General features: G+C 34.2%; 1 pseudogene; it reads right to left on the reverse strand.

The window, feature by feature from the left end:
• Nucleotides 1–34,652: 34,652 nt before the first annotated feature.
• LOC149258087 (putative beta-1,3-galactosyltransferase 8) lies at nucleotides 34,653–53,408 on the reverse strand (annotated as a pseudogene).
• Between the last annotated feature and the right edge of the window lie 18,681 nt (nucleotides 53,409–72,089).

Consider the following 72,089-nt stretch of genomic DNA (forward strand, 5'->3'; position numbering starts at 1 on the left):
TTATTTTAAAAATTAAAGTGGAAAAATTAAATTTATGAGGATTTATGGTATTTACGGAGAATATAGTTTATTTAAAAGTGAATCTAAATCTATTTGATCTATAGTTTTACCAAAAACCTAAAAAATATCTTAAAAAAATTAATACTTCTAGACACTTAATAAATCAAAATTAAAATAAATCTAAACTAATATTATTACAAAAATAAATCAAAATTTAGTGAAAAAAACTTATACATTTAACCACCAATAAAAATAAACAAACCCACATCATACAACTTTTAAAAAAATCTGACATCATACCAATTTTAAAAATTCACTTGAATAACGCTCAAAATCTCTTCCAATATTGATCTTCTTATTGGCTGCTCGGGAAGAGGATAACTAAAAAAATTGCATGTAGCAATATCAATTCCGTGTAAGTTGCGGAGTTGGTATGTACATGTTTGACTACATAATCAGATTATTTATTTTGATTCTTCGAAATGAGAGATAAAAATTGACCTGTTTGACTAGATAATCCGATTATCTATTTTGATTATTCGAAATAACAGATAAAACTAGCCGACTGATACAGAGAAACCACATAATTAAATAAAAATTCACATGACAAGACCTAAACGCTTCGTTCGGATCACAGTTTTTATTTGTTTTATCGAGTGAGCAGAGGGGGTAAGGCGTTTGACTTTAACAGCTCCATGCTGTCGTCTCAAAGCTGAAACCCGCTGTTGCCTTACTGCTCAAACGGAGAATCTTCTTGAAAATGGAGAAAGTGAAGATTATTCCGGTGGCTTTGCATGGCTGCCAACGCCATTTCAAAAATTTCTGTAATTGTATTTACACCCTCGTCTACAGACACAGGCAATCTCTACTTTATTAATCCGGATTTTCAGCTTGAAACAAAACAATACAGTCACGTAGAGTTTGATTTGTTAGGTCCAATTTCAACATGCTGTCGGCTCAGTACTCGTCGTCGAGTCTGCTTTCTCATCACAGATGTCTAATATCCACGAACACCCTCGATCCCACTGTTGCACCTCCGTAATGAAGTATTTTATGTGATGTCCGCCGTTTATCTGCGCGATCCAAGTATTTTATGCATTATCGGTGTTTTCAATCAAGTTGGAACAAAACATCAATAAAATATATATTTATATATATTAATATACTAAGTGTGTTGCAACTTGTATATTAACTGCCCTTCAATTTTATATTTCTACAAATATTGGATTTGCGTTCTATGGGGCAACTTCCAGAGCTGTATGTTTCGAGCATCGCATCATCTAACTACTACCACCAATGAATTTATTGATATTGATAGGTTAATTCCAAGGGAAAAAAGTAAGAATTTTCTGATCAAAATGATTATTTTTCTATTGAAAAAGAGGTTATGGAAACTTATTTGATAAAATAATTGATAGGTTAATTATATAAATTAAATAATTAATGAATGCTAATAGATTCAAGAGAGTTATTTTAAGCCAAAGAAAAAGATTAGTAACAACTTAAATCTTAGATTTGAAAGTGAATTATTTGCTTAAAAAAATAATTTATTAATATAATCAGAAATATACATTTATAGAAGGTAAGTTAATAAATTTAATAAATTTAATGACAAGTTTTAATTTATAAGTATAATAAGAAAAAAATTAGTAATAACTTAAATCCTAGATTTGAAAGTGAATTATTTGCTTAAAAACACAATTTATTAATATAATCACAAATATACATTTATAAAATGTAAGTTAATAAATTTAATGACAAGTTTTAGTTGAACTGTGATGTCAATTTATTTTTAATTAAAAATTAAAGATATATATTGTAGTATTTGCAATAAAAAACACTTTACAATTTTATATCTCCTTTTCAATATACATGGAGTAGTAGTATACTTTCAATTAGGAAGTTGATTATTAAAGTCTATTGAGGTGTACATATTCTCTCTATAATACCTTAGTAAGCAACAATACTCTTAACCATTAGGTCTTGCCAAATTATACCTAATATATAGGAAAGAAATAAATTAATCTTGATATAAAAAAATACCAAAATTATTCTCTGGTCAACTTCTAATAAGATATTCTTTATTTTAAGAATTTAACTATTAAAATATGTTCAATGTATATGAAGTAATAATATTTTTTCTCATAAGAATTTGACTATAAAAATATGTTAAACATACATGTAGTATTTGTGATGAAAAAAACTTTACAATCTCACAACTCGTTTTCAATACATATGTAGTAATAATATACTTCTTCTTAGGAATTTAACTATTAAAGTTGATTAATGTATACACATTATATCTAAAATACCTTCTTACTAAGAGAGATGCACTATTAATGAAATAAGAAAAATACACTATTAACCATTACACATACCATTACATCTACCCAAATTATATCTAATATATAATAAGGAAGAAAAAATGAAATGTTTGAACTTAAAAAACCAAAATTAACTTGAAAGTTAAGTGATCCATTGGTTCAGTGAAGCAGCTATCTACTCTAGTCAAACTATTGTAACCAGTTGTAAGATATACTCGATTTGGAAGTTGAGTGATGCCAATTCAGTGAAAAACCTATCCTCTACCATAGGAATAAAATTAAAATTAAATAAAACTTAGTCCGTTAAAGGATTTTTCTATAACATGATATGACAATTTAACAACATAACTAGCTACAAGACCACATTGGTTTCTCAAGACTCTCGAACGGCACGAATGAACATTTCTAGATTGAAACCTCCTTTTTCTACGTAGATTAGCTTGAATGAGGTGACCTTTCAGAAATATTTAGCAAAAGAGTGAAAGGACACCACGGTTCCTTTTGGGTTTGAAGGTATCTTAAAATTCTAGAACTAGAGAAAGAAAGAACTTATTTTGGCATTCAATTCCACATTTTTTCTCTGGCCACAAAGTGTCCTCTGGGATTTGAAGGTATCCTAAATCCTCAGACCAAAGAATGGACACCTATTTTATTTTTCTTTAACGAAAATGACTTAATTTAAGTAATATTATATGAAATTTATGATTGCTTACTTATGAAAATCACAGATATTTATTATTGTTTAGTTGTTCACCGTAGATTTTTGCATTGGTAATAAGTTTTGCACTTTATTTGTTCATGGCAACTAAAAAGTTTAGCGATGTTTTGAAAAAAAGAAGAAGATCTCGATTAAATAATAACTTTGCAATAAGAGAAAAATTAGGAAATCATCTAATTAATGTTAATGAAACGTTAATTTATTATTTAAAAAAAATAATGATTTACTTTATATAAATATCATTTATATATTAAAAAGAATTTTTATACATCAATAATAAATATTATATGTTTATGAGGTGTAGAGTAAATAATGACAAGGTGTTCATTTAAGGCCCTCCATAGTGTAGAGGTCACCATATCAAAATTCTATGGAAAAAATTCAATTCATGCTAAGAGTTGTTGTAGTCGAGGTTGGGTGCGAACCTCAAGTGATATTAATAACTTAGATACACCTCAGTCACATCTAGTGCCAATTATATGAAGAATCGTGTGTGTGTGTGTGTGTATATATATATATATATAGGTAAAATTATTATATTCCATGTGTACATAAATACATGTAAGGAGATGATTTGAAATTATATAACTTATCATAATTACAAAATCAATATAATGTTCACTTACATAATTATTATTGGGAAATAATAAAATGCTGCTACCCTAGGTATATTACAAACTTTTATTTTCAAGAAACAGAAGAAGATTTTGATTGAGAATACAAAGGACAAACATGGAATAATTGCATTCAGAGGTGCTCTCTGACCCAGTATGGAAGAAATGTTGAAATGTGATGTTATATAATGTAAACATTTTGGCTTGGTCAAATTACATAAAATTAAAAATAAATTAAATTAAAAAATAAAATTATTAATTATTAATAACTGTTAATAATTAAACATACCTAGATCTATGTTAACTTTGGATATTTCATGCATCTAAAGGGATCAAATCTCTAGATATTCAAAATTTTCCTCAAGTTTTGCACTCAAAAAAGAGCTTTCCATGTTTAGAGATTTGATCCCTCTTGGTGTTTGATAGATCCAAAGTTATGATGGATATAGGTTGGTTATAAATATGCATTTAATAGGAAATCAAACAACCATCATAGACCATGGTTTTATTAAAAGGCCAAAAAGTTAGTGGTATAGAGAGAATAAGAATATAAGGAAATCTTATTACCTCATTTCATGATATAAAACCCTTACTTATGATGTTGTGAAGACAAAGCTCTTTCAAGGAGAGTATAATGATAGGATGGAAAGTAGACCATATTTATAAGTACATTCATATGCAAGGGAATAAATCTATATATTTAAGGGGTAGGTCGCATAAATGTTCTACATGTGCAATGGTTAAGGATAGGTATCTATAGATGTCAACATAGTCATGGAGAGTTAGAGAGATTCATATAAACATGTGATCTAGATAGATGAATGTATTTGGTTAATAAGAGAGCATTCACTTGTTTTTCAAGAATTTATTACGTAGCTCCTCTCAATTATATCTTTGAAGATTGGACCCCATATTCAAATTTTGTGCACAAAGTGTACTCTATTTTTTTTAATGAGAAATATCATTATATTTTATAGAAAGCTATACATATTTCCTTCCTTAAAGACTCCTGAAATTTAATAACCAGACTCAAAATCATTATATTAATGCTCATCATATCACTCGTTAAGATTGAATAATGTGAAAATAATAATCATTCCTAACAACCATGAAAGGTATATCAAATTGACAATATACACTATTTATTATGCTTTCTTAAACATTTAGTAAATAATATATATGGTTGAATTAAAAAATCTATCATACTAAACGAAAACAATAACGTAAAGAATGTTTCATTAATATGAAAATTAAAAAAAAAAACAATATTATATTGTTGAATTGAGGCTTCTGTGATCCATAATAGTTGAAAGAATAACTTCGGTGGAAATCACATGTAGATAGACATTTGTCGACGCTTTTCGAACCAACAAGTGTGGTTCATCCTCAGGACAAGTTGAAGAAACAGATCCAGCTTAGCAGCTTAGCATGTTAAATAGTCTGAGCAGAGACTCCAAGGGCTAAATCGACCAATGGCTAATTTTTACCTTAGGACCCAGGTCAAATTATTATTCATTAATTTAATATTATTATTATTTTTAATATTAATACATAAAATATTTTTAATGGTTAGTTATAACAATTAATTAATTAATTTATTAATAATTATATATATATATATATATATATATATATATATATATATATATATATATATATATATTAAAGTTATAATATTAGGTTATTAAGATAAAAGTTAGGATTAAAAAATAAATAAAATACTTTTAGTGGTTAGTTTAAGAAGATAATTTACTTATTTATTTAAATTATTTAAGAATTATTGTTAATATATATATATATATATATATATATATATAATAGGTTGTTAAGGACGAGAATAATTTCAATGGTTAGCTTAAAAGGTAATTTATTAATTTATTTATTAATAATCTCATATATATATATATATATATATATATATATATATATATATATATAATTTAAAATCATAAAGTTAGGGTTAAAAATATAAATAAATAAAATAGTTTAAATAGTTAGTTAGAAAAGGTAATTTATTTAATTTAATTAAATTATTTATTATTATATATTAAAAATATAGTCTTAATATAGGTAATTTTTTTTTTTTATAATTAAATTATTTATTAAATATAATTAATATTATATTAGTAATATTATTATTATTTTTAATATTATTATTATTATTATTATTTATGGAAATAAGTTAAATTAGGTAAAAATACATAGATAAATAAAATACTTTTAATCGTTAGTTTTAAAAACTTTAATTTAATTTATTTACTTAAATTATTTATTAATAATTATATATATATATATATATATATATATATATATATATATATATATAAGTTATAATATTAGGTTATTAGGATAAAAGTTAGGATTAAAAAATAATAAATAAAATACTTTTATTGGTTAGTTTAAAAAGATAATTTACTTATTTATTTAAATTGTTTAATAATTATTGTTAATATTATATATATATATTTTAATTAAAATCATAAAGTTAGGGTTAATTTTTTTTTTTTTTAAAGACTAATTTCTATTAATATATATAATATATTACTAATATTATTAATATGAAGACTATATTATTAATATATATTATATTTAATAAATAATTAAATAAATAAGTTACTTATATTAATACTATATTATTAATATATAATAATAAATAATTTAATTAAATAAAATAAATTACCTTTTCTAATTAACCATTTCAATTATTTTATTTATTTATATATTTTTAACCCTAACTTTATGATTTTATTTCTTACGTTCAATATTTTGATAGCTGTTTTGATTTTATTTCTTACGTTCAATATTTTGATAGCTGTTTTGAAAATTATAGTATTTTATAATGACATAGATTAATTTTAATAAATGAAATATTGGAATCTTTTCTCTCTAAACGGATTTTTAATGTCTAATAGTTTAATAATTACTTTAAAAATATTCAAATTATTTTCTTTTCAACGCTATGTATCTAATTTAAACAATAATGATTATATATATATATATATATCTTATAAAAATAAAAATAAATATTTTCACATGTATAAAATTTTATTTTATAAATAGTAAAAAGGCTTAAAGTTAATTTTGACCTTTGTTTTCTCTTTTAAGGGCATGTTTATTTTGTAAAACTTTCTTTTATATTTTATATTAAAATGTATTTTGTTCTATTTTTATTTATGATTATGAGAATAAATTTTATGGAAAGAAATCACAATTTTATAAAATTCACCAAAATTATAGTAATTTTTTTTTTTAACTATATAAGTTGATATTAGTGGATATCATATATATATATGATATGATATAAATGTCATTTTGATGTAGACTAAATAATCATGAATAATTGGAAAACCTATCATAACTTATTTTTGAAATTACTAGTGTCAACAACCATTACTAGGTGGTATTCACAAATGCAAGTTGACTCATCACTATTATTCAATAAAAATCATGCCATTTGGAATTACCCACTAGTGGTCAATAAGGGGGAAAGATTTCACTGTTATCAAATGTCTCTGGGTCTTGGGTGGTTAACATGTTTCCTTACATTTGAGGAACACAAGTTCTTAGCCAAGCAGAAGCCACAAAATTCTATGCAGATTTATTTTGACTACAAATTTATTAATATATGAGAGAATTAAAAAAAATGGATGCAAATCTATTTATACTTAAAATATTTGAAATTAAGATGGATTTACACCTTTGCTTGTGTAACTAACATTAAATAAGCTATTTAAAAATGAGGAAGCTTAAACAATTCCACTTGGAAGCATATTTTGATATTTTTTCTAACCTACTCGTGTTTTTAGTGATAATAAAAATTAATATGTATTTACACCTATGCATGTCTAACTAAAGTTAAATAAACTATTGAAAATTGATGAAGCTTCCTCAATTCTACTTGGAAGCATACTTTTGAGTTTTTATTATCCACCCATGTTGTTAGTGATGATAACAAATGCGTTAAAACTAACACATAAGAGCGGCATAAAATAGAACTCTCTCTCTCTCTATCTCTCTCTACTCACACACACCCACACAGACACGCACACACACACACACACAAACACATATGAATTGTGTTTCATAGAATTTCCTTATTTTTATCTTCTTCACAAATAATAATTATTCTCATGTGTGTGTGAAAGCCGATCAACTATTGTAAGAAGAAGAAATCAAGGAAACTCTATTCTGGACCATTCTTCATTATCGTTTATCGACACATTAGGTAGATAGTGAATCTTAGTATATGAAGCATACACATACATGCAAGTTTGCATGAAGACACATGAAAATGTAGATCCATCCTAAATCAACAAATTTTAAGCATTGAAGGATTTGCATCATGATTTTGTTTTGATCCATCTTAGTGTTTAATAGATACGGAATTAAGATACATATAATACAGTAGTAAAAAATGAATATAAGTATTATTCTTGGGAATTTTAAAGTTAGAAACTTTTCTAACTGGCTCATAATTTTCGAGTGACATAGGTGAGATATATGTGTGTGTGTGTGATGAAAAAGTCGAAAATGGATAGTTTAGAGTAACCCATATTTGAAGTAATTGTAGAGCTAGGACTAATGTATTTACAAAGAAATTGACATCATAAATTTAGAAGATATGGTAAATATCACCTCACACTCTCATTTTTTCTACTCAGTGATAAATGAAGACAATGAGAGGTTATTAGATCTAATAGGAAAGGGGAAACTTCAAGTGATCTTACACATTTTCAAAATGAATTTTTTTTTTGGGTTGAATAGGTAAATGTTAGAAATATTTTTAGGATTCTTAGTACTAATGGAAGATTGTTTGATAAGGGCTATACAGAAAATCCAAAATCTTAGTCATGATATTGGGAGCCCTAAATTCTACATTCTTTGCATTCATTCCAGAAGAAACAACTCTAAATCATTTCATGCTTTCAAGCTAATATCTCCATGTAATTGAATTTATGCAATAATTTTCAAAACCACATCATTAAGAGTTAAAACATTTGTTTCATAGTCTATATCTCTTGAACAATTTGGGTTTTTCCTAGGATGGCAATTCCATGATGCAATTTGAGTAATGAATGTATCTCTCGAAATAAAATGACAAAGAAACATAATTATACCGCAAGTTATTGAGTATTATTCAGATTGGGACTTTATTATTCATTTGGTAAAATAGATTGTGAATTATCTTTTCTTTGTCTCTTTTACAATGTCGTTTTATTGTTCAAAATATCTATTTTCCATACCCACTATAGGCTTAAGGAAAATACCAAACTATCCTTTGGCACCCTTACTCCTCCTAGACATAATGAAAGGTTTGAGTAAAGCCATACCTAAAAAGAAAAGAAACATGAAGCTGAAAAGGCATTCAAATGCGAATAATTATGAATTTTATGAGTCATTCTTCATTGATGATATTCTACACCTTTTATGAATCATTCTTCATTAATGGTGTTCTACTCCTTGAAGGTGGGTTAGGAAAGAGATGCCAAATATCTAAAAGAAGTAATAAACTTTTACTGTAATAGTAGATGTATATTAGTGACTTTAAAATTTTCTTTTATATATTTTTCTTATTATAAGAAACATAAATCTTCGATTTTTTTTCTACCTTTTCTCTTTCTCTATTAGTTTATTAAATTGTAAAATAAATTCAAATAGTTAAGAATATATATATGTCTTGAAATATTATGCGAAAATAATTAAAAATATCACCAAACAAATAATTGATGAAACATATATGGTTGTTCAAGGGAAAATGATTGATCCTTATTAATAATTTTTAGAAAAAATCATCTCTATTCTATAACGGTTAAGAAGAGAGAGTTTCAAATTATTATGGCCATGAGGCCAGAAAGGGATGATATCTCCTTGTCAAATGGCAAGGAATAAAAAATCCAAAAGGTAATAGGAGGTTAGGGTTTACAGATGATAAATAAATCCAAAAGGTAATAGGAGGTTAGCGTTTACAAATGATATTTATGTTTGATAAACCTATTCTAGCAATATGGATATTCATTTCAAAATCTTTTCTAAAAGAAATAACCAAAATCCTTGAATATGGGATCGAAATCCATCAAAATCTACAAATAATACCTTCATTGTTCGGGACACAGTGGTGCAAACTTTTAAATCTATCCAAATCCATAAATAATACCTTCATTACACGGGACACAATGGTGTAATCTTTTCTCTTAATAAAGAACCATGAAAGGAAAGATGATATGGTAAGAATGAGGAAAAATCCGTAGGTGGGTAGTGGCAATGAAATTAAGCTTTCAAAAGTAATGATAATATTTTTTAGTAGACATTGATTTTTCATCTTATCACAAAATTCCTCTCTTGGAACCACTTCCATAAGCCACTAAAATTAGATTCTACGTGTATGATTGAGTATGTAGCTCGAAAATCATAGAATACAATATCTCCACACCGTCGATGCAAACTATAAAAGGAAGGTGTTCTGTGGGAAAGGTCAAACCCATCAAAGAAGGTGAAGACTTTGCCTCTCTATCTTCTTCTCTCATATAAATGCAAAGAACAAAGAAAAACATATTATTATGGAGTTTGTATACACACTATGAGATCGTATAGGGTGCTAATGTACTTTCTCTAGTCCACTATGAAAAAATGAATTAATATGATAGGAATGGAACACTTTCCTTTGCCTTATTATAGTGGATGAATAGTTTTTGAAGCTTTTTCTAGCCGGGAAAAAGTACATGTACATGTTATATTTCATTTTTTCAAAAATGACTCATTTCATTTTTTCAAAAATGACTCATTTCAATTTATAAATTTATTTATTAAAAAATATATAAAATTTTATGATTAGAATTTTAAAAATCGGTAAGATTTATTAAGATTTTTATATTTCAAGTAAATATTTATAAAAAAAATTGAGAAAAGTTATAATGGTCATTTAGGTTTAGAGATAAGAGTTTTACGTTTGAATTGAAAGTAGAGTTTTAAATTTTCAAAAATATTTTTTAAAATCAAGACATGAATAACTATATATGTGTATGTATGTGTAATTAATAACAATCACCATAAATTACCATATGATAATTTTAGATTTTTTGAATATAATAAATTTATTTATGAATTTAAAACACATTTTAAACAACAAAAAAACATGATTTCGTGATACATTGTCTAATTAGATTATAAAAAAAAAAAATTCCAAAATTTAGGTGACTTACATTACTGAAGTTTATAAGCCATAGCCTAACTCATCTACATTTTGGCTCTTTTCTAATCATATTTTTTGGTCAATTTTTGATGAAATTCAACAAGGATATGTTCGAATCTCAAGTTTGAGCTAGGAAATATGCATAATATGAGAAATTTGGGCCTTTTTAGAGTGTTAAATCCTTTTATGCATTTAAAATGCAATTTAGACAAAAAATATTGACAATTTTGGTCATAAATTGTATCACCAATTCTGGTTAAAAAAGGAAAAAATGTAAAAAAGTTAAATTTCTCCATTCCATAAGTCATAGTCTAGCTATTCTACATTTTGGCTCTTTTTAAGGAAATTTTCCAGTCAATTTTCCTTGAAATCAAGCATGGATTTATTGGAATCACAAGTGAGATCTAGGAGATTAGTATAATATGAGTACTTTAAGAATTCTTAAGGGCACTGAATCCATTTTATGCATTTAAAAAATTATTTTAAAACACAAAATACAATGATTTCACCATCAATTGTATCGTAAAATTATGGCAAAAATATCGAAACATAGAAGAGTTAGACTACTCCATTTCGTAAGTTGTCGTCTAACTCTCCAACTTTTTCCCCCTTTTTAGGTTATACTTTTGGGTCAAATTCTCTTGAAATATGGCCAATGTTTTTTGGAATCATCAGTTTGAGTTGGAAAATCTACATAACTTTGAGTAGATTTTGGTTCCTTCAAGGGGTGAATCGATTTACGCATTTAAAACAACATTGAATCATCAGTTTGAGTTGGAAAATCTACATAACTTTGAGTAGATTTTGGTTCCTTCAAGGGGTGAATCGATTTACGCATTTAAAACAACATTATAAGCAACAACAGAAATTGTTTTTTTCCATAAATTGTATCATCAAATTACAATGAAAAAAGGAAAAACTTGGAAGAGTTACATTGATCCATTTCATAAGCCATAGCCTAACTCTTTTAAGTTTTTGCACTTTTTTTATCATATTTTCCAATCAAGTTTTACCTAAAATGTAATAGGGATACATTGGAATCATAGGTGTGACCTATGAAAACTACATAATTCGAGTACCTCGGTGAATTTTCACAGAATTAAATTGATTTATGCATTTAAAATGCTTTTTAAACAACAAATAAACCATTATTTTTCGCATAAATTTTACTTCCATATTTTGCTGAAAAAAGATGAAATGTAGAAAAGTTAGAATGCTCCACTTCATAATCCGTATCCACTCTTCTACATTTTAAATAATTTTTGGGCATATTTTGTAGTCAAAATTTCACCAAATCAAGCATGGATTTGTTGGAATTGCAAGTTTGAATTGGAAAATCTATATAATCTGAGTATTTTGGGATTTCTTTAGTGTACTAAATCCATTTATCCATTTAAAAATACATTTTAAACAACAAGAAGTCAGGATTTCACCATAAATTGTATCATCGGATTCTCCTAAAAAAACTCAAATGTAAAAGTGTTAAGTTGCACCATTTTATAAGCCATACTCTAATTCTCCTACATTTTCTCTCCTTTTAGGGTATATTTTATTGCAAATTTTACCTAATATTTGATAGAGTTTTGTTATAATCAAATGTTTTCGTTGCAAAATATGCATACTTTGAGTAGCTCATGGTTTCTTCAGAATGTCGAATCTATTTATGCACTTAAAGAAACATTTTAAATAACAAAGACTCATGATGTTTCCATAAAGTTAATCACCAAATTCTTGTGAAAAATGCCAAAAATTAGAAGAGTTGTATTGCTTAGTTTCATAACCCATAGCTTAACTCTTTCATGCTTTGACTAATTTCCAGGAATATTTTCCAAACAATTTTTCCTAAATTTAGAAAGAGATTTATTGAATTCATTAGTTTCAACTGGTGAATTTTCTTAATCTAAGTACTTTGGGGGGTTTTCAAGGCGTTGAAACCATTTATGCATTTAAAAACACTTTTTAAATAACAAAGAAACGATTATTTCACCCTAAATTATACCACTCAATTATGATGAAAACATCTCGCACATAGAAGAGTTAGATACCTGTAATTCATAAGAAAGTCTTTCTCTCCCATGTTTTTGGCTCTTTTCTAGGAATATTCACTAGTCAAAATTTCCCAAAATTGGATAGAGATTTTTTGGAATCACAAGCCTGATATGAAAAATATACAGAAATTCAAATATTCAATGGGTTTTGAATATTCAAATATTCAAATATTCAAATATGTTGTAGTATAAATCTTCTACATTTTTCCTCTTTTCAAGAACTTTTATTGTTAGCTTGCTCAAAAATTGATAAGGATTTATTGGAATCACTATTAGAAAATTAGAAGAGAGAGGAGAGAGTGATTTTTCACAAGACGAGCTACATATTATTCATTTCAACAATTACATATATAGGAAATTACACACTGACTTTGTCGCCTCACTCCAACTCATTACATAACAATCGAAAACTTCTAGAATGACGCCTAGGGACTCACGATGACAACTACACATTACATGGAAGCATTACTTCCAACACCCTCCATCAATGCTTACATGGATAACATGAAAAACACATATTACAACAATAAATAAATCTTTTTCTAACTAGTGTTCATAAGCACCCGCATCCACTCTGAAATCTTTCAAACTCCACTCTTTCACCACCATGGATTTGAGTTGTTACTTGACCTCCATTTAAAATGTAACCGCCTTTGACCATCGTTGATAAACTTTGCAGGATCAATAATATTGACAACTCAACTCATCGGGGCTTCCGCGATAAGAGCCATAAAGTAATGAACCATGATATGGACCAACCACCATATGTCAGATATTTCACTTTTGGCTATCCATCAGTTGATAAGATGGAGGTCTGGATACAAAATGTGTAAAAAAGTTGATCAAACAACTTGACCTTACAAGAATCGATGTTTCGAACACCAGGGCTTCCAGTTTAAGAACCACCAACTCTTTTTATAACTAAAATTACTAACACACAATAATTGACATTTCGGACACCAGGTATTCCAATTTCAGAAACATCAATCCTTCTAAAAACATAAACTTGAATTAAACACTAAATCATTGACCTGCTATAACTCATGGAAGACATCCATTGCCACCATAAACCTAGAAACGATATCAAAAATTCAAAAAAGTTGGGACAATAATACAAACGTTAACCAAGCGAGAAATGACTGTTGTACCAATAATTTGCATATATGTTCCTCTTTTGCGCCTTCATTATGAATGCTCACTTAGAACTGGGATTGAAGAATTTTTGTAGCACGTGGGCACATGATACCCTCCACTTGTGTCGTGAAATCTCCGTGGACTTAATCTATCAGATATCCCCATATTTGCTTACCCATTGTGTATGTGGAGGTCTTCACATGGATCTACGAATTTGCAGGATCAAAGAAATGCATTCGTCTTGTTGTTCCTCCTGTCAATTTTGAATTGACTACCACAATGCCTCCTTAATAGACAACATTCTCAATAAATAAAAGTGATATTATCTACGTAATGTTCACGTGTTGAACAACCATAGAACGCGATGGAAATGTGTGGCTCAGGTGCTAGACATGGCTCCAATAATCTCACCTTCCTTTGTTCTATTTCTGACGATCAAACATATCTCTTGGATTCCATTAGAAAAAAGGGGATGAGATACCCGATGTCTTGTATATCTTAGAAATCCAGATCTAGATCTAGTAGATCATTTGGATGAGACTCTCTTCAAATCTGATCTAGCTGATCACAGTGAATAGTTTTCCTTTCGATGCCTTTTTCTTTGATTTGCTAGAGATCACTGCTCATTCCAATGCTCATCTACGAGATCAATTACCTTATCAGAAGATGTCGCCCAATGATTTTTAACCTTAATAATTGGCCAGCATTGGAAAGTGCTCCATCCAATATTTTCACACAACACTCAGGTCTACACATGGGAATATATTCACACTAATAACACAAAAGACAATCACACATCTAGGCTACAACTAATCTAATTAATTATTCTTACAGTTCTCACATCTTCCTGGCTTTCCCGTAAGGGAATTAGGCCAAAATAGGCTCTGATACAATATTAGGAAAATACAAGAGAGAGTAGAGAGTGATTTTTCACAACAAAAATCTCACACTATATATTATTCAGTTCAACAATTACATATATAGGAAATTACACACTTACTTCAACACCTCACTCCAACTCATTACATAAGAATCACACCTTCTAGAATGACACCTAGGGACTCACAATGACAGCTGCACATTACAAGGAAGCATTACTTCCAACAATCACAATTCTGAGCTAGGAAGTCTACATAATTCAAGTACTTTATGGTTTTTGTAGGGTACTAACTCAATTTATGAAACTAAAAGTGCATTTTAAACAAGGAATTCTCACCAATAAAAGATCTAACTATATCGTGTTCTCAAAGTTGGCCACCACCTAGACCAAGGCAAGTGGCTCACGAGGGATCAAGTTCAGCAAAAGTTTCCCCATCTCATGGAGGCAGTCAACGCAATGGAGACCATTTCTTCCTAAGAGGGGAGGACTGATCCAAATGGATATTTGTGGACACCCACCTATTCCACTCAGACCCCCACCATTTTTCTTTCATTTTTTCAGTTTCCTTAATTGTAGCACAATTTATTATTTTTGGTAGTTTTTCGGGTCCTAAACTTTCAAAACCATTTTGAGGCACTAAATGACCTCTTTTTTTCTTCTAAAAAATGGATAAACATAAGTCTTTTGCTCACAATTTGAGTCCAAAGTTGTAGTCCTTGGATAGATCTTTATAACGAGGTATTGTGCGTGTCAAACAAAGATCACATGCCAAAGTTACAACCCAAGGAAGTTGATTTACTAATTTACCCAAACATGGCCCATAGTTTTGGCGCTTCATCTCCTGGGGTTACGATTTTTATTTTTTTTAAGGTTTTTCATTGTTTTGCAATAGTAAATAGGCCTTCGAAACTCATTGTAATATAGTTTGGAGGCATTTAGCCATTACATCTCTTCTAAGAGATAAGCTACCATTGCTTGAGCTAGTTTATTTCCATTCTATATGTTAGCATATTTAACTTCTTTGATATTAATGAAATGATGTTTTAATCATGCTTCATCTCTATGTTTATGTTTATATACATATTTTGTTGCATTCCTGCATACTTCTGAATCACTTTGCTCATTGTCTTTGGTGTCTGTAGGCGTTGACTAATAAGGTTATACCTGGTCAGATTATACCTTTTGAAGGAACAGTTAAGGCACTGGAGTGAATGGTTAGACTGAAGGATAACAATAAAGTCCAGAAATTCTTGGTGGGATATTATTTGATTGCATTCAAGTTAAAGGAGGTGACAACGACAATCCTGTGTTGATGAAAATTTGTTTGAAAGTTGCAGGAGCAGGTGCTTGAGATTTGTTTTTACATACAGACTTTGAGTGATATATATCTGGACTTTGAGTGATGGTTATTCTCCTTAGTTTTTCATTTTCAGCGGAGCACAAGGACAACATCAAACAACGTACTTCATTAGGATGCGTGAGTAAAAGTGATTCACCGTCAATCATTTTGTAGATTCTTCAATACATGTGCTTTTGGTTTGTACATATTTTTGAACATTTTCTTCAAGGAGAGGATTAGCTTGATTCTGCACTGGTGGTATTTTAATTCAAGCATATTAATCTTCTAATAATGTCTTATTAGGCTACATAGAAAATGATGTAGTCATAGAGGGATATAACATGTTTTTCATTACTAGCACCTATGGCATAAATTTCTGAGACAAATCTATGTATTAGAATCATGATTTACATCCATGACTTTATGGTCATAAATATCTCAGACCTAACCCTTATGAGGACATAGTAAATATAATGAAATATAACTTTTTAAGATTACAATTGTGTGTCAAGATGAAAGTACCATTATTTTGAAGTATTTTTGTGAAGTATTAATCGGCTGGAATATTTTATTTATGTGAAAAATCATTTAAATTGGCCAATGTGTTAATAAGATTTAAAGCAGTGAAAAATTCCTAGCATTTTAATCTTGGTACAAAGTTTATCGTATCATTACATTGTAAGTTGGTACCCTTTCAGTTGAACCTCACACCCTTTTTTTAAAAGTTAATTCCAAAAAAAGTGGTTAAACTTGAAGGATTATTAGAGTTACTGAATACTATAATACAATCTATTGTTCATGACATGGTCCAAATCAACAAGGACACATTATCTGACATCTGAACATGTTTACAAAATGCAAAAAGAAAAAATGAATTTTTGGAGCTTGAGTCAGAGTTACAGCAAGATGAACTTCAACAAAAGAGTCATGACTCTAATATGGTTCTTTTTCAAAACAACTCATTGTTTGAGTTTGAATTCCATCAACAGTTAGAGATTCATCAGGCCATTTCAGGTGCAAATTTGGATGTAGTTGAAAGTCATGTTCAGTGCTTGAACAAGGCAAGGCTATGTAAGGTTCATTTTCATACATATGTGAAACTTGCGATTCTCAAGACATTCATTACACCTTTGGAAGAAATTGTGCACAACAAAAATAAAACCAGTGTTGGTTATAATAAGGATGTTTCTTCACGTTCGTGATTTTCAAAACCTATAAAGTTCATAATCTTGGATTTGTAGGTGATATTGTTCCACAACCAAAACCAATTATAATATGCCAACATTGTGACAAAATTGGAAATGAGATAGATTACTATTATGATCTTCATTCTTGTGAACATTGTGGAAAGAAGAATCATCATTCAAATAGATGTTTCAAGCATAAGACTAGTGCAAGAGAGAAAATCAATTTTTGATGGATTGATTCTTGGGATTGGTCTAAAACTACCAAGAAATTTTACAGGTCATACCATAGGTTATGTTCAAGAGTATTGAATAGTCTTGCAGTGAAGAGTACTTCATCTTCTCGCCATGTATCTGACAAGGGTGGAATAGGTGGAATTGATGGTCTGCTATAGGGTCGAAGATTTATCAAGCTAGCCCGAGTCAAAGATAATCAAAGTTTACTGCTACAGCCTAGAGTCATCTAAGTTTGCATTTAGATTCAAGTTGTAGAAAAATCATAGATGAATTTTTATTCTATGAGATTTTATATCTATCAGCATGATTGCATGTTTCTAGCATGTTGAGTTTTGGTTGGTTTGTTGTATCCTTAAAACACCACATACATAGTTACTTTGATATCTACTACATCAGTTTATGGTGAAGGAACACTTCCACTAGCAAAGGATGACAAATTAGGAATTGGTTCAGAGTTGGATTGATCAAGAACTGCCTATTATGATAGTTCCAAGGTTGGTGGTCATCTTTGAACCATCATTAGTTAAGACCTCAAGTTCTCCGATCTTTTTTTTTGTGGTCATCCTTTAAAACGATTTTTGAGAGACATACAGTTCTTGGTTGTGATGTATTTTTTTTTGCAATTTTAGCTCTCATTCATGGACTTTGATATACATCAAGTCAGATTAAGGGGGGATTCTTAGATACCTAATCCTCGGATTGTGATTTGCGTTATGGTGTGTTATGATAATTAGTTATTAGAGTTGAATATGCCTAAGAAAGTGAATCAGTGGTTTACCTATTGTATTCATATGTACAATATTTATATCGTTCTTATGATCAATAATATATAGTTGAATTCATTTCCAATTTGTGATTCCAACAATCCTCTAGGGATATGTTGGCATCACAAGTTTGAGCTAAAAAATGTGCATAATGTGAGTGTTTCAAGGTTTTTGAGGGAGCTAAATGCATTATGCAGTTAAAATTTCATTTTAGAGAAGAAAGAAACCACCATTTTTTCCATGAATTGTATCATGAGATTCTGACAATAACAACGGAACATAGAAGAGTTAGACTCTTCCATTTCATTAGCCATAGGCTAACCTTTCTATATTTCAACTCCGTATTTTGCAATGGAATTTTTCCAAAGTGGAATTACAAAATTAGGAGTTAGAGCCATGAAATATGCATAAAGTAACTACTTTAAGTGTTTTTTAAAATACCTAATCTATTTATGCATTTAAAGAGTCACTTTCAATAACAATAAATTACACATTCCCTATAAATTACATAAAAAGAATTTCTGACAAAAAAAAGTCAAAATATTGCTTATATCATAATCTATACTCTAATCTGGTGTATACTTTGACTCTTTTCATAAATTTAAACTGAGATTTTCTATATAATCCAAATTCTTAGAAAATTCTTCAAAATGCTACATCCATTTATATTTTTCAAAAATTATTTTTAAAAACTAAAAAACCATTTTTCCATAAATCCATTTATATTTTTCGAAAATTATTTTTAAAAACTACAACACCATTTTTCCATAACTTACCTTTCCAAATCGAACAAAACCAATTTTAACTAAGTTATTTTGCCATATTCGAACTAAGAAAACCAAAAGAAAAATTAGTTAGACTGTTCCACTTCATAAGACTAATGAAAATAGGCCTTTTGTGAACCTAAAATTTAATATATAAAAAATAAAAAAGGAAATTTTTATATTAAAAAAAGCTATAATAGATAGTGAATTGTATTTTTAAAAGATTACAATTTTGATTTATTTGATAAGGATTTTAGTGAAATTTAACATCTTGAAAATTTAAAAATTGAAATTTGATTTAATAAGCAGTTAATTACATATAATGGTTTTGATGTAAGTGTGAAAAATAATAAATTACTGTAATAAAGAAGGATAACTTCTATTAATAATTATTTATAAAATTGAAATAGTAAATTGTTATAATAAAAATAAATAATTTCTATTATATAATCTGCAATTTTTTCCCGCTAGATTTTACACTCTCTTACTTTTTGCACATTGAATTCTTAACTATGCTAAGAAAACAAAAATAAATAAATACTTAGATTGATCCATTTCATGACGAGAATGAAAAAATTTCTATGCAAGATATAATAACTTTTACCAAATGACTGGAAGGAAATTTCACATCGCCTTATTACCCAATGCAGGCTACTCCAACAAGCCATACAAGTCCATGGATCTAATTTTCAAACACTTTATCATACATTACTGATACATTGCTGGTCAGTAATATGAGAGTTCGTCAAATCCGCCCGCCATAACTGCGCTTTTTCAATGAAATATAATTAGATGCTAGGTTTTTAAGTGCAGTATACATACTAAATTAAAATTGGTTTTGAACACTTGACTGAGCCACCAATGGATTACTTCCTCTGCGCCAAAGTAGAAAATTACTTGAAATGGTCGACCTCAGGTTGTTCGACAGTTAGGGAAAGAGCCAAGAAAAGACTTTTTAAATTTAGAAAAACTAGCTTTAGTGGTCGGTGCATGTCTACGATGACACAATCGACTTTCTCCGCCAACTATTCCTGAGAATAGTCCCTCACGGTACCCTTGTATGATTGGCGAACAAAACCCTTAAAGCTGTTCTGCGCTGTTATCACTACCGAATCTGAATATTTTTTTAGGCCACCGAACTAAAACGACTTTTATAATGTCAAATGGCGATAGGTTGTTAGGTTATCAGTGGCAAATGCACTAGGCTAAAAGAGAAAAATAGCCATCCACAGCATCACGCCATAAATTCGGATGAGACTTAAAAAAAAATATTAAAATAAGTAATGAATTCCAGTGTTAATAGTTTCTTCGGGGAAGAGGGAAACAGGATGTCTAGGAATCCCCGAAAGACCGCCGGGAGCTACCTCACGTGGTTGCCACACTGCATTCTTGCAGATACGGTGGTCCATTACTGCACCTTTGAATTATTAGGCTACTCTAAAAAAAACTTACAAAATGGCTTTGGAAATAATGGAAGTTCTAGTAAGATTATGACAAAAGTATGGCAGAAATATTTGAAAATCTGGGTTACAATTGTGAAACTTTAGGATTTTGGGTGTTCAAGGGATTTTTGATTTTGTTGAATCCATTTCCACCATAAAAAAAACTATTTAAACACTGGCATTCGGATTTCTACAAAAAAAAATTACCTAATTCGGGCAACAAAACTACCACCTGGGCAAATTTGTGGCATTGGTAGACAACAACCAACTTATTCGGGCAAGATCTTACTTAATTGCCACTTGCCTCATAGAAGACACAATGGACAAGAAGTAATCATGAACATTGACAATTTCAATTAGGATAACTGTTGGAGAATCTAATTCCAATCAATTGTTAAAAAAAATTATGCATCCAAATATCACAATTAATTAGTTGAGTTCAGTCCACTTCGATTGAGTTGTAATTCAGTCCCACTATGGTTGTTTATAGGTGATCTCTCTAATGTAATTCTATTTAACTAATTAATGAAATCTATTTAACTTCTAATATTGAGAAGCGAAAATCTCTATTCTATAATTTTCATTTCCTAACAGTAGTTTGAAACTATTTTGTGCACTGATCCCATTGCATCAAGCTCTTTTATCCTCCACCATCTACCTTGGAGAATAACTGGAATCCAATTGTGTCTATAAGTTCAGAGCTAAGTGGAGAATAACTGATATCTAAGTGTGTATATGTTCCAAGCTGAATTTAATTTAATTATAGATTTTGAGAATATTTGAGAATAAAGAACTAAGTAAATTATTTTTTTGAACTCCATCTATTTTGTTTCTTTTATCTAAACTTCATTCTTACGCATTAAATTTCATTCTTACACATTAAATTCTCAATAATTCTTGAAATATACAATGAACATAAAAAATAAATAAAAACTCAATTATTTGTTTTACTTTGATCTCATTCCTATACATCAAATTTTAAATCTCACATTTGAAAGTATTCCTCAAATGTACAAATGTATTCTTTAAATATATGTAAGTGCAGGTTTGTGGTAATCTGGAAACCACTTTACAACGTAAGTTTGTGGGAAGCCAGAAACCAAGTATGAAGATGAAGTGGACAATGATTCCTTTCGTCATGGAACCATCGAAATGACTTTTGGGTAGAATACATGAGCTGCCAAATGCCTTCCTTCATGGCCTGGAGGCCGTAATTCTTCTCCCCAGACCTCATGCAGCATGGCGGAGAGCTTGCAGTGGAGACGATGACCAACATAAAATGGTAAGACACATATCAATATAGAAACAGGAATTTAGGGTTGGATGGCCCTTCAACATCAAAAGAAGTCCGAGATAGTGACCGTGGGCGTTCCTCCTTTACACGAGTTGGGAGTTAATCCAGGAGGGCAATTTCTTCAATCAGACTAACTACAACTGTTGATGATAATGAGCGCTCTTTTTCCCTAACAAGTAGATTTGTTCCCATGAGTCTTCGCTCTTCAAGTGCACAATGCAATTCCACACCATCTAGATATGAGCCGAGAAGGATATTTGGTATTTGAAACGGATCGATGATGCACACACCTGAGGATTCACTAAGGAGCTTGTGCTGGGGTGTGTTGAAGTCTATTGAGGCCAATAGAGAGCCACAGCTTGTACCTGAGAATTGGCTCAAATTTGTTCTCTTCTTTCCATGTATTGAAAATTTGCCTCAGTCACGGGGTTGGTTTTAGAGGAGGTGAGCGTGAAGTGGTCGAGCGAGGTGTGGTTGTTGTGGTTAGCGTGGAGCGTAGTCAACGTTTGACTGTGGGTTGAGCATAATCCACGCTTGGAGCTCACTTTGAAAGATCCTAAAATTATTTGTCAGTCCTTCAACACCTTATGCAGAAGTGGGGACGCTCAACTGCTACAAGAGGTGAATTGATGTTGTTTTCGTACAATGCTCAGTGGAAAGATCCTCCTAACTGTCAAATTTGGAGGCGGAAAGAAACTTCTGCTAGTCTTGGATATGTCCATGCTACTGTAGGAAGTCTGACAATCTTTCGTCTAAGGTATGGCTGGCTCTCTGGTCATGTTTTGCATATTTCAAATACATAACCTTGTCAGCAGCCTACTTCTAGCTTATCTCAAATGAACGTGCCTCAAACGTGCTTGCAGTGTCAAAGCAGGTAGGCTATTTAAGTGTGAAAATTAGATTGCGAAAGAGTCCAATACAAGCCTAATAGGTTATGCGGAATTGGAACTATTAAAAGGCTTCACTGCTTTGAATTTAAATTCGATTAAATGTTTAAAAATTGGTTATCTCATTAATGTCAATCTGCTTGAAAGAATTGTGTTGTGATATTTAGTGTAGCCAACTATTTTCACACCTTTGTATCTGTGTTGGAACTCGCCATTCCAACAATAGAAAAATTTATTTTCAGAAATGATTGACTACCAGATATGATGAAGACATGATAGTGAAGATGGGATCAAAGGATAATGGTTGGAGCTACATCATATATTAAAGTATGATAGAAATCAAAGTGAAAGTTTGTGTGAGTTAGTGTGAGTTTGTGGGATAGACTCACTAGCATGTTCTATTATGAGTCACACATCTTAATTGTGAGAAAGTTTACGGTGTTTTGTAGTGGTATTTGTAATGTATGTACCTAGTATCACCATGAGTTGGAGTGTGTACTGTAAGTGCAATGAGGCATCTGTACCCCCATAAAGTTTGTCGCAATCTTAAAACCACTTTGAAAGTGTAGGTTTATGGTCAGCCAGAAACCACTTTTTAAGTGCAAGTTTGTGGTAAGTCGAAAACCAATTGTGAGGGTGTATGTAAATGCAAGTTTTTGGTAAGCCAAAAACCACTTTACAGTGTAGGTTTGTGGTAAGTCAGAAACCACGTGTGAGAGTGAAGAGGATATGGATTCCTATAGGCATGGTTTAGGTCAGCCAACAAAAACCTGCGCATGGTTTAGGGTTACCCGAGAAAATCCTAAGCATGGTTTAGGGTAATCCGATAAAACATAGAGCATGATTATGGATAACTCGAGAAAACCCATGATGCCAATGATGGAGGGAGATTTATAGGTACATGTACAAGTATGAAGTCATAATGGTTGACAAAACCATGTATTCGAAGGGCATCGTAGTAGACAGGTGGTTGCAAGGGTTGGGCACCCATGCATTTTGGCAGATGGTTGTTCCTTTATATGGACATCAACATATCTTTTAATAAAGTTTGTAAACACCAAAACCACAACTAGACTTTGCATTTTGAGATCGAGACAAGTAGTCATTGAGGGGGTGACTTGGAAAATATAATTCCTACTTGTCTCAATTGTGATTCCTTTTATGTAAAGGAGTATGTTTATATTCCTTAGGAGTTGTTTAGATCTAGATGTTTCCTGGATTTGTATGTGGTTGAGATATTCTTTCAAACAAGTGATTATGTGTCCAATATAGTCTACCTATATTGAGACAACACTATATGTATTTATATGTAACATTACCTGATTAATGTAGTGTGTGATCAATTTTTTAATCCCCTTTGTAAGTGAAAGTTTGTGGTAAGCCAGAAACCACTTGTGAGAGTGTATGTAAGTGTAGGTTTGTGGTAAGCTAGAAACCACTTTGCAGTGTAGGTTTGTGGTAAAACAGAAACCACTTGTGAGAGTGAAGCGGATAGTGATTCCCTTTCATCGTGGAACAATCTGACTGACTTCTAGGGCGAATACATGAGCTGCGAAAATCCTTCCTTCATGGTACGGGGGTCATAATTCTTCTCCCATACCTCATGCATTGTGGTAGAGAGCTTCTAATGTTGAGGTCAGCCAACATAAAATGGCATGACATGTTGGAAATACTGAGAGGGGGGATGAACCAGTATTTCTTTTTCAACTATTATTTTACCAGTTAAAACATTTACATTCAGAACAAAAGATGAACGACAAGTATCAATGTTTTTATTAATATAATCTTTGAAATAAAATAGATACAATATATAAATGGTTGCAATCGGTTTCCAAGCACCAACTTGGACTTTGTGAGGATCCAACCTCCAGAGATCCAACTCTGCTTCACCAAGGCAACAATCTTGGACTTAGGTGCACCAACTCCCAAGGACTCCAATCCTTCTAGTTCCTGAGGCACTAGTCCCAAGGACACCAATCCTACCTATTTCTGAGGCACCAATCCCAAGCACTCCAAACCTTCTTACTTCTGAGGCATCAACCCCAAGGACTCTAATCCTTCTTACTTCTGAGGTACTAACCCCAAGGGTTCCGACCCAATCTTGTTAAGGCATGTTTGATAGTAATGTTCTGCTCTTAGAACTCTTCTTTACTGAGTTTTTACTGTTTCCCACTTCATTGTAGTTTCCATGCTACAGTATCAATGATAGCCAGTCTTTTTATGAAGGAGTCTTTACAACTCTTCATACTGTCCACACTGAGTCTCCAATAGCCTTCATGACCTTTGATAATCTCTCCACACAGCTTTAGTGAGTCTACTATTACCTACACTAAGCTCTGCATAAGAACCGACTTTCGGTTCAAGCATCTGTTCTAGTTGTCAGAATAAATGCTTCAGCATGACTACTTCTCTACAGGCTACTTGTCCCTTCAAACAATGTTAGATAAAAACATTATTCATTACATCACAAAATTATTCTTCAAACTACAATGTATACCTGATTAATTCTTTCATAGTGTAACACGATTAGCTGAGAAGCTCACCCTTCGAAAGCCTCATGTCCTGTTGATCCTTTGGCCCTTTTCTGTTTTGCTAGACCCTACAACTGCCTCTATTTCCTCTAACTTTTTCAACAACATTCAACTTTGCTTGTTCTCTATTTTTATATCTTCCTGATGCCTCTGACCATCAGTTTCCTCTTTCTACTGGCTCTTTGGCTTCCTCCTTGGTCGTTGTAGTTTCCTCTACCTCACTTGATCCTTCGGCTTCCCTCGTTGGTCACTGTAGTTTCCTCTGCCTATTTGGATTAGCCACTGCTTCACAGACATGTTAATATAGAAGAGCAGACCGTATTACAAATGAAATGATGCTTATAAACCAATATCAAAGAGAGCCTTATTTTTGAATTTTAATAACGTTCACACACAGAACTTTACTGTTAATGGAGAGATTGTACCAATCAGGGCGGACCCACATACCACGTCACAATCGCAATCGCAATCGGCTTTGTTTAGGTCTATTAAACTATCAGAACCATTATTTATGTATTTTTGGCCTTCAAACCCCACGCAATAAAATTATTTGAAATACACAAGAATATATGGAAAAACAACTGAAATGCTAAATGACGGACTTCAAAAGTTATTATGTCGACATCTATAACTGTATCGGGTCTGCTACATATATCGCAATCGGTAGTCACAACTTCCTGATGGCCGATGGCTGATTCACCTGCGGATGCGATATGATATTAAAACAAATTGCAATGTTGCATCGGGTCTGCAACATACATCGCAATCGGCGCCTACGGGAGTGACAACCCTTTGTGTATTGCGATATGTGAGTACCAATAGGGCGGATGCAATATAACATTAAGTCATATTGCAGTGTTTCAGTGGGTCCACATGCTTTATCACAATTATATAATATATATGTATATATGTTGTAAATTTGTAAGTTTTAATGCGCCAAGGCTTAGAGCCTGAATATCTGAAATACACGTAAAAACCATGCAATACACTGAAAGCAGACTTCATCTGTTTATACACCTGGATAGATATGTTGTCGGGTCCACACATATATATTACTGTTGGGGGTTTCGGGTAGTGGCTCATTGTAGAACCCGCCGATTACAATATCACTGATATATACATATTCCGCCTCTATACTCCAATATATACATATTTCTCTGCTCTGATAGTGTAAATTCCGCATATATATATATATATATATATATATATATATATATATATATATATATATATATATATATATATATATATATATTCCGCTCTTTGGCACTTTGGCATGTATTACTCCCGATAAGACTCCTTGGCATATATTACTCCCGATATGGATGATATGCCTCCGATAGCTCTGTTTTGCTCCTCCGATGGCTCAGTTTTCTCCTCCGATTGCTTTGTTTGCTCCTCTGACAGCTTTGTTTGCTCCTCTGATAGCTCTGTTTGCTCCTCCGATATGTTCTTCTTTGGTATATATATATGACATATATATATATATATATATATATATATATAGATATATATATATATATATAGATAGATAGATATATATATATATATATATATATATATATATATATAGATATATATATATATATATATATATATATATATATATCTAGATAGATATATATATATATATATATATATATATATAGATATATATATATATATATATATAGATATATATATATATATATATATATATATATATATATATATATATATAGATATATATATGGCTCCTCCTGTAGCTCCAATGGCTTTGTTTTGCTTCCTCTAGCATGTGAACTCCTCTTTTGATGACTTCTTCCTCTCAGTTCTTCTTGGGCATGTATTACATGCAATGCTGCTCTGATGTGCATCCTCTTGCTCCAATGTCTTTCTTTGGCTTTGCAATGTATTTCAACGACCTTCTCTGATAACTGACTCTTACTCGTGGCTTGGCTTTCCTGATGGCCTTGCTACTATTTCTTCATGGATCTACTCTGCTTCCCATTAGCTTCATATCATCACCTAGTATCTAGAATATTTCCATATTGACATCAATGACAACCTAGGTCAACAATTTCCCCCATTGTTATTGATGGCAATATTCTTCTTCTCTCCCCCTTTGACATCAATGGAAAAGGAGTGGTCTGGGACTCCCCTATCGAACTGCTTCTGTTCTTCATGAATGGTATATCTTCATGGATCTGTGACTCCCCCTGTCATAGTGCTCTTCTTTTTACTCAAGATAGAAGGATTGATGCTTTATCATCAATTAGCACATTATTCCCTCTTCATGTCTCAGAACTACTTTATCATAGCTTCAACAATGCTTAAAGATGCTCTACTTCAATGGTTTCAATCAGTTTGCAAATAGCCATACACCAAGTGTCCAAGTCTAGGTTTTTATGCTTCAATTCATATTGTTGTCTCCACAGTGAGAATTGAGAGGCCTTCATAGTCCGAATCAAGAGAGAATGCCACTGAAATTTTCTTTCTTGTTATCTTTCTTCATATCTGAGTTCCTTTGTGTTTCTGTGCTTCTCCTTAAGTCACTACCATCCAGTGTTCAACATCATTTCATTTGAATCAAATGGTGAGAGGCTTTGCCTCACTGTTGCTATATAGCTTAATACTATATCACATCCAATAGTTTTCCCTATAATTCTATTCTAACCCTCGTATAATGGAAATATACCCAAACACACGGGAACTTGCATTTTTCTCTTTTCCATAGCCTTGGCGCGTTTATCAATGCTTACCTTTTTCTGAATCAATCCTTCACCGTAGATCCTACCATCCCATTTGACGGTTGATATTACACCCGACCAACAGAGCTGCTCGGTGATCCTGCACCATAGATCAAAATGATATTTGATCCAATGCTCGACAACGATATCGGGTGAGCTATATGCACAAGGATTACCTGCCCGATAAGGTGGTCTCCTCTCTCCTTCTCATGCCACGTGTCAGTCAATGTATGGTATCAGGTGATCAACCCTAAATACAACTTACAACCTTGAGTCCACCTGAAAACCACTGCCACTATTACAAACCCGCCAGCTAGCTGTTCAATGAGGATATGATGTCATATTAAGAATTGTTGCTATATTTTCTAAGTGACCAGTATTAGCATAAGTTATATTTGACTGCACAATATTCTCCTTTCTATGGCCCATCTTTTGCTTGTGTTCTTGTACATATATCTGCAAGTTATTTCCGCTAGTAGATTTAGATATCCAGTCTATGACTGTTTTTTAAATACATTCGTTGATTTGCATCTTCATGGAATGCTTCAGTTTTGTTCTATGCTGCTAGCTGGTCTTACTTCAAACTCCGTTCCAGATGTATCTGTTTGTTTGAAGGTTGCATCTATTTGTGTCCATAATTTACTTGTTCTCACATTAAATCCCTGAGTTAAGAAATTTAACATCAGTAATATCAACACCATAGTTATTTGCCCTATTTCTCTAGTATTATATGACCTTCTTCGTTGCTCCGGATACTACTTAGTGATTAAGTAGAAAGCATCTTCAACAACAATCTAAAGAATGGTTACAGGATCATGTTCTTCCATGGACTATTCCTGAGAAATGATCTTTATCAAAGAATGATTGTTAATATAGCTCAGCAAGGATTTTATAAGGACCCTCTCGATGATAGCTTCTGCAATAATCATCAAGAATCGTAGGCTCCCCCTAACTGTATGCATCATCTCTTTTCGCAGAGTCTTCCCATCAAATGCTTAGATTGTCAAAATTCAGGCCAATGACATGTGTTGTTAGTTGGAGAGTTCAAGGGACTTTCATATTGTATTTTCTTCCTTCTCCATACTTGTGCAACTTTCTTCTTTTGCATGGTTCTAGTTTGTGTAAGAGCCCAATTTAAGTTACAATTATGTGCCATATGACCAATGTTATGACACTTGAAGCATTCTACATTGTTCATGAATAAGAATTCATGATTTCTTTCTGCAAAATTTTTTCTTGGAGATTGCTGGGGACCATAATATCTATCTCTATGAGATGGTTGGGGACCATAACATCTATATTTATGATATGCTTTACAATCTTTTGCCATGTGACCAAAGTTTGTACAAGAATAACAATAACCAAAAAATGAACTTTGGTACTTGGGAGATGGAGATTTCCTTCATGTACTTTTGAAGCCTTTCTGCCTTGAGATCCTTTGATGATAACCATTTCCTCTCACATCTTTGACATCATCTACATTTCTTCTTGGAGTAGGATTTCTTCCATTGTAGCCTTGATGTTTCTCCTTGCCTTTGCTGGAACTGGGAGCATCATCATTTATTTCTGGCTTCTTCACATCCCTTTTGTTTGAAGCATTATCATTCTTGTTTGTGGATTCACCAGCATACCTGAGACCTGATTTATCAATTGGACATCTGTGATAGTTGAGCATGTCATCTAAGGCCTGAGAGCTCTTCAAGATTTTGTTCATCCCTTCAACCTTTTTTCTGAGGAAGACAATCTCTTCTTCCAATCTTTCACACTCATTATTCTTCTTAGCATTTTGTTTCTTAGTTTCTTCGTTGATACGAGTAGCTTCATGTGCTTCTATTTTAAGGGAGATGATATCTGAATTCATTTTGAACATCTCTTCATCCTTTGCTTTTAGTTGACATATCATGCCATTTCTTTCGTTTCCTGCTTCATCAACCTATCCTTCTATGACTTCCAATGCTTCCATGGTCTTCTCAATTCTTTGTGCTTGTTTCCTTGCTTCTTGTAGTTGAGATTTAAGAGAGGAGATCTTTACCTTGTACTGACCAATCTCTTCTTCAAGTTTGTTCAAGCTCTTGTGCCTTTGTTCAAGTTGACTTGACAATGTATCTTCCTGTTTCTTTGCTTTATCCAATTTGTTTGTCATGGATATGACTTCTTCATGATGCTTTCTTTTGCTTTGATGAAATTCCTTCTTAATCTTGGCAAGCTCTTCATCCCTTTCTTGTACTTGAAGTTTGACAAGGTCAACTTTCTCCCTTGTTTGATCTTGGTCACCAACTAATGCTATCTTCTTAAGTTCCTAATTTTCCTTTTTCAAATTTTTAATCTCTTCCATGGAAGCCATAAGTTGAGTGAGGAGATCTTCTACAAAATCTTTTTGATTCTCTTCATCTTCTAGGTCTGCTTTAGCCTTGATTTCATCATTCTCATTTTCATCTTCTATGATGGGTTGTGGATTTCCTTGTTGATTTCCATCATCTTCTTGACTGATGGTCATGGTCAATGCTCCTTTTGAGTGAAGGTCATGAGGTTTGTCCCATATACCCTTTGCTGATGAATATTTTCCTTGATTGTTCTTTATAGAATCACGTAGTCCATTCAAGAGTGCCTTCATTGCTTTTGCATTGTACTCCTTGGATTCTTCATCCATCCTGATATCATCAATCACTAATTTCCAGATCTCAATGCCTTGAGTTTATAAGAAATTCCTCATTCTTGCTTCCCATATATTAAAGTTCCCATTGAACCATGGAGCCTCCTCAAATTGATTGTCTTCTATTTTAGCGATAGAGGGAGACACATCCTTAGGAGGATTGGAGACTTTCTTCCTTGACTTCGCCATTTGTGTTCTAAAGATCAACCTTCAAGATGTTAGGCTTTGAATGAAGGTATTGGCTCTGATAGCAATTGTTGCAAATACTGAGAGGGGGGTTGAATCAGTATTTCTTTTTCAACTATTATTTTACCAGTTAAAACATTTACATTCAGAACACAAGATGAACAACAAGTATCAATGCTTTTATTAATATAATCTCTGCAATAAAATAGATACAATATATAAATGGTTTTAATCAGTTTCCAAGCACCAACTTGGACTTTTGTGAGGCTACAACCTCCAGAGCTCCAACTCTGCTTCACCATGGCAACAATCTTGGACTTAGGAGCACCAACTCCCAAGGACTTTAATCCTTCCAGTTCCTGAGACACCATTCCCAAGGACACCAATCCTACCTATTTTTGAGGTACCAATCCCAAGGACTACAATCCTTCTTACTTTTGAGGCATCAACCCTAAGGACTCCAATACTTCTTACTTCTGAGGCACTAACCAGAAGGGTTCTGAGACAATCTTGTAAAGGCATGTTTGATAGTAAGTTTCTGCTCTCAGAACTCTTCTTTACTGAGTTCTGTCTGTTTACATCTTCACTGTAGTTTCCATGCTACAGTATCAATGATAGCTAGTCTTCTTATGAAGGAGTCTTTACAACTCTTCATACTTTCCACACTGAGTCTCCAATGGCCTTCATGACCTCTGATAATGTTTCCACATAGCTTTAATGAGTTTACTATTAGCCTCACTAAGCTCTGCATAAGAACCGACTTTTTGTTCTAGTTGTAACAATAAATGCTTCAACATGACTGCTTCTTTGCAGGCTACTTCTACCTTCAAACAATGTTAGATAAAAATTTTATTCATTACATCACAGATTTATTCTTAAGACTGTAATGTACACCTGATTAATTATTTCATAGGGTAACACGATTAGCTGAGAATCTCACCCTTTGAATGCCTCCTATCCTGTTGGTCCTTCAGCCCTTTTCTGTTCTGCAGGACCCTACGGCTGCCTCTGTTTCCTCTAGCTTTTTCAACAACATTCAACTTTTCTTATTCTCTATTTTCATATCTTATTGATGCCTCTGACCGTCGGTTTCCTCTTTCTCCTAGCTCTTTGGCTTCTTGCTCGATCACTGTAGTTTCCTCTGCCTCGCTTGAACCTTCAAATTCCCTCCTTGGTTGTTGTAGTTTCCTCTACCAATTTGGATTAGCCACTGCTTCGTGGACACATTAATACACAAGATCAGATCGTATTACAAAGGAAATGATGCTTATAAACCAATATTAGGGAGAGCCCTTTTTTCTTTTCATAACGTTCATACTCAGAACTTTACTGTTAACTGAGAGACTGTACCAATCAGGGCAGACCATCATACCACGTCACAATTGCAATCGCAATCGGCTTTGTTTAGGTCTACTGAACTATCAAAACCATTATTTATGTATTTCTGGCCTTCAAACCCCACGCAATACAATTATTTGAAATACATAAGAATATATGGAAAAACGACTAAAACGCTCAAGGGCGGACTTCAAAAATTATTATGCCCACATCTATGACTGTATCGGATCCGCTACATATATCACAATTGGTATTCGTAGCTTCCCCATAGCCGATGGCCGATTCACCTGTGGATGCGATATGATGTTAAAACAAACTGTAATGTTGCATCGGGTCCACAACATACATCGCAATCGACACCTAGGGGAGTGACAACCCTTTGTGTATTGCGGTATGCGAGTACCAATAGGGTAGATACAAAATAACATTAAGTCATACTACAGTGTTTCAACGGGTCCGCATGCTCTATCACAATTATATAATATATATGTATATATGTTATAAATTCACAAGTTTTAATGCACCAAGGCTTAGAGCCCGAATATTTGAAATACATGTAAAAACCATGCAATACAGTGAAAGCAGACTTCATTTGTTTATACACTCGGATAGATATGTTGTCGGGTCTGCACATATATATTGCTATTGGGGGTTTCATGTAGTGGCTCATTGTAGAACTCGCCGATTACAATATTTCTGATATATACATATTCCGCCTCTATACTCTGATATATACATATTTCTCCGCTCTGATAGTGTATTCTGATATAACTATGTTTTCCACCTCTGACAATGTAAATTCTGCATAGATATATATATATATATATATATATATATATATATATATATATATATAGATATATATAGATATATAGATATATATATATTCCTCTCTTTGGCACTTTGGCATGTATTACTCCCAATAAGACTCCTTGGCATATATTACTCCCAATATGGCTGATATGCCTCCGATAGCTCTATTTTGCTCCTCCAATGGCTCTATTTGCTCCTTCAATAGCTATGTTTGCTCCTCTCTATTTTGCTTCTCCAATAGCTCTGTTTGCTCCTCCGATAGCTCTGTTTTCTCCTCCGATAGTTCTGTTTGCTCCTTTGATATGTTCTTCTTTGGTATATATATATGACATATATATATGGCTCCTCCTGTAGCTCCGATAGCTCTGTTTCTCTTCCTCTGGCATGTTAACTCCTCCTTTGATGACTTCTTCCCTTCGGTTCTTCTTGGGCATGTATTACATACAATGCTCCTACGATGTGGCTCCTCTTGCTCCAATGTCTTTCTTTGGCTTTGCAATGTCCTTCAGTGACCTTCTCTGATAACAAACTCTTACTCATGGCTTGGCTTTCCTGATGGCCTTGCTCCTATTTCTTCATTGATCTGCTAGGCTTCCCCTTGGCTTCATATCATCATCTAGTATCTAGAATATTGCCATATCGACATCAATGATAACCTAGGTGAACAAGGCACTCATCAATATGAACAGGGCCAGGCTTAAGCCCATTATAGTCACATGGCTTGCCATTAAAAGTTTCTTCTAACATTGAAAATGTTTCATAGATCTCGACAGAGTCAGTACTCACAATGCCCCACAACAACCATTATACCACAAATTTCGATTGGGTTTCCATGTAGAGTCATAAAGCTCATGACTCCAAACTAGACGTAGGCACAAAGATGTTTCCGCTCACCCTGAAATGGGGCACCAATGCTCACACTGACCACCACTTCTCTTCACAAGGAATTTTGTAGCATCCATTGTTATTTAAGTTTTATTTTTAGTTTTATCACAAAATGAAAGAAAAATCAAAATATGAAATAAAAACCAAATATTATCTTATAACAGAAATAAAAAGAAATTTGAAGATTTGAAAAAAATGGTTGATTTTATATTATTAATGGCTTTTGAAGGTGATAAACCCGCGAGAAGATCTGATCCATCCGATCAACAGGCCACAAATCTAACGACAATCACGTGGGTAACTAGAACGAATTTTATTTCAGAAATCGGATGTGATGGTGTATGAAATACAGTTTAATTCACTGAAGTCTGGGCCAATTGTAGCCGTCCATCGAAAGAGACAGGATTTAAGGGATATCGGATCGAAAAGTAATTGGGTTTTACCTTTAAAATCGGACCTGATAAATCATTAACTAGCAGTTTATTTCATATCAAGTCCATGTGGGAGTCAAAGGGGCGTTGAAAAAGAGGACACGACAAGTTTGTGAACCAGAGTTTTATTTCTTTGAGTTCTGTGGTAACCGAAGGTTTGCCATATTCTAAAGGTCATGCAGGTTCAAGGGCTGTGATCAAGTGATATCTTGATAAGTACATTGAGGTGTGCTGCGTGGAAGAAATGAGCACAAGGATTAATTAAAGCTCAATCCCCATAGTTGACTGTGACATTAGCATGGTTGACCGCAATGTGTGGCCTGAAATTACTGTTGGGGTTCAAACTTGTTGAAGCTCCCGTACATTCTTTACCCCCGCAGTGAGCTCCCAAAGCTTTCCGCCCCACGTCGCTCATTCCACATCCTCTACCACTTTCATCTGTTAATTGCCCACGTCGCTCACCGTACACCGCCAATTCATCCACTACTCCATTAAGGCTTAAGCTATAGATTCTAATAGCGAGCAACAATCTCCCATCATTCTATGATTTCTATTACTTCTTATTATCTTGTTTTCTTGAAATGAATGAGGTGTTTTTACCCTCAAATGTAATATTTTGTAATGATATTTACTTCAAAGCAATTAGAGGATAGTTAGGTAGTTTGACAGTTTTGGGTGGTTATTAACTATCCTATGATGTATAAAGAGGCAAGATTATAGGAAAAAAGGCGTTCTAATTTTGGAGAACCTAGAGACTAGGCCACTGTATTCTTGATAAAACTGTTGATTAATGAAAGAATCAGAAGTTTTCCACACATTGTTGTCTATGATTTTGTTACTTCTCTGTTATGTGTCATTAAATGTTTTCTTCCTGTAAGTATGGTAATGAAGCCGCATGTCTTTATTTTCTTATGTAAATGAAGTTAAAATCCCTTAAAAGAGCGCTCCTATACTTGAAGTTCCCACCTCTGCAATTCTTCTAAATTACAAATAGTAGTTTATGTGTAAGACAACATATTATCTTTAACTTCTCCAAGTGTTGCAGATAGTAGATTTTGTGTAAAACAACATAGATAACTTGCTGCCACCAAAAAAATTCTTCGATTAGATTTTTCATGGTCTTTGCAACCACCGTGTATTTCCCTCACACCTTTCCAATCAACATATTATGCAGGAGACCAATCACCACCTCTAATGAAAGTATTCCTCTTTTCCAGTGCTTAGCCTAGAAGAACCAAAATTGGTAGCTCCAACAACTCTTCCAAGAGAGTTTCCACTTGATTTTACAGCGCTTCCAACAACTCTTAAACCAAAACAATCCTCCAAACAAAACCTCCAAGCAACCACGAACACAACTTCCAAGCATCCTCGACTTGCTTTCAGATCTGTGGGTGGGACAGTCATTATCTCTTTTAACACAGTGAGCTCTCCTTGTGGTCATGGGTTCTACCCCTCAATGGTTGACACATCCTTCTCCACAAAAAGAAACACCTTGCACTTAGTTAAGCTTGAGATCAGCACCATGCTCATAACTCCAATGAAGCCAACTCTAGTAGATTGCTCACCACCATCACAACCTTGAGTGCATATATAGATGGACAAACAAAAATTAAAACAATACAACTATACTCTATTATTTCCCCAACCCCTAGGGGCCAAGTCCCTCAACCCACCAGGGGCTGCAACCCAGGCCCTCAAGGGCTCTGATACCAATTAAAAAATTGAACACCCACCACATTAATCAGATAATGTTACATATAAATACATGTAGTGTTTTCTTAAGATAATTAGAATATCTTAGAGAGAAAATCACTTGGTTGACAGAATATCTCAACCATACACCAATGTAGAAAACATCTAGATCTAAACAACTCCTAAAGAATAGGAACAAACTCCTTTCAATAGAAAGAATCACAACTGAGACAAGTAGGAATTATATTTTCCAATTGGTTGAGTTGTAGTTCAGTCTCACTATAGTAATTTGTTAGTGATCTCTCCAATGTAATTCTATTTAACTTATTTATGTAATCCATTTAATTGTTAATATTGAGAAGAGAAAATCTCTACTCCATAGTTTTAATTTCCTAACAATAACTTGAAACTATTTTTTTGCACTGATCCCATTGGATCCAACTCCTTTATCCTCCACTATCTACCTTGGGAGAATAACTGGAAACTAATATTATCTATAATTTCCCAACTGAATGAAGAATAACTTATATCTAATTGTCTATATAAGTTCCCAGCTAAATTTAATTTAGCTGTAGTTTTTGAGAATATTTGAGAATAAAGAACTAAGTAAACTATTTTTTTGAACTCCATCTATTTTGTTTGTTTTATCTAAACTTCATTATTACATATCAAATTCTAAAGAATTCTTGAAAATATACAATGAACATAGAAAATAAATAAAAACTGAATTATTTGTTTCACCTGGATCTCATTCCTATACATCAAATTCTAAACCTCACGTTCAAAAGGATTCCTCAAATGTACAATCAAGATAAAATGATGCAAACTATGAGATGAATAAGCCTTCACAATGATGTACCACAAGAAGTAATGTTATAATAGCCAGAAAGTGTTTATCTGTGCATGCCATTGGAACCAATAATATAGTCCACCAAATGATACAAAAAAAACATAAATCTATCTATTAAAATTAAACTCAAGAACAATGGAGTTCAGTTAAGCAATAGGAAATCAGCCTTGTGGAGGCGAAACATTCTACTAACTTCTAAAGTTGTCATGATCTTAATGCACGAAGCAAGTATTATGTCATATATCATTTTGTGGAGATCGTGATATGTATTGGTTATGCTAGATTTTCTTCAGGATGACACACAATTTGTAATTAATTTTTGAGATAATATTGAAGTCTTTGTGTGAGTGTCATATTGATGATTGATATGTGTGATTTTAGACACGAATTTGGTGTTATTAACTAGTGTAGGGACTTTCAACTTAAACCCATTCTATTTCACTCGATTGCTTATGTTTTTCACATTTTAAAATGTGTTATATGTTCTTAAACACATGTATTAGGTTGCTATTTTGTGTTATGATTGCAATTTTATGGCTTTCGGAAGTTCACTAGTAGCATCCAAAAGAATGTGAAAGGTGAAAGACGGTTCTTATTTCCACACTTTCTTTTAATTGTCTTGTTACCCTAAAGGTAATACATTGGTCAAATAGTTTGTGGTAGCAAACACTTTGTGTAAGCTCATGAGTATCAACTTTCATGCTTCATTCTTTCTATATAATATTTTATAGACTTTTTTTAAGCCCGTGAGTATCAACTTTCATGCTCTATTATTTCTCTATAAGATTCCATTCAATTTCATAGCAAGGCTATTTGGATGCTCTTAGAGCATTCCCATGTGTTAATGTGCATCATGACTTCTAAGCATGTGACACCATGGTTTTGAGTAATTTTAGGCACAATGCACCTTTTCTTTATACTTATTATGTGTTTTAGTTAATTCCTGTAGTAGAAATACGAGTAACCAAAATCACATGTACCACATAAGAATTAACATTTAGTTATACAATGTGCATCATTTATAACTAAATTTTAATAATTTATAGATATAACTCTGTAGTAGGGTTCTAGATATAATCTTCGGCGGCTAGATCTAGATCTAATTTTCTGCCTTATTTCTCTACATTTGGGTTCTACACGCAAGTAAAATATGGGTCCCAGCTTCGCAAAAATAGTTGTTGGCTCAGTGCCGTTCACTTTTGGAGGGCAAGCTCCTACCCATATCGTTAGTGAATCCCCAGCTCCCACTATCTAGGTGATCTAGGACTCACTCGATGAGGCTTTGAAGTTTTTTGAAAGTGCCCTAATCTGTCGGTTCAATGGTTTTTGGCCACGGCTGAAAGCTCTCCCCAATTGGATCCCAGAGGTATGGAAGCCTGTCATTTATGATGAAATTAATATCTACCGCTATGCTAGGGGTTTCTTTATAGTAGATTTTGAAAATCTTGAAGGTAGACAATGTATTCTAGATTCTAACCCTTGGTTTTGGGAAAACGCAGGCCTATTCATGAAGCCATGGAACCCATCATTCGATCCCTCAACAATAGTCATAACCTCAGCACCAGTTTGGGTGAGATTTCCAAGCCTACCCTTGCATCTCTGGAATCTCTCCTCGGTAAAAGCCATTGGAAATGTAATTCGGAAATTTTACTGTAGGTGCCCAAAAATAGAGGAATATGCCAGAACCACCTATGCACGCATTTGTGTGTAAATGGACTTCAACGCTAGATTCGTAGCGGAAATAAACCTAACAAGTAAAGACTATGTGTGGAACCAGAAACTCGATTAGAAAGTGTCCTCTTCCGATGTCGATCCTGCTTTGAGACAGACCATCTAGCCAAAAATTGCCCAAAAACCTCCCACAAAAATTCTGCTAGGAAAAACCACCACAGATCTACTTGGTGGGAAAGAGCACAAAAAGAACACTACACTATCATCAAAGAAGAATACTCTAGAGAAAACTCTGAATCACAAGAAATTGGGCAAGAATGAAACATCTCAAGACAAGCAGGGAGAAATCCTAGCCCAACAACAAAAAAGTGAATTCGATAACCCCTCAAGCATCAACAATTATGAGGATTTGAATACTGCACAAAATAAATCTTCATTTAATAGCAAAGAAGATCTCCTAGACCAAGCTTCTTCTTTGACTATCTTCAAAAGGATGAACACAATAGATCGCAAAGCTAAGACATCAATGTCCCAAGAACTAGAAGAGATGAAGGATATGCAAGATAAAGGAAGTTGGAAGAACGTAGAGAAAAAAAAAGAAAGCTACAGCACCAATCTCACCAAGAAAGATGAGGAGCCAAACAATTAAAAACTAAGAAAATTATAGGTCCGATAAACCAATTTGGTCTCAGTGGATGGTAACCACTATCATCATCATCATCATAAGTCATCTATATAACCATGTAACATCACACACACCATACATATGCGGCGGAGGATCATAACCTCTCAATGTGTTTATAATTACTTTAGTTATAAACTTTCAGTGTGAATATCTCTTTTTACAATAATGAGGTGGCTCATGTCATTCTCCTACCCAACCTCTCCAAGAAACAATAGAAAATCCACCTTCAAAAAATACTTGATTCACCCCTCAAGTGAGTCGTACCTGACTTTTCCACTTATTGAGTGGTAGGAATACTCGCAAACCTACAACCATGGAAATGTGTAAAACTTGGACTCATCTCATTCCTACTCCCCCAAGTACCACTCAAACCTATGGCACTACTCGTTAGCCTTGTCAACAAACCTGTATCTTACTCACAGGAGTTATCCCTATCCTCCTACCCCAATTGGGTAGGAAGGACCCATTTCTACCTTAATCTAAACCTAGATTATCATGGAAAAAATCCTTAACTTCACTTGGTGTGGCCTTAGGGGTAAGTCGCTAGTTGAGGATTTCACTCAATTCTCAACTCCTATGTCTAGCCTTACTCCTAATGAAGCCAAGGGGTCTGGAGCCTAAAAATTATCTAAGGATCAACTAATTAAGGTCTAAGAGTTCATGCAAGGTGACCAAGATACACTTCCACTATGTAGCATCAAAGCACTTTCATGGGTCTAATAAGCATGTACGTAAATAAGTATAGAAATTGCAAGATGAAACAAAGAGACAAGTGTGAATTACAAATGCTTGCAAGACAAATGATTGAAGTAAACATAATAAATTTGAAAATAAGTCCTTGGAAAGAAATACTTAAAATAAATATGCTATAAAAGATAACGTCTTTAAAAGTGAAAGTGGAAAATAAGGTAGTAGCAGGTACAATAATTTAAAATGCTTGAAAATGTAATAAAATTTTCAACAAGGGATAATTGAAATGGTGATGATTATTGAAAGTGAATAAGATTTTACCAAATAAGAGAGGAAATAAAGCATAAATCCAAGTACCAACCCTGCTTTGTGATGTAATGAATTAATTTTGGAAAATTTTAACTTAAGATAGTAAATTAGTGTTAGGATCTTGAGCAAGTTAAAAAATAACTCCCTTCCCTAGACATTACCCTTGTCTGGGCTTGAATATCAGAGTAAGCAGAGAATATGGGATGGAGGGTCCATAATTACTACTTCAACCAACCTATGTTGGAGGTAAATGTTATTGTAAGAATTGGTGAATTAGAAATAAGAGATTGCTTGCAAATAGAAAGCGCTCGAAAAGTAAAGGCAAAGAAAGCCACCTAGAGATTAATCAAATGAGAGATGCATAAGTGAGTTTCAAGTGTAAGTGAGTCCATAAGTTAAACCAATTTCATGGAAAATGAAAGTTTCACAAATAAATTGCGTTTAAAATGAAATTGGAAAGCTAAGGAAACTAGGAATAAAATTGCATAACTAAAGAGACTACATAGAAACTAAAAACTAAATGCATGAAAAATAACTTAAAAAAAGGATGTTCCATGCCTTAGATTGTGGATCTATTTTATCTAGCTAAGTAAATCAGAACAAGAATATAACAACTCAAGCAATGCAAAAGGGCCTTCCCCAAATGGGGAAGGGGATGCCTAGGGGGAATACCCCCTAACTCCAAAAATAAAAATTTCCTTTTATTAGATTAGATTTTGTGACTTAATGTGAGGTATAAAGAGTTTTTTTGGAAATATCTCACTAATGAGACCCTCAAAAGGCAAATGGTTCTCCTTTCCAAATGTTAAAATCTAAAAAATTAGTTACAAAAGTTATGCTACAAGTGATCGCCTCATGGAGAGGATTTCCCATTGTTAGGAAAAACCAAACTTACAATAACGTTCCAAGAAATCACTTATAAACAATTGGGATATGTTACAAAATGTTAGAAAATAGTGCAAGTTCTTGAAGGACATTCCAATCGATAAAATTATTTGAAGAGGATTTAATGGCTAAAATTTGATGGTTTACGAAGTATTCACTAGAGGTGTCAAAAGGTAAGATCTACCACTTTTTCTTCATTTCCAAAATTTTCCAAAAGGATAGTCGTTATTGTCCTCAAAATTTTCCTAGAAGGACAGTCCAAAAGACTTTCTTCACCATCCGAAAATTTGAGTGAAAATACTCCAAAAGGCATGTGCGTTTAGGTAGTTGCATGGAGTTTCCTCGTGTCATCTACATGGGTCTTTTAACTAGTAGACAATATTTCTTTTTCATTATGTATGAAAAGAATGAGTGAGGTGGTTTATAATCCCCAGTCACTTCCCTTATCTTACACTTTAATTCAACCACATTTGAATTAAATTAAATTGAATCCTTAATGATTTGTGGGTGTCTCTAGAACTCAACATGATGCCTCCTTAACTGCATGTTGACTTAGCTTACTTGGAATCTGATCTACGCCCCATTCATTGGGTTTTATGCTTCTACCAAATCATCTTTAATCTATACTTTAATGTTCCATGTCATTTTCCTTGACTTTGTGACTTGGAGAACATAATAAATATGTCTCTAATTATTATTTTTTTTTTTTTTTTACTTTTTTCCCACTCACATTAGAGAAAGTGGGTTTTGAAGGGGTAATATTGATTTTTTAACTGCTAAAGTGAGTCTAGGGATACGTTTTGGGTTGTGCGCAAGAATTTTGAGTACCCACATGCAACCTACAAATCCTAGAACCACTTATTTATAACCTTACATAGGGAATTAATAAAAAAGCCATATCATGGGAAATTTTAGTTACTTAATAGAATCATATAAAGACCTAGTCAAATTCTATGTGACTATCGATATGAGCTAGCATGTAAATATACATTGACCTTAGACATTAAGATGGACCCAAGGCCCAATTATTATGATACACTCCAACTTTGGAGGTATTGAGTGAAAAATATCAACTAATTATTTATCACTAAAGAGTGAAAGTAATGGGCTGAGTGAAAAAAAAATCTAGAGTGGACTCAATTATTAACTTGGTCCTAAGTCACCTAAGTTTGTTACATAATTTGTCATGCTAGTGACATTTTTTACAACTCCCTTGCATAGGTGTGGAATTTGAGAGAGAAAGTGTAAAGATATAAGAGAGAAAAGGGGCATAAGTTCATTATTTACCTCTAAACTTCTGGAAAAATATCAAATTCCGATATTGATTAGGTATATCTAGTCTAGTTCCTTGCTATGTACAAATTGACAGGTAATAAGACCTGATACCATAATTTCAAGATGGATGTCAATCATGTGAATCCATTTCCTACTCAGTCCTTCAGTTTTTTCCACTCACTCTTGTCTTTGTCCCTTTCTTGTTCTACTTGGTTCTCATCTCTCGTCAGATTAATTATTCTGCATCTATTCAACTCTAGGCTATACATATCAGCTACAAGTGTAATATAAACGGACATAACCCCTTGGTTCATGCATTCTAACATTTTTTTGTCACACAATTTTGTCTACCTATTTGTTTTATGATTCCAATACACCATAGCTTCGTCATTCATTGTCTTGGATAATTGATTTTAGTTCACTCTCTTGCTCTTCAATTATATGCATCTTAGTTGTGCAATTCCATTGTGCAATGTGGGTGCATCCAACTCTTGGCATGCTTGTCTCTTGTCACAATGCACCGTGGGGTGTGCACAATTTGTTTGTTCTTGATTTATCTTGTCAATTCCCAATATTTACCATTATTGCTTGGGCCACACAACGTCTCAATTATGGTCAAGAAACATCAAACTTTCTCAGAAACATCACATAAATGTCACATTTCTTTGAAGGTTGAGTCCTAGAGTTTTGAAGGACAAATTCAAGGTTGGTTTAAGGACCAAGTTCTTGTGCATTGTAGATCAATTTATAGTCTATTTTAAAGGTTGGTTTCTAATGTTTTGAAGGTCGAGTACAAGCTTAGTGTGTGACCAAATTTACTATCCTTTAATAAACCAAGTTCTAGTCTCACCTTTAAGGTGGTTGAGATCTGATGGAGAATTGTTGCAAGGATATTTTGGTAGGAAATTATAGTTGGATAAGGGAATGTTAAGCTAAATATTAGTTGAATTATTTATTATGTTAAGGTGATGATATGGTTGAGCTCTATTGTGGATAGAGGTGTAATAAGAACAAGGCTATCGTGAACAATTTTTGTGATAAGCCCGTGGACTGCATAAGTTGAGGATTTAGTTCAAAGGTTGATAGTTCGCAAGAAGCATACCTTTAAGGTTGTTAAGGCCTATTTGGTTCCATGTGTGTTGAAAATACCTATGTAGCATAATGAATCTACATTGTTCGGTACAAGCTGCAAGGTGGTGCCATCTCTTTAAACAAATAATAAGCCTAAGTAGTGATAGTTGAATATGAACAAAAAGAGCTAAGGAAGTTGAAGTAATAGATGCAAAGACCTCTTTTTGATCAAATATAAATAACTAACATGTAGGATATCAAGTGTAAAGAGTCATGTCAAAAAACCTAGTTGAAAAGTAGAAAGTTAAGGTCTATAGGTCAAGTACTTATCATGAAGCTTTAAGGAGAAAACTTGAGGGTTGCATGGTTAGATGAGAACTCATTGAAGAATTTGTTGAGGACTAGAAGTTATTGATGACAAATCCATGGAACAACTTTAACACATAGGTTGGTGTGTATAGTTTCTTGTGTTGGCGCCCAACCACATGCAAGAGTAAAGTGCCTACACATGCTAAGTTGGTGCTCAACCAAGGGAATGAAATCTCATGTATGTTGGTACCCCGTTCAAAGAAAAAAAGTCATCAAAGTAAAAAAAAAAGATCAAACATCAAAGATCAAAGAAAAAAGTCATCAAAGTAAAAAAGTAAAGAAAGTTGAAAATAAAAAACAAAGTAAAGAGAAAGTTGAAAATAAAAGAAAAGTAAAGTAAAAAAGAAAGTTGAAAATAAAAAGAAAGTAAAAAGTAAAAAGAAAGTAAAAATAAAATCACGGGATGCTGGCTCAACAAATTGGGATGTTGGCGGAGGAGCCAATGAAGTGGGGATGTTGGCGGGATCTTCGGGATGTTGGCGGAGAATTTTTAGGATTTTAGTTGGAGTTCGGTGCAGTAGTGTGTATAAATTTAATCTTTCTGGTTGTTGGCGGTATAGGATATCAAGTGTAAAGAGTCATGTCAAAAAACGTAGTTGAAAAGTAGAAAGTTAAGGTCTATAGGTCAAGTACTTATCATGAAGCTTTAAGGAGAAAACTTGAGGGGTGCATGGTTAGATGAGAACTCATTGAAGAATTTGTTGAGGACTAGAAGTTATTGATGACAAATCCATGGAACAACTTTAACACATAGGTTGGTGTGTATAGTTTCTTGTGTTGGTGCCCAACCACATGCAATTGGTGTCTCCTAGAGTAAAGTGCCTACAAATGCGGAGTTGGTGCTCAACCAAGGGAATGAAATCTCATGTATGTTGGTACCTTTGAAAGTTGTAAGTCAGTGCTTACTTTGTACAAGTTTACAAATATTTAAAAAGAAAAACCATATAACTGTTTCTTATGTAAAGATTTATATTTCATTATTTATGTGCATCAAATGTTTCAAAAGATAAAATAGTTTAAAATAATAAAATATTGATTCACCTCACCACCTCCCTTCCATCCAACGGGTTGCCATGACATACCCTAGTCCCAACCAAAAGTTGTATTCATCAGTTAGTTCCTAAAAACAAGTTGTTGTATGCAAATGTTGCCCCCTTGGGAACTTGATGTACCAACTAACCATCTTGGCACCTACAAACATTTTCGCATTTCATTTTCTATGGTTAGGTTTTTGGACCTCTAGGATTCTTTCTTTATGTTAAAATTTCATTTTTCTCTGTTACAAAACCTTTTCTGAGTGCACATAGCCATCATCTCTCTTTGTTCATATATAACTACCATGATAGTAGCAACTCTTTTATCATACATAGCTACCATCATAGTAGCAAGTTCGGATTGTGCAATATTTTGTTATTTCATTTATTAATAAAAGTTAGATTTTCACCATATTATTATAATATTTGCTATATTTTTTGGTGTATGTTCTACTTACTTTTATACATTTCATTTCATTCCTTATAAAACCCAAATAAACATCAAATACCAAATATATCAATCAAATTTTCAAAAAACCCTTAACAATTTAAAAAATCCGAAAAAAAATTATATACATATATGTATGTATATAAACTTATTGATAAAAATATAAATTTAAACCAACACCATGAATATGACCAACCAATTGCAATTATTCCATACGCAAAAAAATATTTATCATAAAATAAAATTCCTAAGTAGCTGATGGACTATCACACATAACAAAGAGAGTAATAAAGCCATGTTTTCCATATGGAACAAATCATTTTCCGCCTTTTTTACTTTCCTTTCCTCACTATAAAATTGTGATAAACATGAAACAAACTAACAATCAAATAAAAAGAATACAATTAAAACATAAACCCTAGCACTAGAAATAAAATAAATAATTTTAGCAGTGCACTATACTTTTCGAGTAAACTGATGGAAATGATGGAAATAATGAGTGCTCAGTTCTCTTTCAGTAACTTCCCATCTTTAGTCATCATATTTATATTGTCATAGTGAGTGGGTTTGGTTTTGAACCTTTCACTAACTTTCAATAAATAGAGACGCCATTGGTTTGGTAAACGTCAGATTGTTTGCGTGAGTATACAAATTGAAACGAGTTCTCTTTCAATAACTCCAGTTTCTTTAGTGCATCATAATTAGATTGTCAGAATGGATTTGGTTTTGAATATCAGAGAAATATTAAATAAGTCGAGACACGGATGGATTGCAGAGAAATATTAAATATGTCGAGACACGGATGGATTGCAAACCCTGCGCCACAGTTGAAATATTTGAAGTTGTCAACCTCAGATTGTTTCATGCATGAGATTTAATAAATAGAGAAGCAGAAATGGAAGAAACAGCGAAAGGACTTATAAAATGTATGCAAATGGTGTGGTACAATGACAGATTGAATCCATTTTGTCCGGAAACAAATTCCGGGCAATAATATCTAAAGTTAACGTTATTTGACGAGCACTCAGCAAACCAAACCCTAAGCTGTTCTTAGCTGGCAACACAACTGAATTTGAATTTATGTGGAGGTCAACGAACTCGATAGTGGGTGGTAAACCTAATAAGTGGAAAGTAAACGACTCCAACAAAAGCAAAGAGGCCGTCCAGAATATTACGCCATAAATGCAAGCAAAATCTCAAGACGATATCAAAAATAATCCCGGATTCACAGGCAGTATGCAACAAGATTGACAAATTCATTTAGAACAACTTGAAATTCGTTCTTGAACTCATCACATTAGCATCAAGTTGCAGGGATATTGCTATCCACCATCTTCATTTGGAGCATCGCTGTCTGCATTATCTATAATCTGCTGTTATTGGGTCTACACATTGTTGACGCTGTAGGACGAGCGCCAGTGGAGCCACGGGTATTAAAATACTGGAAAGGCACTACGTTGTGTCGAATAATTAAAATATAAATCATAAAGATAAATATAAATCAATCTAATCCACTAAACGATAAAAAAAATATGAAGGAATGCCTTCAATAATAATAATAAACAAGGGCAGCTGAGAGGCAGCGAGTCCCTGCATGAAGTTAACATTTATGATCTAGGGCTAAAGAACATGGCATTACGCCTGTATGGTTGATCTGGTTGTTTGAATGAGGCATATGATTTTATAAAAAAAATGCCATTTAAACCTAACGTTACTGTTTGGGGAGCCTTACTTGGTGCCTGCCAAGCCCATGGCAATATGCAGATAGGAAAAGTTGCAGCAGAACACTGCAGTTGGATTGAGGTAAAGAGCAGGGTACAACAGTAAGCATATTGATAAGCAGAAGAAGGTATTCATGTGATTGAAGGACAGCGAAAGTGTGCATTAATCTGAATTTAGGCTTGAGATACTTTACCATCAAATTAGTCAAAACGTCTTTATAAACCAACTACTAGGATCAATAAAGAATACCATTCATAAGTGTCCATACTGCAGCTGCTTTCATAAGTGTCCATTAATCTTCAGCAGCAGCGACCAAAAAGGATGAATAGGACTAGGAAGTTAGAGTGTGTCTTGATGCATCTGCAATCTAGATTCTAATATAAGCATGTCACTTGACTCTAATAACCCACGCCCTAACTCAATGGGGTGGGGCATGCTGAGGACTACTTCCCTTGATTCCAGCCATACCCAGTAAACGATATATACCTGGTATGACGTATTGACATATATAACCTACACACTAATGCATTGAATGAAAGGATTGACTTGAACCCGCCAGTGATACGGGACATACATTGATAGCAGTGGATAGTGCGGTCTAGAGAGCTGGGCAGATAACGCAGTGGAGCTTCTCCTGCTTTTTTGTCGAATGAATTACTTAACTACTAAGTCTCAAGGAACAGATGCAAGTGTAAGGCTGAAGTACCAGTTTCGGTAGACTGCGTCAACTTCTTCTGAAACTCAGACAACAGGCAATGATAAATGTCAAAATAGTAAACAAGAAAGAGTGTAAGTTTCATTAACTATGGGCTGCAATATTACATGATATATTACTGGAAAGGGTCATCCACAAGCCTATTGTGCCACGAATAATATAATATGCCCCGCAATATTTCAAAAGAATGCACCAGTTTATGTTGCTAGCCCAAAATCACACAACTGCAATAGCAATAGTCACGTGAGCACTATATACCAAAGATCTGAACATTATTGAATAACTAACTTGCAGAGAATCGTCATCAATTCAAGACACGAGTAACATGAAAACCGCCGTGGAGCTTACATTTGACCTTGAAAATAAGCATTTCTTATGACAGACTGTAACATGTGAAGAATACAAGACAAGCACGAATGCTAACAATTAGGACATTAGACCGGCATCCGAGCAGAGACGATAGAAGCATAAAAAATGCGAGTTGCACCACCATGGCAGACCCAAATGCATATTTGAAGCATCCGTCGTACACCTGTAACAGAGAAGGAAGCGGGGAAATGAGACAATGCGTAAAATAATGCAAAAATAGGCTTGAGATTCAGAATTATTGTTTTCTTGGTTTCTTTTTTCTTTGTCTTTCGACTTTTACGATGTCAATAATCAGAAGAGCCATGAGAACAAGTGCTAAGAGAAACAATGCCGCGAGTTGAGTAAGTTGGCTTATGCTAATGGATTCCATGTTATGTGAAGCGGGGAGATGTATGTGAATATCCAGGTGCAGAAGAGGCCAATTTATAAAAAAGTTCAACGTGTTTGTAAGCTGGTTTGAAGTGTGAATGGAGCTAAAATACTTGAAGCTCGGATGGAGCAGGCAGTATTTAATGGTCGGCATAAAACGAAAAGCTTATGTTATGTGAGCAATTGGTGCAATTAAGTGATCGATATGACATGGGGAGCAAATGGCATATGGAATGATGTATGTGGCGGCAGAAGTAAATGCGAAATTAGGTGATGTATCTGACATCGGGCAATCTTGGTGGTAGATTGGGTCGCGCTAGACAGGAGATTTATGTCAATATCTAGGTGCAGAAATAAGTACATATACGGATTGATTTGGAATGGAGCTAATGGGCATAAAACGAAAACCTTACGTTAAGTGAGCGATCGGTGCAATTAGGTGATCGATCTGACATGGGGAGCAAATAGCATATGGAATGATGGATGTGGCGGCAGTAGTAAATGCGAAATCAGGTGGCTGTGGCTAGTAGTGATTTACGTATGAGAGTTAACAGCAATGGTCTAAGCAATGGGAATAGCACTAATCTAATGCTTATCTGACTAATCAAGTATGGATATCACATTACTCACCACTCTTTATCCCGAAACAATTGAACGGGCATGGCCTAGTTCTCTGACATCAGCAGCACCTGGCTGGCTTTGGCGAGCTCCTATAGTAACGTCTTGAGCGGACTGGGGCTGCTAGGTCAACAACGTATCCATGCAAGTAGAGCAAGTAGAGTATGGCAAGTAGAGAGGTTGTAGTAGGTCCAGTTGGCTGATGGCAATGACAACTTCTATATGCCGATATTCTCTATGTATGATTTATATGGTTCAAATGGATTAGCATTGCCCAGCTCTGGCATTGGCACTTGGCTCTGTAGTGGATGGAGACTTCAGATTTCATAGGCCTTGTCAGCTATGGAAGTGGGCCTTGATGAGTTTAGAGAGAAATTTTCTATGCCTGTATAGTATTTTAAAACGTCTTTATGCCAGCTCATATAGTAACACTTCGATATGCAACATCTAGGGCCTGGAATCTAATGGCGAGGGCAAAACTTAGATATGGCAACATCATATTATGTTCAAACGTATATATATATATGAATCAAATGGTTACAATGGACTTTGTCAATGTTTCTATGGTGACATCATATATTGATGGCGTTATTGTCTCTGGCATCAAATCTAGATCTAGGTCTAGGGAGGAGCGAGCCTCCATAGTTCCAGGTCCAATAGGCCCCATAGTAGCAAGTCGAAATAGGCTTTCACCACAGGTTTAGCTTTAACTCCAAGTTGCACTAATTAGTTAGAACCAACTGTGTTACAAGGCGGCACACGGCAAAGGCAGAGTGAGTGCATGCATGGGCTTTAGACTCTACGGCTTTAGCAGAAAGGTAGGGCACCTTATATTAGCATAGTTTCATGTGCCAATCAATGGACCACTGGCAATAGACAAGGTCAACTTTTATAGTACGGCATCATATAGTGACACATAGAGTGGATATGGCACATCATATATGAACCAAGTAGAGATGCAAGTTCAAGTGTCACGGAGAGCTCTCTCTGGAGACCCGGTTTCAGCAGAGCCAGTTAGAGATAGCGACATCATATATGAACACATTGTAGTAGATATGGCTGCGTAGAGGTCTGCAGGTAAGGTGAGGTGTTTAATAGATCATCTTATCCTATTTCAAGTGGGAAATTGAAACTTAGATATACCAGTATAAATTGCCTTGGTACAATGAGAAAACGTAACGTAGTTTCTAGTCATCAACATATTTTGGAGAGGCCTGAATGAAGGCTATGAATTTCAATTAGATTAGCAAAGAGTTTTGACCTTAAGGTTCAAGGTTGGCTACTTAATAGCAGCTGCATTTTCTGTCATAGACAATATACAACACATATGAAGGAAACCCTCCTATGAAAATTTCAACACCTTCAAAAAGTTGTAAAACTTCAAAGCAAAATTGAGCAAACAATGACATTCTGCTAGTGAAAAATATCTCGAGTGGAGAAGGCAGGGCCACACTCACGAATTTATAGATATGTACGTAGCCAGATCTTTTGAAATAGCATAAATCTGACCAGTAGCATGTCTGAAGTATCTATTACCCTCTTCACCAAACTTCCAATATTCTAGCTCATGATACTTGACACCTCTGAAAGAACACAAATTATTATTATTAGCACATTTTCCTAAATGTAAGACAGTAAATATTAGAAAACTGCGAGAACCAAGGTTTTGTATTGCAGCAGGCACACGAAAATCCTCAACAGGCAGCCTTAAAAGAACACCTCAGTTTAAACTTCAAACTCCACAGCAGTCTACACATGATTTACTGCCATTCAAGTATTATAATACCATGGCTTTTGATTCAAACAAAGAACCTCAATTCCGTGGAAGACATCTATGTCCCCTCTAAATATAAAACGACTTCGGAAACTGTTTACAAGCCACTAATTTGAATTTTGTACAGAGTGACAGAACACAGCACAAGGATATGATTTGCTTCTGAAATCCAAAAGACTATAATCATTTAGCTCTATACATCTTCAATCACAATTTTCACAAAATTATAATCAAATTCAATTCGGAAAGGTCCAGTATTTTAGGATATTCTCTGGAAACCCAAATTGCTTTATGCTATTTGGTCATAGCTACTTACTTCTATGCAAGAACAGGTCCAGACTTCATGAAACCAATGTAAATTCTTGGTTTAGATCGGTATCGTGCAAGAGTGGTGGCCAGCATCCCTGAGAAGAGCATCTGTATGTTCTTAGTGATAACAAAATAGGGCAAAGATATCCTTCCATTGATAGTAGTTATCAACTTATCCTGGTTCTAAAAGAATGAGGGATTGGTACCTAAATTAACATGCACATCATCATCGACCTTAACATAGAAATATGCATCCCATTTTTCTACTGCTGTAGAAAAATAGGTCTTGGTCTTTGCTGAGAGCTCGTGGTAGCCTTCAAGATGTTCCAATCTAAGGAAATCATGATGCTGTGCGTCTTCTGAATCAACGGCACGATCCAAAATACCACCAGGTGTAACACTGTGTCCAATAACGAATCTAATAACAATGCCTTTCTTCTCCTCCAACTGCTTCAGTTTGGATCCGGTGAGGAACAAAAGGTCCAATTATCAAAATCAACGGATATCTAGAAAAGCTACAGACAGCAGAATATCCCTGCCCTAGGTTCATACACGCTCATGAGAACTATTTTTGCAATTAAAAGCATTTATTATTTATTAACCAGATTTCAAAACCTAAAAATTTATTAGCAATAACTGATATGGACCTTGTGGCATCCAGGTTTCTCGAACAGAGTCCCGCCGCTTTCTACTGCTAAAAGCTGTATTGATTCCAATCACAACAAATGCCTTCTGGCGTACCTCAGGGCCTTGTCCATCAGGCTTCTCAAGAACAGGTGACCCATTGAGGTTGGCTGATTTTTCAGTCCGAGCAACTGCTAATTCCATTTCAAGAGAAGAAATTGTTTTGTCTAACGATCTGGAGACAAGAATTTGCAAGCTCAAATGAAGGGTTTCAATTTTGTTGTCAAAAAAGTGCACACAAACAAAGACCAAATCCAAATTTTATACAATAACAAGAAATCCTGTGCCATCGATGCCTAAACCATAGAAAGATAAAGCCACCTCAGTGTCAAGGGCATTTGATAACTACAACTGACTACCCTATGAACTGCTAAATACGTATGATGAATTAGCAAAATACTAGGCAATGTAGCTGAAATAGGCAATATTCAGGGTAGTGATCATGAATGACAACCGACATAAGTTAAGCCATAAATCGAAAGAGAACAATGAAAGCCGCTGCCTGTTACCTCGAAACAACACAATCATCATAGGCATCCATGAATGACTTCGTTCAAATTAAGGGTGCTAGAATAGTCACATAAACAGGTAGAACAAGGTCTTTAAAACTGCTCACTCAATGGCATAGATAAGATAGGGAGCGAACACGGCACTTGCGATGACAACCATTGGAAGAACTGTGGATCCTAACATGGAAGAGGGCCAGCAAAGCCATTTTACAGAAGAATATACAGAATTTCAGAAGCACAGGTGGAACACAGGAGAAAGTCAAGTTTCTAACTGCAAGGACTTTGTTCAGATTGAAGGTGATATGACAAAAATATAAACAGGTCGAAAAAAGTAATTGCTACTACTTACTGAATGGCTTGATGTGTCTTGGCAACTTCCCCCATTATATCTCTGCTTTCGCCATTTTCGACTTTCTAATGAAATGCACACAATATAACTTATTATAATAAGTCGTATGAAGTATACCTTAAATTCTTAACACTTTCAACATCTTAACCTACAAATATTCCTGCTTAAATACTTACAGATCTTCCTGCTTTAATACTTGCATGCTTGTCTTCACAATCTTGAGAAAGAACTTGCAATTCCCGTTTGTGCGTGGGATCAACGTCATCGTACGTCTCAGGATTGCTCCACATTCTGTTAGTAAAGAGCATACCGATGCAGAAACTCGCAACGCAGAGGAGCACTCCAAACTTTCCCCTGCCAACGCAGAGGAGCACTCCAAACTTTCCCCTGCCAACGAGCCTAAGCCTAAGCCTAAGCCCATTTTCTTGTCGGTTTGCATTTCAACTCTGTAAACAAAAAAGGCATTAGGAGCCAGCAATGGTTTGAGCTCCACAAAACAGAAAAACGGTAAAACTTGAATTGGCATCTAAAGAAATGGGAAAGGAGGCCGGAGTTCGCACCATTCTGCTGTCAAAAGGCAGTCTTCATACAATTGCCGCCAAAGTCAGACTTTTAGCATAGGAGTCCTGGATCAGATGATGTCAAAGATTCACGATTCAATACAAATTATAGCCAGTTCAACCATAAATACGAAAGAAATCGTCGAAGCGCATTAAGAATTTAATGTCATTCTAGCTTCCAACGGCCTTACAAATTTGCTATACTGCAAATAAAACTGGTTTCAAATACGTAGGGTGTATTGCAATTTACCACAGCAGGGCAAGGCACCTGTGTGCTGTCAAATGCTTCATCTGTAATTCCATTTCCAACCAGATAACCCTGAAAAACTAGCCATGCAAGAAGTCAGTAGGCCTGAATGAAGCCTATGAATTTCAATTAGATTAGCAAAGAGACTGGACGTAGTAATAAACAGGCTAGTAATAAAAAGAAAAAACGAATAATTAAAAGTTATATAAAAAATTATTAAATAAAATAATATGACAATTAGAATATATAAATATATAAAAGTCGCCACAGCTGGACCGCTGGACTTCATGCTACCGCATGGATACCAAGTGTCGCGTTACCTGCACCCTAAGATCGCCATGATCGAGCGACGAAGCTGGAATACGTTGTAAGTAAAGATAAGAAATCAAAGAACCATCCAGTATATGCCGTATAGGAATACCTGGGATGTTTCAGCCTGTGTGTTGATCCTGACGGTACAGAAAAACCAGAGACATATCAATCTGTGGTGACTCAACCAATTCCCCCATATCTTCCTCTTCTTCCTGTTCTGGGTTCATCCAAGTCCCGACGGAAAATCCCAATGGCACAATTCATGCAGTGAATGAATGGCTTCTGTGCGCAGCGGGTGAACCACTTTCTGTGTGCAGTGGGTGAACCACTTGAGTTAATGGCTTATTTGAATGGCTTCGTGCAGTTAATGACTTGGGAGTAGGTAGGTGATGTTGTGAACGGCTTGCTTTCTTTGCGCTGTTAGACAACAAATTCTATGCCTTCAGAGAAGAGCAGAGAGATCCAGGACTCTCTAATGGCAACCGTTTAAGATTAAACATCCTATTGACATGAGGTAAGACTGATATTGACAACTTGACATTTGACGTCATAAAATACGGTGTTATTGTGCAGGGATTTCTTAACTACATGAAGATCATGTCGTCAAAGAGGAGGGATTTCTTAACTACATGAAGATCTTGCAATCCTAACAATCCTCCATGATATCAGTGTCATCATCAAGCCTTCTAGGTAAGTTTTTCATATGCCCTTTATTCCTAGCAAGATCTATTTCAAAAGCAGCAAGCAGCTCCACTAATATGAAATCCTATCTGAAAGAAGGTGAAGATACAGGGCTCCGCTACCAGATCTAGTTCTTCTAGCAGGTGAAAAAGTAACTAAAGTAAAGGGGTAGTTCATAGAGGCCGCCATACCTGAAAGCAACTCTCGTGAGCTAGACAGAAAGCTACTACCAGAGCTAGCCCAACCACTGGTTCAAATACAACTGATTCCGAATCAATAGGCTTTCGAACTAAAGGATCCGTCTCTGGGCGAGGTGATAGCAAAGAGAGCATTGGTTTTCATTCAATCTCCACCGCAGCGACAGGACCAGGTTCAGGTTATACGGATCCAGAGCTACCAGCATCATATTGAGATCGAGCAGTTCCACCGCCTTACCCCGACAGCTGTTGAACCATCGCATGCACCAGCTGCCAATGCACAACCTTGTAACAGGGAACACGAAACCTTACGAAACCTTCGCATACCCCGGCAGATAATAGGAATCGAAGTAATGTTAACATTAAAACCAGACCGGTGACGGTTAGCGAAAATGCACCGGGCTTATTGCTTTTAAGCTATGCTCGAGCCTCTTCCGCCTCGGGAAGAGGCCAAATAAGATCGCGAAGCCTGAGGTGCGAATGAAACTTAGCTTAGGTCGGCATATCCCCGCACACAGCATTTCCAAACTTTAGGATAACAACCGAATAACACCTAAGAACTAATGCTATCTCCGTCCGGAACGATTACTATAGTCCCTGCCGGATGCCAGATGGCAGGGACTAATAAGATGAGTATATAAAATCACTGATTAAATCAGAGCGGTTGCGTTATATATTGGAAATAACAGAAAAATATCCCATCGGACCGCAAGAATATCAAAAAGTTTTTCGGTGGATTTTCATATTGATTACATCGAAGAAATTCATGGACCATGGACCACCCCAATGAGATAACATATGCCAATTTACAAGCAATACACGTAAGGATGTTCAACGAGGTCCCTTGTGCATGGAGCAGAAAGCGGTTGGGAGCGATGTCTCCGGTCCTAGTAAGCGTATATCGAATAGAAAGTGAACACATAGGGAGCAGAGAGCTGTTCGGAGGGATGTCTCTGGTCCTAGTAAGCGTATATGGAGTAGAAAGTAGTTGAGAGGGATGTGCGTAGGAGATGTTTTCATTCCAAAATACATAAATTTTAAAACAAAATGATAATATTTATTATAAATAATAGTCAATAATAAAGTTTTTTCTTTTAAATTTAATATTAATAGTTAACAATTAAATTTAATATTAATAGTTAAATTGTTATATGAAGAAGATTATTTTTTACAAATAAAGGATCTTATATACTAACTTCAATTTGGTGTTTTAATATGTAGTGGCATTAAAATTAGATAAATAGTAATAGAAATAGTAATAATAATTTTAGATTGATGATTTGTAGACCATTTGTTTTGCAGGGAATTTAGTCCATGGATTGTTATAGGTTCAAATTTCATGGGAGTGATTGAGTAAGTCATTTTGGCCAATTAAACTTCAGAGGGGGCATCCATGTCACAAAAAAAAGGTATTAGCTTAAGTGGTTGAAAATATAGTTTATTCTATCCCACTAACCTAACTTCAATTCCAATAGACATGTATTATATATAAATATTTTTGTTTAAATGGGTTTAGCAAATATATTGTTCCCACACCTTCAATTTATGCATGTGACATGTTGAGCTGATAACCAGTATTTACGCTTGGGGTTTTGTTGTCTATTCCTTGTATATAATATAAAGATATTCCTTATGGAAAAGAATAATAATAATTTAATTTTAATTAAAATGATATATAACAATGATAATTTAATTATTTCTAAATCCTTTTGGAAATTCATTGGTTATAACAATTTATGGAAAAAATTATTGCACGGAAACATTCATCAAATGTAACCAATTGAAAATTGTGGTTGTGAATGGAGTGTCAATCTGAATTGAAATGTGGTGCCAATGCATATCATCCATTTTGTTGCAAGATATACGATCACGTGGCTTTATGGGATTGGACAGTAAAGATCACAAAATATCCACGATGATGTTGATTTCTTTTTCTGTTAGGGACTAGAGTCAAACCCATAAGGACTTATTAAAGTTACCTTTGTATTGTTATAGAGGTAGGGCTTCTCTTTTCGGTCACTTGGATATTCAAAGTAAGTCAAAGCATACACATTTAATCATTCAACACGTTCACCTATGAATGGACTAGTTGGTTTTTTGAAATAAATAAGGGAAATGAAATAAAATAATATAAATAAATATCATCTCACTTTCATTCCATTGCAGATATACATTCATATAGTATGAAGATAACATTCTTGAAAAATTCTTACACAACAAATAAAGAAATGATCCACATTTTTACAGAATTCTAAAGTTATTTCAGTCACTCAAAGATCATAAAGTGTCATAGGACAACATTAAAAAAGATTCACCGCTAATTTAAAAGTATAGAAAGCACAAATGATATGCACTCATAGAAATAGTTCTCTATGAGAGTTAAAAATAATAATACTACAAAAGTTAAGTTTTGAATAGACTATGTACCTAAAGCACTTCACAAAATCCTAGTACTTAAATGTAAAGTAAAGGGAATTCGTCACTAATGGAATGAGACTAGGCCCTCGTAGACCAATTAATAATTCCTAACCTAAAAGAAAACATAAATTTTTGCCAAAGATTGGCTTTATAAATATATAAGAATATTCATAAAGTTGGATGATTAAAGACTAGGAAGAAAGAAAGTGAATTGCTTCAGATATAATAGAGAACACTAACAAAATTTAAGAAGGATTGATTAGTGGAATGAATTATCTCTTTATTTGATTGTCATGTAGCATTGATTTTGAAAGTTTAGGTTGATTCATTTCTTTGTTAATATAACCATTAGGGAAGTTATTCTTGATTAAAATTTTTATTTAAATATCTCTTTATCCATTCTTCCTGCACTGTTTCATTAGTGGGACGATTATATCTTACTTAACTCTTAGCAGAAATATTTCTTCTTCTTATTCTCATCATTTCCTACTAATTTATAGAAATTGCAATATAGGTTCCTTGGAGTCTGCACATATTTCTATAATAGGTAACACTCTTCTAAGTAATGTTGGTCTTTGGTTTTACATATCCTGCACCATAGGCTAGATCTTGTATTCAAAGAATTTGGTGCTCGAGTAGCCATATAATCCATGAAGATAGGACATTGTTCTTTAGAATGGCTTTCTGATCTGCACTTAGTGCACCATACCTCTTCTATGGCTTCTTTTCTTTTCTTGATATCTTGTATATGTAGGGTTAGCTTCATGAAATGACTCTGAATATGTTGCATACCTGCATTAGTATCTCCTATAGGTGAAGCTTCCAACTTCATCACAATCTGTAGAGCTTCGACTTAACTTGTTATTTTTTGTTGTCACAATGGTAATCTGATATGCAGTAACAAAACAACAATAAACCATTCTTGATGTGCCTACGGAGCTGTGTCAAATCTCACTTGATCCAACAATTCCTTAAATATTTGATCAAATTCCCAAATAGACTCACTAGGTTTTTGTTTAATTTCTTTTAACTCAGTGATGCACTACGACTCAGAATTCGACTTCTTAAATTGTCTTATTGGTGCTGCTTTAATATCTACAAATGTTTTGATCTGATTATTTGAATACTTCATATACCATGTCAATGCTCTATCTCGGAGCATCGTAATGAGTTGCACTTTCTTTATATTTTTATCATTGATCTGCTTCATGGTCCATACAACTTCACATAAAAGCCAAAACTATTTTGGATCCTCTGATCTAGTTCCTTTGAAAACAAGAAGCTTAATATCATCAACCATATTTCTTTTTGGAGGAGGTGGGGAATGAGTAAGGGGAGGGGGATTGGGGGTCGGGGGAGTAGGGGGAGAAGGGGCAGGGGGAGGGGGTGGGGGAGAGCAATAAACACCATGGCTATTACTAGATTTTCGCTTCTTTGAACTCTCAAGATGAGAAGGTAAATACTGTGAAGTTACCTAGGGTTTGTAAGGGTTGTTATCCATTCTTTCACTTCCAGATTCACTCAAAAGATGATTATACTCACTCTCTTCAAATGTCTTCAGGTCATGTCCGCGAGCTCTTTCTCTGGTATCTATTCTATATCGCTTTCTACTTCGCATTACTGTGATCTCTAGCTCAGATTTATTCTCTTTTCTTCCAAACATAACTAAACTAGCAATCTGACTACATTCGTAAAACTCCATTTTCACATAGAAGCATCTTAATCCAATGTTTCAAAGACTTTAAATACTTACCTCGTGGTCCTCTAAAAAATCTATGTTCTACTTCATTGTAGAACACAATCGAGTCTACTATGAACTCAGTAATAAATCCTCCCAAGATGCTATCAATCCAAAAATCGACAACCCTTGAAATCCTACTGTGAGTGCTCTTGAGTCGCTATATTAGTTTAGGAGTCCACGCCGTAGGTTCCCCACCTTTAAAACAGGTCTTTCTTTCAGTCAAGTTTGATATCCACTCATACAGATTGACAGTAAATCATGCAAAGAAAATTCCGTGTTGATCTGTTAAAATATACTTCTCTAACCAATATTTGGATGTGAGACGAGGATTCTTGTTCTCTTGATTTGCAAATTCATGTTGTTTTGATTCTAGCAAATCTTGAATTTCCTTCTTTAATGGATGCCACATCCATATATCCCTCAAATAGATCATGGTCCTCGCAACAAAAATATTTGTTTTTTATGATTTTGGCTGACCCAAGTTCGATATATACTGTGAACCAACAAAACCATCAATCACTAGCCCTTTCAGAAACGACCTGCAAGTAGATCGTAGTCTCACCTGAAGTGACTATTGCAAGATGCAAAACCAGGTTTTTGTAGCCTTGAAGGATGATTTGATGTGGTGTTTTATATTATATTTTGTTCTTAACATTCATAAATCACTTCTCTAGCTTCATTGAATCACTTAAACATACCATATAAAGTTATAAATCATCACTGTACTAAAATAAAGTGTAGTTGTAATAAACTGCTACACTACAATAGATAGTAAGAAAATATACACATGAAGACACCAAATTATCATGGTTCACCCCAATGTGGGGCTATGTCCACAAGAAATGTTGCTTATAATAAGAAATATTGTACAACAAATAGTTTTTGACCTGCACACTAAGTTGTAGGTCATCTACGCACTCAACTGCAGACTCAAGCCTCTGCACACTCAGCTACAGAGACTCGTCTCCTTTTCCCAAACAAAAGATCACAAAAGTTCCACCACAACATAGATCTTGATCATAAGACGATTTTATTCTTATTATTTGGCCCTATATACACTACTACATGAAGGGTTACATCTTTATAATACCATGGTCCAAATACCATGGACTCCCTAAAACAAGCTGTTATTGTCCCAAAACCCATTAATATTTTACATTATTACATTCTTTTGCAAAAAGGAGGGGCTTCCACCCACTCCAACGTGCTTATACCATGCAGTATATTCCAACTGCTTCATTATGTGGTCCACTTCGCACTCCATTGTGTGCTCCACTATGCACTCCACTCCACCAAATGCGAAGCCTTTGCCAAAAACTGGGCGACGTTGGGTGCACCCAACAACTTAACATTACATCAAATACCCAAAATGGGATTACATACATAACTGAATTTGACCCCGAATAGTCCAAACATGACTGAATTTTACAAAGACAATGACTTCCACCATGTTGTAGTAAGACTATAATAGTCATCATAGGTTCTTGCAAAATAGATAACAACAATATGAACAACATCATGCACATCCTCATTAATGTTAGTGTGACAATTCCTGGAAGGTGTACCAAAAATCCTCACTTAAGTCACTAGGTGACAAGTGACCCTAGCAACACTTTGATGGTTGTTGTCATTCTTGATCTATAATACAAATGGAATATCTGCAGTAAAAGAAAACAAGAACCAAAACAAATAGAAGCAAAGTAATGTATCCAGAACAATAACCCAATTGGAAAGACAAATTTAAATGAATGCATCTTTATTGATAACACCTAGTGAAGGAGATCTATAGATTGGTCTGGAAGTCCCCCTCTGTGGGATGTGTCCTTAGATATTGATGCTTCAAAAGTAGAATTCCCTCTCTCAATCATGTGAAAAACCCAAACAAAGTGAAGAAATCAAATGGGAGCTCAAGAAAATGACGATAACATTGACAATGATAATGATCATGGTGAAGAATGAATGACGAACCCTTTTTTATGTAGCAAAGTATGGAGTTAATCTAAAAAATGGAGAATAGTAAAATATTATTAACCAAATTCAGATCTAACTACTTGGAATACTTTATTATATTTATTAGAGAGGGAAAAGGAATTTAAAATGGTTAAATAACTTTATTTAGAAATAATTAACAAATAAAATGATTTATTAATTATTTAGCTAGAAACAAGAGAGGTGTGAAATCAAAATAATTATCAAATAGTGATTAAGTAATTATTCCAATAACAGAAATAAGGAAATTCAAATAAATAAGGATTTATTTAAGTATTCATAAGGAATTAGTCAAATGTGACAAGGAATAATTATTAAATAGTGATTTAATGATTATTCCTAGAGAAAATTAATTAAATAATGGTTTATCTAATTATTCTCATGGGGTTTTTTATTTAAAGAAGAAAATAATTTAATAAAAGTGGTCTATTAAATTATTTTCCACATTTAAAATGATTTTACTATGGTAAAATTAATTCTTCATGGTATATTTCGATCCACCTAGTTAGAAATGACTAGGCAATCATTTTTTAATGATAAAACTCAATGTGCAAGATACGATAAGGTAGCTTCAATATCATCAACTTGTGACCAAGAATGCAACATTACCAAATTATAGCAATCAACATAAGATTGTTCCATTGAGATCTATTGTCAACTCATTCCCTTGACCGCATCAAGGTCAACTTGTTCTTTCCCTTTGTACAAGGAGCCTCAATCACGGTACATCAAAGACATATAGAGCCTTTCCAGCATAACACCATATCTCTTTATGCATGAATCAGATATGTGAGAACCAATAATATCATCATAAAGTAAGATAGGACAATGTAGCATCAATCAACATCACCATGTGACCAAATATTTCAAGAATCAATACATGACTAAATATGCAATGTCTCCAAGCACCACTTAGTAGTTATAGCAGTAGTATATCAATAATCGTCTTCTTATCTTCATGTAAACTTCCTTGTCCTCATAGGCAAAAATATCATTCTCTTGCATCATGATGTCATCATATGCATCCTTCAGAGATAAGGGGAATGCTCAACATCAATCAACTGTATCAAGAAGAATCATCACACCATAGGAAACTGAAGTCATCATCTGTAAGATTCCTATCTGCAATTTATTGATATCCCAAGACATAGAGATAGGAATAGGAACTCATAATCATCAACCAAGCATAATATATGCAATCAAGCTTTGTTAGTAACCCATCTTCATGATCTCATATCATCAAGATAAACATGTTCTACATATGAAGAGCCACAATCCTCAATTAACATACCATATGTAGCATATCACCATGTAACATATTTGAGAACCGAAAGCAACACTTATAGGCATCATTCCATAACTACACCATATGCAACTTATGCATCTTTAAAGACATAATGATAATAGCATATAAATAGTGAGTGAAACTCATCATCATCAACTAATGTCAATAAGGACCATAGTTTACATATCCTCTTCATGCAAACATCCAACACTCCATCATCATTAATGACAGAAGATAAGCATATGTGACTTTAGCAACATATACACATCATCATGAAACAAGTAAGTGGTCCCCCTAACCCTGTGCCAACTATTCACTTTCAGGCCATATCCATCTTGATCAATCCATAAATCAATCAAAAGAACCAAACCAACAATGTCATATTGCAGCAACTCATAAACCATCATAAGGGAATACTTCTTCTAAGCAGTATATGAGAACCAACAAATAGTAGCCAACCAAACTTAGAACAAGAAAGCCAAATAATAACTAACAAAAGAATATCTGAATTTCTTCCTGAGTCTATCCCATAGTTTATTTATGTCAAATAAGAATATACGGTTATCTAGACAAAAAGTCACGTATATACACAGTTGTCTATTATGAGATCCATGTACAGAAAGTAAAATGACGAAGTTTCATAGCCACAACTCCCCCTAAGCTTGTATTGTATGTTCCTATTTCACTATTACAACATCAGATGCACTGTCAATAATATAAGCAACATAAATATGAAGTCAATATGGGAATCATCATCAAGATATACATATGTATAGGTCCCCTTGAGATCATACATCACTGATCCTAAGGACCCGATATTCATCTCCTCATCTTTATCAGGTCATGTACCTCAAATAAATTCTACAGTCACTGTGAGAAGTATTATTTTAACAATAATGTACTACAGTTGAGATCATTTTCTTTTACTCTAAGTTTGAATCCTCCTCATTTTTGTGAGAATTCAGTTCTTTAAACACATATAATCTGTTTGGATTTTTGTATCCTCTTCCTATGAATTTTCCAGTTTCTTCATCCATAACCTTGCACTCGGTTAATCTAAACATAAATATATTTCTTTTATCCACCATTTGAACTACACTTAGAATATTCTTCTCTAGCCCTTGAACTAATAAAGTATTAGCTACTCTTCTATGTTTATTAATTATGGCTCTACCTTTTCCCAGAACTTTTGATGGCACATTATTTCCAAGAATAACCAGACCATATAGGTTTTTCTTGAGAGACTCCATCTTACTCTTATCTCGAGTCATGTGGTGAGAGAATATGTTATCTATGTATCGTTAATCTTCTTCTTCAAATGAGTAGAGAGAAAGACCACACCTTATATGTTCTTCTTCTTTCTTCTTATTTTGAAAAATGTTAGTGGGTCCATCTTTCTCAGGTCTTTTGACATTATCTCATTATTTTCCATGTTGTCTTTGGTGATTCATTGATTTCTCCTGTGTTCTTTTGCTACGTGTTCAAGCGTGTTACAGGCATAACAGCTTATGTGATCACAAAAGGGAGGAGAGGAATTATAATGTTTTTGTTCTATGTTTCTTCTATGCAATCAATAGCTTTGTGACCAAATATGTTGCAAGACAAAATATATCCCTTAACAAAACCTGAGTACCTAGGAGATGATGGTATTCTAATGAAGTGATTATTTTCATGAGATCGAAAAAATATGATTTCGTAATTGGTTGAAACATGTCCATAGTTATGACATATAAAACATTAACCATTATTGTTCAGAGGATAGAATCGACTAAAGTCACTATTATTGGGAGAAAATTATTTCCTTTGAAATTTCATCTCCTTTAGATGTTGATGTGGTTGACTTCTTATCTCTTTGATAGGAATTTCAGACTTCACAATGTTATCTTTCAAGATCCTTTTACAAACTTGTGAAATAGATTCTCCTTTAAGAGTTTCATGAAAACCAAGACTAGATTTAATGCAAGGAGTCCTTTGACTACTGATAATTTTATCCAAAATCTTAGTACTATCTTTAAATCTCAAATTTTTATTCTTTTCTTCTAATTTACCTTTTAGAATGTTCACCTCAACCTCCATTCTTTGGTATTTCTTCTCCTTTTCAAGATACTCCTTTCTCATTCCTTCTTCAACATTTCTTCCTTCTTCTATTTTCTCCTTTAAGTTGATAATTCTTCCTTGATCCCCTTCTCTTGTTCTTCAAATGCTTGAAGTAGTTCTTCATTTTTCTTGTTTGACTTTTCAAGATCTTCTTTTAGAGAGACAATCTCTACTTCAATGTCTTCAAAATATTGTTTAGATTCTACTGCAACATTTACTGATTTCAAATGATCCCTGTTATCATATCCCTAGAACTTATCTTTGAGATTAATAATATTTTTCAAATAAAGATTAAGTTTTCTTCTAAGATTAAGAACTTCCTCTATTCTATCTTCTTCTGAATCAGTAACATACTCATCTTTTGATGTATCGTTACTTTATTTAGAAATAAGATCAGTTATTGGTTCTTATGATGAACAATCTTCCTTTGTTCTTCCTTCATGGATTTCTTGTAGATTATCCCATACTTCCCTTACAGTTTCATAATTCATAACCCTATTTAGTCATCAATTAGGTATCCTATTAATGATACCACTTAATTCCTTACTGTTCTTTTGTCTTCGCCTAATGGAGGAATTTTGGTGAAGTCATTGCATACTAAATACCAAACATCAAGGTTCATTAGATAACACTTCATATTTTCTTTCCATTATTGATAATTATCATTGATTAGCATAGATACCCCTTCACTTTCCATTGTTTCATACTTTCCTTGTTCTTCTACTTCTAGGGCCAACATTTTTTAATCTATTTTATCTTTACAATTATTACTTTTACTTTTACCCTTGACTATAATTTCAGTTGATTCACTATCATATGCACTATCATAATTATTACATAGGCAAGGAAATGGACTACAATTAGAGAAAAAACCCATACCTGATAGTTCTTTGTTACAATATTCTTCATTTTTTATCAATAGAAAGAAGGGTGTGTTGGGTGTGGAGCCTGATTATCTTCTATATTCAAAGGTATCGCCACATAGGACCCTAGTTCGAAATGGGGGCGGCAACGCCGCCCGTAAAATATTCGCTGCAGGGGAGGTCCAGGGGGGGGTGGCTGTGACCTTTGGGAGCCCCCCCCTGGCGGGGGGTTTCGGGGGCAGCGCCTGCGAAGCTAAAAACAGCTGTAAAATTGCCTTGTAAAAGTATAGTAATTTCTAGTCAATCTGGGCCGTTCATTAGGCGGATGATCTGACGGTAGAATTATGTTTAGTTTAGGGTTTTTTTCCCTAGAAGGCAACCCCCCTCTTTGTATGAGGGCATTGTATTTGAGGCTGTGTGATATATGTGTATTCCGTGAGCGAGAAATAGAGAGGTGAGACTGTGAGAGAAAACAGAGGATATTACAGCGGATTTGCTGTAGGTTGTGTCCCTTCATTTTGCTGGATAATAGAAAGGAAGGACTGGCTGTTCGGGGTGGACGTAGCCCAAACTGGGTCAACCACGTATATCTATGTCTCTCTTGTTTTGTGCGTTTTCTGTGTTTATATTTCTGCAATATTTTATGTGTTCCATCGCTCCGTAATTTATAATTTTCTAACAGGGTGCTCCCAAAACTTAATATTTGCTGACATTTATAACTGTCACTGCATCTGATATATCATTTCCACTACCATATTTTTCCATCTCCTTCCTCCAAGTTATCTTAATCTTTCCCATCATCCTTGATCCACTCCAAGCAGTTAAGCATCGACAGAAGTGACCTGCTCTGATACCAATTGTTTGGAAAATTATTAAGATGTGCGGGGTGGGGGGATGAATCATTGTTTTAAAACTCACTTAAACCTTTCAATTCCTCATTCTAATTTCTATAAGCTACTGTCATTAAGTAAACTAGTGTATGTATGAAACTATGATGAAGGAAAACAATGGATATTCAATTAGCTAACTTTTCATATATTTCGTCATTTGTTCTACTTTAACTAGAATGTTATTACTTCATTAGATTTTAATTGAATAATAACCATGAGAAATAAGAACATAATAAATCATCACACATAAGAAACACATCAACATATAAGAACACCAAGCTGTTCAGGTGGAAACCCAGTGTGGGAGAACACTACTTCTTTCGTCATCTCTTTTTTCATAAAGGAAAACATCTTACAATCTTGTATAGGTGCAAACTCATTCTAGTATTCACGCACCTACCTGTAGAAGGCTACAACCTTCACTCATTCTCTAGCACCCACATGAAGGGAGCTCTAACACCCTAATTGTATTTACGGGCACCCATCAGAAGGGAGCGCCAACCCCCTCATTAGATTCACAAGATACCTCTAGAAGAAAGCTTTGACTTCCGCACTGAAAGCTCCATCCCTCAACACATTTGTGACCATGGTTCATATTATATCATACTGGATCCACCTTATCCAAAAAATCAAACTTGTAGGCCGCTTTTCATCATATTTTTAGACTGGACCCACTTCAATCATTTTAGCCAAATACCAAATAACGATTTGGAAACCAATCACTGTATCAAATCACCCAGTAACTGAACCAACTGAATCATCAAAGAAATCATTGGATCTTAATCAATCAATACAACTAGATCAAACTAAACCAGGATAGATCATATCAATGCATAACTACCCATCAATAATTCATGTCTATTACCAATCATAGAAACCAACTTCTTCCACTGCAAACCCTAGTAAACCATATGTCAAAAAATATATGCTACCGTTCTGAGTCATACTTATGTCTGTACGTGCCTCTCCTTAAGAGGACCTTCATACAAATATCTAAGTATTGAACAACAATTCTAAATCAATGTCACACTAAATCAATCACTGAATCACGCACTAAACCCATCACAGATCACTGAACCAACTCCATATCATCACAAAATAATATCATCTCTAGGAAACATATCATTCCATAAATAATTCAACCTAACCAAAACTGTCAAACATAGATTATCATGAGAAGGACATCAATGACAAAAATAAAAAAATATAACAAAATTGATCATACATCATTAACAACTCATACTGCAAAACCCTAACAGATGTACACAACTCCTATAAATCATATTCGTGTACGTATGCGTTTATCATTCGCCACACCTGTGTACATATCTGTCGATACCAAGGAATATATAGACTAATAACCAGAAGAAGGTTTGCGTATGTACGCAACTTCTCAATGACAAACCCATGTATAGATCTGTAATCAATGAGACACACCTTCGCTACAACACAATATATTTCAAACCCAAATATCAGCATGAAACTATTACAGACACACATCATAATATCATCATCATAGACCTATCAAACCATAAACAAATTATATACCATGTGGTCATTTCAGATCTATTACATCTTATCCATCTCCATGCCCCTAGTTCACACCTATTTCAGATCAGGTTCTTCATAAATAATCCATCGCATGAGCAAAATAACAATTTGATCTCCATCTCCTTATATAGATTAGGTCTTAGCCAATACCTTAGGCCAATTATTTTGTAATGTCCATCGTATTATTTGGTGGGATCAAATATCCATTGTCGCACTCATTAATATGTGCCAACACCATTACAAAGGCCCATGGTATTCATAATATCATGGTTCAGAAATTGTACGTGACTTTGCTTCACCATACCTGCATATGTACACGGTATTTGTTCACAGGACCCATGTATATTTTTCAACACTTTACCTTTATCATTCCTCTGTCTCAGAATTGATATTCCTTTGTCCATTCCATTTTTCATATTTTTACTAATTGGTATACTCATCTTGCTACCATCATGTTGACATATTTATGAAGTAGGCTTCCATCATGGATAACACATTAGTCATAATTCCAACAAAAGGGCTCAATACATGATTCATTAATCTCATAAATGTAGTTGGTGCATTTCATAGGCCAAATGGAATGACTAACCACTCATACAAACCCTGCCTGGTTTTGAAGCCAGTCTTGCAGGTATTTTCTTCTTTGACTCAAACCTAATCATATCAAGACTTCAAGTTTAGCTTGGTGAAGTACATTTTTTGTTGCATCTGATCTAGTAGATCATCTATCTTGGGCATGGGGTATATTCTTTTGAGCATGATTTTATTCACCACCATGTAATCTATACACATCTTCCAAGTCCCATCCTTCTTTGGAACAATGATGATGGGTGACCCACATAGTGATGTACTCAATCAAATGACACCCTTTTCCAGTAGTTTCTACAACTATTTTTTCACCTCACTTTATTTTATAATAGATACCTGTACAACACAATATTTGGTAATGGGGAGTTTGGCAATAGCCGGATCTCATGCTCCACTTCTCTCTTAGGTGGTAATCCTTTAGGCTTTCGGAACACACCCCTATATTCCTATAACAACTCCTCCAATTATTGTTTATGTTCCTTAGTACACACCTCTAGGGATGCATTTGCTCTTGTTGAATCTTATTCAGAATGAATTTATCTTAAAAACAATAAAACATACTTCTTTCTAGAAGTGATCAATTTCTTAGCCTGCGTAGCACTTATCAGTAAAATTTTCGACTTGCCTTTGTGCGCAGTAATGATGAGTGATTTCGCCTCCTTGACGAGATAATACTAGTTGGATCTCCTCATGATTATTCCATCACACACGTACATGTATCGACTCCCAAACACAACTCCACATACATAAAGGGGAACCACATCTACATCTACTTCATCAATAAAATCAACATTGATATAAAATCTAATTTTACATTGTTTTGTTACCTTCAGCTATGCATCCTTATTTACCCATCCTAGTGGATATGGGTTTGGATGATCATGAGCTTATAGCCCCAACTTCTTGACCAAAAATGCTACAATGACATTCACCTACTATCCAGTGTCAAATAGAGTATAAATATATGTCTTTTGACTTGTATCTTTATATGGAAGAGTTTGGTCATTTGTTTCTCTTCCACTTGTTGAAGGCTACTCAAATTCACCTTCTTCTACATTGACATACTTACAATATTCTCATCCACGTCTGAGTTTCTTTTCACTTGGTTGCTCAAATAAATGACCATGAGATTTTGTTTCTTATTTTCTTTCTTCTTGATATTTGAGTTTAGTTATGCAAGCAACTCCTAACACTTCTCTATATGATGATCAATCTTGTCGTGGTTGCAGTGGTTGCTAGGATGTTTGCACTAGTGTGTTGTGGCCATGGAAATTTTATCTTTTCCTAGTTTTTTCTTCTTCTTCCCCTCCTAAAAAGCTTCAAGTTTCTCCTTCTACTTTGGTCCACTCAGTTACACTCTTTTTAGGCCTATGTTCTCTAGGTAATTTTCCTATACACAAGGCCTGTCTACCAATTTGGGCTTGAACAAGATCACTTACTCACATAGATGGTGGTGCATAGCCCCCAAATACTTGAGGAGTACATATGGGTTCTTTGGAGAGATACCCAACATTATAGCCATCTTTCTGAATTTCGTGTTGTACTCTTCCATACTTTGCTTTCACTTTTGTCTAAAATAATGCAATCGAATCCATCGGTCCTCCACGTACCTTGTTATCACTAGAATCTATAGTTCATGTATATGTTAATTATCCATAAGTTTTTATAAAGTCTTGAGGTCTTGTAAATAAGTTTGTTAACTTTTGTCAATTTCAAATTTTGAAATTCAAGAGTTATGAATGAAATTCGTGTAAAGGCAAGGGCATTAGTCATCTTCCATCATGGTTAGTTATGTCATGTCATGTCATTGGTACTTGCGCAGTTTCGCAGCGCGGGTATGATCTCTTAGGTACTTGCGCAGTTTCGTAGCGCGAGTGTGATTGGTCAGTTCTGCTGCTAAATAATGTTTGCGTGTTTTCGTAGCGGCCCGTTTGCCAGCGATTTCGTAGCGCATTCCTTTAAATTTGAACTGCCCGTGCTACGAAATCGGGGTTTCGGGCTGTTGTCTAGTTTTTTTTCCTGGAATGTCTAATCCGAGAAGTGGTGAGTCACGAGTCCGGTTATGATTGTTTCCTCACACCATTTACGTGTCATGATTAGCCATTACTTTGCCATCAGGTCTGATTTCATTGAGTTAGGTGTCAGTTTGGAGGACGTTATAGGAAGTGGTCATTCCATAATGTGTTTTTCATAACATATGAATGTCTTCTGCTCTATGAAAAGCGTGAGCTTTATTCTAAACAGACTACTGCAAGCGAGCCTGATTTCTACAGCCAAAGAGTGTTATCATGCTGCAAACCACCGTCATTTCCTTGTGTAGAATTGTGCAAAGAAACATGGAAAGAAAGGAGCACCGTTCGGGTAGATGTGTGAGAACAGAGCCGGAGGGATTAGATGTAACCCTCAGGGATGAGGAAGTAGCAAAGGCGTTCAGAGGTGTTGGTTGTTGGCGGTTCTGTGAAAAACTCAAAGGTGGACATGCAGAAGTGACCAAGGCATTTGCAGTGAACTTCACGGGAGTAAATTCAAAGGTGGCCATGCTGGAGTTTCCGGTTTCCCCTGAAGTCATTTCTACAGTCACAGAAATCCCAAGAGGTGGCCAAGAATGGTTCAAGAATTTCAAGTTTGATATGGGTCCGTGTAAGGAGTTCTTAAAGGCACCATATGTAGACGAAGATCTTGCTAAAGCTGTCCCAAGGAGCTATCTTAAGGAGAATTATGCTACATTATTGACATGCATCCAGAGGTACTTGACATGTGAAGGTCGGTACAACAAAGTCTACTCATATCATTTCAAGCTGCTACTACACTTCACTGGTAAGAGCTCAATAGACATCCCTTTTTACTTATTCAGGAGTATTTCTAAGATGTGTGACAAGATTCAGTTGAAAAAGGAAGCTTATGAAACATCTCTTTTTCATCATGGTCTGGTTAAATTATTGGTGTTGGATAGCCTACATAAAATTGGTAAAGACTGGGATTCGTTTGTATTCATGGCCGGTTTCCCTAGTAAAACGGGCCTCACTCCATTACCTGTAAGAGAAAGGGAAGATAGGAGTGAGGATACTACTTTGGCTGAGATTAGGAAAGAAATAACAGACCATAAGAAGCCCAAAGCTAAAACAAAGAAGCCAGAGAGGTCTGTAACAGTCAAAGAAACACCTAAGTTAGCAGTTAAAGAAACTCCTGAAGCATCAGTAGTCAAAACTTCAAAATCATCTAAAGTATCTGAAAAAGAAGCTTCTAAGTTGCCTCTTAAAGAAACACCAGAATCATCTAAACAGAAGACTCACAAAAGAAAAGATGAAATTAAGTCTAGTGAAGTTGAAAGAGTTTCCAGAGTAAGAACTAGAGGCCAGCTGAACAAAGAAAAAGGAAAATCAGCTCATGTGGAAGAGAGTCCTGTTTCTAAGGGTAGTCTAAATGATTTGTTGGAAGCCATTGAATTAGAACAAGAACATCCAATTCAAGTTGAACCACTTGAAATAGAACCAGATCAATTGGTGTCACCTATGCATATTGATCTAACACAATCTTCACCTGAGAGTTCTAAGAAGTCAAAGGCTTCCAAAAGGTTAAAGTTTGAAGAACCAGGTGAAGAGTATGCCTTTAAACCTTGCAGACCAATGACTAGGAGGCAAATGAAGGAAGCAGAAAAGGCTCAAAAAGAGAAAGTCCCTTCAGACATGCCTAGGACAGAGGCACTTGAAATCTTCTCTGGAATAGTCCAAGCAGTTAAAAACAAGAATAAGGACAATAAGGTGGTTATCAGTCAAAGTGGAAATGTGGTTGCCATTACAAAACAAGCTGGAGCAAGTAAGGAGATACCTCAGGTTCATAATATTTTTAAAGAGAAGGCAGTGAGATATACTAGTTATAAGAAAGCTGT

Source organism: Pinus tabuliformis, chromosome 6, assembly GCF_031772625.1.
Source record: "Pinus tabuliformis cultivar Carrire ecotype Pingquan chromosome 6, CPIR1, whole genome shotgun sequence".
NCBI lineage: Eukaryota > Viridiplantae > Streptophyta > Pinopsida > Pinales > Pinaceae > Pinus > Pinus tabuliformis.